Source organism: Amaranthus tricolor, chromosome 2 (genome assembly GCF_026212465.1).
Source record: "Amaranthus tricolor cultivar Red isolate AtriRed21 chromosome 2, ASM2621246v1, whole genome shotgun sequence".
Classification (NCBI taxonomy): Eukaryota; Viridiplantae; Streptophyta; class Magnoliopsida; order Caryophyllales; family Amaranthaceae; genus Amaranthus; species Amaranthus tricolor.
Window position 1 is genome coordinate 15,668,724 of NC_080048.1, and position 72,089 is coordinate 15,740,812.

Below are 72,089 nucleotides of genomic sequence, written 5' to 3' on the forward strand. Positions count from 1 at the left end.
CTAATGGTTATAAATACATCACTCAAATAAGTAAGGGTATCTAATTAACATATCGTCCTCTTTTTCCCAAGTAGCACTGTCGGTATCCTGTCCCCTCCATAGCACTTTCACAAGTGGAATCGTGCGGCTACGGAGTTTTCTAACCTCTCGACCTAGGATCCTCAGGGGCTTTTCCTCATACTGCAAGCTTTCAACAAGTTGAATGGGCTAATTGTGGGGGTAATGCTAATTGTGGATCAAACACATGGAACACATTGTGATGGATCAAACACATATCGGCGCAATTGCGACACATGGAACACATTGTGAACCTTAGCTAATTGTGGGGGTAATGCTAACTCATAAGCTACCTCCCCAACTCTACGCAAAATCTCATAGGGTCCAATGTACCGAGGATCAAGCTTCCCCTGCATTCCAAACCTCTTGATTCCCTTTGTTGGCGAGACTTTAAGGAACACCTTCTCACCGACTTGGAACTCAAGTTTCCTCCTCCTACGATCTGCGTAGGATTTCTGTCGATCTTGGGCAGCCTTCATCCGGTCTCTAATGATTCTGACTTGTTCAGCGGTCTCTCTGATCATTTCTGGTCCAACGAGCACGCCGGGCCTCCCGGTATCCCAATAAAGTGGTGTCCTACACCTTTGGCCATACAAGGCCTCATATGGAGCCATACCAATACTACTCTGATAACTATTGTTGTAGGAGAGTTCTATCAACGGTAAGATGTCGTCCCATGAACACTGAAAATCAAGGGCACATGCCCGAAGCATATCCTCTAGAGTCTGGATGGTCCTCTCCATCTGCCCATCTGTAGCTGGGTGAAAAGCGGTGCTGTAATTAAGGGTCGTGTCGAATGCCCTTTGTAGCTCATTCCAAAATCGAGCCACAAATTTTGGATGTCGATCTGAAACTATTGTCATCGGTATACCATGTAGTCTAAGTACTTCTTTCACATAAGCATCAGCCAATTGTTTTGCTTTCCAAGTTACTTTAGCAGGAATAAATCTGGCAGTCTTAGTGAGTCGATCAACAATCACCCAAATAGAATCATTTCCTCTTCTCGAACGGGGCAATCCAACAACAAAGTCCATACTCACTGATTCCTACTTCCACTTAGGCACGGGAAGTGGTTGCAATTCCCCCGGAGTGCGCTGGTGGTCAATCTTGACTTGCTGATATACTAGACATCGAGCTATGAAATCCTCGACATCCTTCTTCATGTTCATCCACCAAAAGTATTGTTTTAAATCTGCTAGCATCATATCCCGTCCTGGGTGGACAGAATACATAGTCGAATGTGTCTCCTTGAGTATTTTCTCTATCAATTCAGGATCTCGGGGCACACATAACCTTCCCTTTAGATGAATACTCCCATCTTTAGCAATACTGAAGTCTTTAACTGCACCCTTTTCAATACCAATCTTCAACTCTGACAAGAAGTCATCATACTGTTGTAGCTCACGGATCTCCTCATGTAGACTCGGTGTTGTACTCACAGCATTGAGAATGTTGTCGTATGATCCCTTCTTAACCACAATCCTTCATCTCCACATAAATCTCGTAGGGCACTGAAATTAGTCCATTAATGACCATTCTCGGTTTTCGGCTTAAGGCATCTGCTACACGGTTTGCCTTCCCGGGATGATACTCCAAAGTGAGGTCGTAATCTTTCATCAATTCTAGCCACCTTCTCTGCCTCATGTTAAGCTTCTTCTGTGTAAATAGATAAGTCAAACTCTTGTGATCGGTGTAGATCTTGCAAGTAGTGCCGTAGAGATAATGCCTCCAAATTTTTAAGGCAAATATGACTCCGGCTAATTCTAAATCGTGCACTGGATAGTTCTTCTCATTTGGCCTCAATTGTCTCGATGCGTAGGCAATCACTTTCCCCTCTTGCATGAGTACACCACCCAAGCCCTCTAAAGATGCGTCACTGTATACCGTGAACTCTTTCCCATCCTCGGGCAATACAAGCACTGGAGCCGTTGTTAACCTTTTCTTCAATTCTAGGAAAGCGTCCTCACACTTTTGTGACCACACAAACTTGGTATTCTTTCGAACCAAACTTGTGATCGGTAGTGCGATCTTAGAAAACCCATCAACATATCTTCGGTAATAACCTGCCAAACCCATAAAGCTTCTTACCTCAGTTACACTAGTCGGTGCTGGCCAATCAATGATAGTCCTTATCTTCTCGGGGTCCACTGTTATGCCATCTTTTGAGATTACATGACCTAGGAAGACAACTCGATCCAACCAGAATTCACTCTTGCTCAACTTCCCATAAAAGCTTCTTTCCCTCAATCGTGTTAATACCAATCTTAAGTGCTCCTCATGATCTTTCTCTGTCTTAGAGTACACCAAGATATCATCAATGAAAACCACAACAAATTTATCAAGATAGTCATGGAATGTTCGATTCATCAAGTCCATGAATGCTGCAGGGGCATTGGTTAACCCAAACGGCATCACTCTAAACTCATAGTGCCCATATCTGGTGCGGAAAGCAGTTTTAGGAATGTCTTCCTCCGCTATCCTCAACTGATGGTAACCAGATCTCAGGTCAATTTTAGAGAAAACTCCGGCTCCTTTCAACTGGTCAAATAAATCATCAATTCTAGGAAGTGGGTACTTGTTCTTGATGGTTATTTTGTTCAGCTCCCGGTAGTCAATGCATAGCCTCAAAGACCCATCTTTCTTCTTCACAAACAACACTGGAGCTCCCCATGGTGATACACTTGGTCTGATAAACCCCTTATCTTGTAACTCCTCGAGTTGGGTTTTTAGTTCAGCCAACTCAAGTGGTGCCATTCTATATGGTGCCTTTGAAATCGGGCTTGACCCTGGAACTAGGTCAATGTGAAAATCAATCTCTCTCTTTAGAGGTAACCCAGGTAGATCATCAGGGAATACATCAGAAAATTCTCGCACTATCAAGATCTGACTTAAGTTAACCTCCTTGTATGTTGACTCGCTCATGTGGTAGACCTGGGCTTCCCCACGTCTCTTTGGAAAGGTTGTAAGCCTCTGAATCATCTCTGGCTCAATATTAGGTATGGTACCATCACTAAAAGCTACTTGTTCCCCTGGATTTTTCTCAACCTTTACATTCCTCTCATAGCACTCAATCACTGCCCTGTGTTTACCTAGCCAGTCCATTCCTAGAATGATATCAAACCCTCCTAAGTCAAATACAATCAGGTCTACATAGAACTCCTTACCCTGGATTACTAATGGGCAATCAATCAACTTTGTATTACATGATACCGTTGATCCGTCGGGTAACTCAACTCTATGCATTATAGGGCATACATTAACATAACAGTCCAAAGATCTCACAAATGACTTAGAAACATAAGACTTGTCGGCCCCGGAATCAAATAAGACACGGGCGGACTTACCAAGCAATAACAGTAATCCGGAAATGACTTTATCTTCTGTCTTAGGACTCAAGGTGCTAGGCTCCTTTGCTGTAGTAATGGCAAAGAATTTTCCTCCTCCCAGGCGCTGGTTCCCTTGGCCTCCAGAAGATGAGGCTTTATTGCCTCCTTTATATTCAAGGCGAAGCTGAGAATTATTGTTACGATGGTTCCCTTGATTTCCTAAGTATCGTGCTCCACCATTTCCGGGGTTTCCCCGGTTCTTGCCCCAACAATCTCGAGCCAAATGACCTGGTTTTCCACAATTCAGACACACACCCTTACCCTCACAGTTGACTCCCTTAGAGTGCCATTTCTTGCATCTATCACACAGTTGACTTTTTAGCGGGTTGGAGTTTTGTGGGTTTCTGTTGCTGTTGAAGCGGTTTTGGTTTTGATTCCCCTTGAAGTTTCCCTCAGCTTTGGGCTTCTTGCTCTGACCTCCCTGGTCTCCTCCAGATCTCTTTTTCCTCGCATCTTCCTCTCTCTTGCAGACCATTTCTTTCTCCACAGCATGTTCATACATAGCTTGAAAAGACTCATATTGATCCATTAACTTTTGGTAGCTGAAGTTGAGACCATTGTAGAAGCGATCCATCTTTTTCTTTTCATCAAGCACATAATCTGGGGCAAATCGAGCCAACTCCAAGAACTTGTTAGCATATTCGGTAACGCTAAGAGAATGCTGCCTCAAGTAAAGAAATTCTGATTCTTTTTGTCTCTGTAGAGCAGCTGGGTAGAACCTCTCCCTTAGTTTCTTCAAGAAATCTTCCCATCTCCAACTAGTGGGTTGTGTTGCTCCACCAGCAGATGTGGAGGCAGCTGAGACACCTTTTAGGGCTCTCCACCAAAGCTCTGCAGGTCCCACTAGATAGAATGCTGCAAGTTTAACCTTAAGATTTTCTGGACAGTTTACCACCTCAAGAATTTTCTCAGTTTCATTGATCCAATCTTCAAGGACAACTGGATCTGTAGCACCATTGTAGGTCTTAGGCCTGTGGGTAGCAAGCCTTTTGTAAAACTTAGTCTCGTCATCCACATTAGCATGTTGGTTGGCTATGAACTGGACTAATTGAGCATTGGTCTCTTGAATGACTCTGAGTTGCTCGGTTAGGAGATTCAATTGGGCTTGAGGATCCATTCTTTCCCCAATTTCCTCTAGGTTCCTGCCAAGAGGTAATAACTAATTAATAATTATGCCTTTAAGACAAATAGATATGTACTTGCATAACACACTTTCTTAACTTTATTGATTTAATGACTTAATAACTTCATCAATTTCCATCTCATTGGATCACTTGTTTAGCAGTTTTAACACTTTTAATGATGATTCCTCAACTTAATTTACCACCATGCATAGGTAACTTAACCACATAATTGGATCATCACTTGCTTATAAGAAACATTTAAGACTTCTAGTTTACTAATGGTACTTAGTAATCTGATTTAAGTTAGACTTACTATTTAAATCATTTCTTTACCAATAATCTCTAAATTTTAAGCTCATTTCTTAATTACTTCCATGAGTTACTCGTTCTCTAATTTTCCTGATATTTTAGACAAGCTTCCAAAGCCTTGGCTCTGATACCAACTGTAACCGCCTCGAATTATGAAGGCAAACACTAACTGGAATTTAGTATTAATCAAGCGGAAGCTTACTTTTGCCAACACAATTAAGGGGTTACTTAAAGGTCAAACCAATATTCAAGTATAATACTTGAACCAAACCAAAGCAATATAACGGAAGTCTTAACTGTCCAAAATATAGGAAAATTACAACCAAATCGAAATAAGTCCAAAGTTCAAATGACATCCTTAAAATAGTCTAAATCTCAACTAACAGTCTCTCAAATAAAATAACGAGATCTAAACAAAGGGGAGTCATACTCCAACTCAGGTTCATCTTCCGCTCGCATATCCATTCTCCGTCGAGGTGCCATAGGGGTTTACTCTAAAAAAAAAACCATTGGAAAAACATACAAAGCATAGTATCAGCAAAAAGGCTGAGTATAAACACACTGGTGTCCGTCAAACAAGTTATTGAAACCTTTTTTTTTTTTTTTGAGTAAATTCATTTTGAAATATGCTTTTTCATTTGATAAATCATATTATGATTCAAATCCAGTTCAATGGCTCTATAGTCATTTCAAATTCTCATTTTTCATCATAAATCATAAGATTTCAATGGATCCAAATCAATTTCAAACTCATATCATAAGTTTACATGGGTACTCTGTGAGTCATCCTGTGACTCGTTTGGTAGTCGATCTACCGTCCGCGACATGTCCGGCAAGTGTAACACAATGGTATAGTGAACAATACGCGCTCAGCATTGGTGAGCCGTTTAATCATGCACACAACATTTGCTGTGGCATATGTACCCGCCATTTAGGCTAAAACATTTTTTTGTACATAATATATATTTTGTAATCTTAATAGCATTTGAAAGTCAAAAATATTAACTTTTTCCATATGATAAACATCTTTTATTTGCACATAGCAAAACATACTTTATTTGCAACTTAGCAAAATCAAATCATAATATTTCCCACATGGGTAAAACATGCTTAGCATAATCATATCATTAAACATAACCTTTGTATTATATTGGGGCATCACTAGCATGTATGGAAATGCATCGTAACAAAAAGTAATTAAAGTTGAATATGATTTTTTTTTTTTTTAAGGAAACCACTAAAATGTTTCGTTTCAATCCTTCTCAAAGTAAATATAACTAAAAGGGTTTTGAAATTCATTCAAAACAACTAGAATATGATTCATAAGTCTATAAAATCCTTACGACAGAAGATTTCATAAAACACTATTTTCTTAAATACGAGATAGTTTTGCAGGTATTAAAATCGGTAATTGATTTACAAAGTACATATTAATTCTCCAACAAGGCCCAAATTAATCAAGTCATTATAATACCTTATTTAAAATGAATTTAAGGTTGTCCCATCAGATTATAATTGGTTATGCGAATTTATAACGATCTTACAATTATTTTCGACAATTTGGGTATTTACCGTTATTTAAATGGTGTCTTAAATCCGTAAAATTTATAAACCATCTAATTTAAACTTAATTTATACTATGAGGCAGTAGGTTATTAATATAAATATAATTTTTTTATATAGGTTTATTTTTACCCAAATTTAATTAACAATATTACATTTTTTAATAAATAAACATTTTCTATTAATTTGATAAATTAGTAAATAATTAATAATTTATTTTATAAAATTATACCAAAGTTCCAAAAGTCATATAACATGTTTATTAGGCCATTTGAACTTATAAAACTCATGTATGATGTTTTATTATTTGTATAGACATTTTATCGATAAATAAAATAAAATAGCTTTAAAATTATTTGAGTCCGATTAAAATATTATAAAAAAATTATATGATATTCCAAAAGCTATTTTAAGGAGTATAAAATTTTACATAACCATTAAAAATCATGTGGAGTATTTTTAATAATTAATATCGTTATTTTACCGATAAACCGAATAAAATTTATTTAAGTCCATATATGGTCACGAAAATCCATAAAAGTTTTTTAACATGTATCTACTGATTATATAAGTGTCTCATAAAATTTTCATGTCCAAAAGACGTCATTTAGTATTTATTTTATATTTTACCGTTTTCAAACTTACCGATTATTAATAAACGAGTAAAAATTATTAAGGTCCTTAAATGTCAACGAAATCTTCCCAAACTTTTACCAATTTTACCTACTCTCCATATAAGTATGTGATAAAAATTTCAAGTCCATATGTCTTTGTCTGGTAATTATTTTATATTTTATCATTTTACAATTTACCGTTAAACAATTTAACGATTATTCAAAAATTATAAAAAAAATTCAAAACTAAATATATTCTGGCCAAATCTTGTTGGAGACATTATAATATGTTTTTATTAATTATTTTTGATGATGAAGAGTTCATCTAATACCATGTTTTATAATAAGAGTATTTAGCACCTTAAAATCCATTAAAATATCAATTTAACGAATAATCTCAACAAAAAGTATCCAAGAAATTTTCTTAACATATGGCTACTGAAAATTTCTCTTAAAATGAATTTATAATGTTTTCAAATTCATATAATCATTTCCATCACAATAACTTTCACAAAGTAGTGTTAAACATGCCTTTAAACATACAATAATTTATAAAATCAACATGCATGATGTCCACAATAATAATACATGTAATAAATTATTCCATACTCAAATTTATCATTTTCACATCATTTTTCAAGATTTAAGAACTTCACTTTGGGAATTTATTTTTTTTTTTTAAAAAAGAAGTTTATACACAAACTTTCCCAACTTGTTCTTAAATCCTTTAAAAATCACCCCATGTGACATACCTCGACTCCAAGCCTATATAATTATTCCGTAAGCTCCCACGTAAGCTCCTACGCGTTCTTAGAAGTGTAACTAACTTTGGGTCCTTGCCCTTCAAGTCTCAACTCCAACTCTTCAACTAAACCTATTGCATTTATCCAAAAATCAATAATAATTTTGGATTTCTAATATGCACTTAACTTTTCCTAGTTAGAGTTGTTAGACTAATACTTGTGATGATTTTAACATATTTGGAGTATACTTATTATGTTGAGCAACATAATTAGTTAAGTCCCATAATTTTACTTGAATCCTTTAAGTAACAAAATTTATATGTTTGTAGAAATGCATCTTCTTACTTTCTATTATGGCCTATTTTTATAGATTTATAAATGATGATTTTCTTAGTTTAGAGATAAAATATTCATTTTATAATGATCTTAGTTTATAGAAAGATTCATGTAAAAAAAATATTTTACATGAACAAGTTTTAACAAAAACTAGTGGAATAAAGAAATGAACATAACTTACTCTATACTTGGTGGATTTCTTCAAGTTTGGTGTCTATGGAAAGCTCTTAAGATGAAGATTATTTTTATGGGAGATTTGAGTTTATAAACATAAATTTTCTGAAGTTTTAGATGGGTTTTTGAAGAAGATTTGATGAGAAAATAAGGTGTTTTTGCTAGAAATTGTAAGATTGAACTTCAACTTTGCTTATGGATGAAATAAGGAGTAAAATGAAGAGTGAAAGAAGGTTGATGGAGCTGAAAATATGGACAGCAAATATGTCTTGATTTATTATGTTTGCATGCTTGTTATGATGGTGTTTTTGGGTAAGAACAATAGGGGCTTTGGGTAGAGAGTTTGGTGGAGTGTGCAAGTGAGTTTTGGGGCTAAAAGAGGGCTAGTATGACAGCTAGGGGCTGCTGTTTTGGGGCTGGTTTGGAGTGCTTTTTGTCCTCAATTTGGTCTATTATGGTATAATAAAGGTTTATCTAAGATAGTTTAAAGTTTGGGTAAAAATTGTTGTACATGTAACAAGTTATGTGACTTGTACTTCATGTTTAAAAATCACTTGTATATGTGTGAAATATTTAATTTACTCCCATCATGGTTATATAATATGCTTGGGTAATAATTAAAAATTTTTTTTTTGAACTGTTATGGGTAGTTGCTCAATTTTAAGTTTTTACCTCCAAAGTTTACGTTACTTGTTTCGATTCATAATCATGTTACGAATTAACAAGTTTCTAATCATCGTAGAGATTTTTCAAATTACTACCATCACTAATTAAATTATAATTAGTAACGAACAAATATATAAGAAAAATTAGGCGTTAAAAACGACTAATGAAATTTTCTAATAATACGACTGTTTCAGGGAAGGCCACTAGTTCTAATGACGGTGAAAAGGTATGTTGGGATTGTGGCAAGCCCAGACACTGAAAGAAAAATTGCTTCGTATTCAAAAACAAGCCAAAGAAGGCATAGGGTAGTGGTCAAGCTTCTACAAGCAAGGACCCTTCTGATGAAAATCCTAATGTCGGTACCATCATAATGGTTGCAGAAAGGAAACCATACAGTTCCGTTGAGAAAAGAAAGAAAACTGAATCTTTAAAGGGGAAGGCCACTAGTTCTAATGCCGGTGAAAAGGTATGTTGGGATTGTGGCAAGCCCGAACAATGAAAGAAAAATTGCTTCGTATTCAAAAACAAGCAAAAGAAGGTAAAGGGTAGAGGTCAAGCTTCTACAAGTAAGGACCCTTCTACTCAAGGTAATCATGCAATTTTGATTAAAAATTCTTCTTTGAATTTTCTTCAATGAATACTAAGTTAAATGTTATGCAGGATGATACTTTGTCTTGGTGGATCGATTCAGGGGCTTCGAGACATGTATGTAATTCTACAAGATGGTTCAAAACCTTACATAAGGTAGTTGATGGGGAGCATCTCTTTATGGGAAATACCGCACCTATTATGGTCCAAGGCAAAGGACAAGTTGAACTATTGTTCACTTCGGGGAATCTCTTGATTTTAAGGGATGTTTACTATGCACCCGAAATTAGTAAAAACTTGTGTCAGGTTCGATCTTGAATCAATTGGGCTACAAATTAGTATTTGAAGCCGATAGGTGTATTATCTTTAAGAATAACTTGTTTGTAGGACATGCTTATCTTTGTAATACTCTTTTTAAATTGTCTTTGGATTTGAATAAAGATTTCATTTGTAATGTTGAAACATCACCTATAAATGAAAAAGTTGATTTGCATTATTTGTGACATGTTAGACTAGGACATGTTAATTTTGATAAAATTGCTTTCATGTCTAAACATGATTTGATTCCTATGTGCACTAAAATGTCTAAAAATTGCAAAATGTGTATGTTAAATAAGATCACAAGGACAACATTTAAAGTGTTGAACGGAAATCCGAAATTTTGGAACAAATACATAGTGATCTTTGTAACTTTCATAGTACACCATCATTAGGAAATAAGAGATATGTCATAACTTTTATTGATGTTTTTCCATGTTTAGTTATGTATATAGCAAGTTTTATATCCATGGATATGGGGTTATCATTTGTCTATATGTAGTTGACATTCTCATCTTTAGTACTAGTTTAGTACAAGTTCAAAAGAAAAAAGATTTTTGTCAAGGACCTTTAAATGAAAGATATGGGGGAGGTCAATGTGATCTTAGGTATTAAGATCATGTGAGATGGTTAAATTCAATGTTATCCTACTCAAGGTTGAGTGAAGGATTTTGGTGAAGTAATATTGACTGCTTGTCACATTCTTAACAGGGTTCCAATGAGAACGAATAAGGAGACTCCTTATGAACTTTGGTACAAAAGAAAACCAAATTTAAGTTATCTTAAAGTTTGGGTGTTTGTTTATGAGGGAGGTGCCATCTCATGGTCCTCTAAGAAACAAACATGCATAGCTGATTCTACTATGTCAGCGGAATTCATAGCTCTAGCCTTAGCATCTAGTGAAGCGGAGTGGTTGAGGAATCTTATGTTTGAGATACCTTTCTTTCCTAAGCCAATTTCACCGGTGGCGATTCATGTGGATTGAACGACGACTTTAGCTAGGGCTTATAGTCAAGTGTATAATGGTAAGTCTCGTCATATTGCTCTCAGGCACAACCTAGTGCAAGGACTTATCACTAATGGGGTCATAACTTTTGACTATGTGAACACTAAGTTCAATGTGGTTGATTCTTTTATGAAAGCCATGAGTAGGGATTCAACTGAACAAACGTCAATTGCAATCGCGTTATGTCAATAAAGGTCATTTGGAGAAGCCCAATTCACACATGAGTAACATCGTGTCTTGAATTCAATGTGGTAAAATTCCTTATGAGTTTTGTAAGCAACAAGTTCTAATGACCCGTCGTTACTTTGGACCATGATGAACGAGGTAGTCGTCCATTGAAAGTTTTCAAGATCAAGGGTTGAAGAGCTCTTGTGTTGTATCTGTTTCACGGGGATATGTTTTATACGTAATGAGAACCTACCTATATAAGTTTGAAGTGTGGCCGCTTCAAGTAGTCAAGATTTGCATACCGACTATGATAAACTTATGAATAAGATACAGACACGGCCTTTTAATGTGTCACTTTAATGACTTGGTGTTACTGGTTATGTGTGTACTTCATCTTCAAGTGGTTGGAAGGGTCATTTGATTCAAATCCTAATGGATATCAATTCTGGCTCGATCACTTGTGAAGTTTGTTGTAGTAGGCGTTAATTCAATGCGTAGGGATATTAGCTTTGATGCATGAAATGGAATTATAAAATTTGTTTTGTAATTGAGAAAGGCTTATTATTCTCTAAACGGGGGAGGATTGTTGAACATTTAGTGTATAATAATCCTAAGTTACAATGACCAAGTATTACAAATATTAGTGGGACAATATGTATTAAATTACAAGGTCCAAAAAGGGGTTCAAATGATAGAACAAAAGAAAAGTTGGAAAACCGAGTCAGCAAGAAAAGCCGACTCGGCTATCCTGGTATTGAGCGTAAAGTCGACTCGGCTTTAGGTTCTGGAAAATTCATTTTGTCCAGCAGGTAAAGTTGAGTCGGCTTTCCTTCGATTGGAGCAAAAGCCAGTCGGCTTTTTCTTCTGATATGAGCGTTGAGTCTTTATGTTTCCTTTGAGTTAATTGCATTGGATTCGGTTACTCATTCCATATTATTTCTAGAGTTATAAAGGAGTAATTAGGAAGAATAATGCTCATGAATACCTTGTTAATGGTATTGATTGGAGGCCACTAATATTGGTCATCAATAGGTGATTGAATGTGTCATGACCCTTAGCTACTTTGAGTAGTATCAATAGGGGCTTGGGGAAGGATGTTCACTACACCTAATTTCTGAATGCTCATTCTTGCTCTTTCTCTTTTACTTGTGTTCTTTCAAGAGAGTAATTAACTTTTGTTAGAACTTCCAAAGCTTATAATTCATCAAACACTTGTTGTTAAGTGACATACCGTAAGTACTAAGGGTGTGTTGTGTTGTTGTATCTCGTTGTGAATCACCAATTCAAAACTCAAGTACCTTTGTGGGGGAAATATCACAAAAGGAAAGTGATTACACGCCTACAACAAGTATCAAATTTTCGGGTAACAGTTGTCGTTACAAAAATAATCTTCAAGTTAATTCTTACGTTTTTGTAAGTTTTATTTAGTCATCAACAAAGGAAAATACAAATTTCCAATTGTAATTTGTATTTTGCATTATTAGTTTATTATAGATTTGACCCCAAATGAACGCCAGTTTGGGCCAATCAAACCCAATCGTGATTCGTGGATACGACAGGGAATCGTTTGACATTAAACATACATATTACACTTAAAACTTTTTGTTCTCAAAATCTTAAAAGGAGGGTTCAATAAAAAATACTCCTTTTCAACGTTTAACTTAATGAGATTCAAATCAATAACTTTTACATCATACTCCCTCTGTTTTACTCAATTTGTTCAATTTCCTTTTTAGTTTTACCCAACAATTCATATTAATGTTGAACGAGGGGAATATGGGATCCCTCGACAAAACGTCTGTTAGAAGCAGCAGAATTTTCAGTTGAGGAAGTTGCAGATGATTATCAGCAAAACTTCCAAAAAGCAAAACTGTGCCTAAAACCTATAAAAGATAAAATTCTAGAAAATCCATACAAACAAATGAAAGCCACTCCTGAAAGAAAAGCAACTATTTCTGTTTGCATCCAACTTGGTAGACTCTAATACAGAGTTTGCCCACATTTCCATACACAACGAATATTATCCTTTTTGCTTGGTTCTTAGTCATCAGGCTCATGTCAATTAGTGTGTCCTCCCATACTCTTATAACATACCACCCACGTAGGAGTAATAAGTGTATACATGTAGACTTGTGAGATCAGTCGGTTATTGGAGTCCATCGCTCTTGATTCAACGGATCAATAGATTTTTGTTTTAATTATTATTATATATATACAAATTCTCAAATAAAACGGTTTTTTGGTGAGATAATTTCTATTAGGCTAACACTATGTATACATATAGTCTTAATGCAGTTACTTAAATAATCTTAAAATCACTAAACATAACCTTAAAAATGATCAAAGTGTTTGCTTTTTATAGTCTCAAAGAGATCATTTATAATTATAAAGTGATTACACCCTATCTTTAAATGACCAATTATAATCTTAAAATTATATCTTATAATCTTAAATTAATCACTTTTAATCTTAAAAGTGATCAATTATAGAAATAAACTGATTATATAAGCCATCTCATGATGATATAATCTCATACAAGACTTGATGTGTAATTTCATTTTGATCGCTAAAACATTACTAAACAATACCCTGTAATTTTTTTCCGATCATTATATTGCCAAATATAACATTTCAACTCATAATTGTACAAATTAAGTCAAACAATAAAATTTGGTGAAATTATAATACCTAATATCTCGAAAAGATTAATGTAAAAATCAAATTCAGCAAATGTTAGAAAACACATCTAATATGGTTGAGTTCGATCAGATTTGTTGATCAGGTTAAATTTTGACTTTTCAAACAACCCAATTTAATTGGCAATTGCGATTTAAAAAGTTTTTGAGAAAAATAGATGACCAACGATTTTCACACATACCTCAATCTCACTAAATAGTACTCCCTCTCCATTTATTAATAAAGTTGTCAAAAGAAATGTTCATAAGAATTAAGAAAGATAGAATACTTTACATAGTGGATATCAAATTTTATTTAATAATAAATTTGATGGAGGAAAAATGGGAATCATAAACATTAAAAAGTTAATAAAAGAAAGTTAGTGGAAAGAAATGGAAACCACAACTAATAAAAAAAATATTTTTATAAATTAGTAAGAAACATGTGGAGACTATAAGGAAATAAAATTGTTGAAATGAAGTTAGTGGAAGATATTTGAAACCATAAGCATTATTAAAATATTAAAATTGGAATAAACAAAGTTATTTTTCTCCAAAATTTGTGATATAAATAGAAAGATTGTTTGTGGGAACAACTATTGAACACCCCAATGGCAAATGATAACTTCTTTAAGGAATTGAGGGAGTATAGCAAAAAAATTTTGAAAGGGGTTAAAATTCAAATCTTAAAGTCTCATTTTCTCACCATCAACGTTATTAGGATCAAGATTCTACCTAGGATCGTTGAGAGGGTGGGATCGAAATCTGTGGAATCGGATTGTAGGATCGTGTGATCCTACAAATTTGCATTAATGTGTGCTTTGGATTACAAATTACCAATTATATTTGTTCCCTTTTTAAGTTTTAAGGTGTTACTAATAAGTTATTTGACTTCATCTATTAAGTTTTGAAAAACAATACTTTTAATAATTATTTTTAAACTACAAATCAAGAAAATTTTGAATTTTATAAAGGTATTGATATAAATATTTTAAATATATACTTATACATAAGTGAGATCTATATTTGAAATGGGGAGGTATAAACCTCACTCAAGGATCACAAATTAAGGTTTAAGCGAAGGTTTGTGTTGTAGCAATGTATAAGAACCAAATATGCAAGTATATTATGAATGACAATAATAAATAAATAATCAAGACAACGAATTAAGGCGGTTCAAAAATCTTGGGCAATATCCACCATCTAGCCTAGAATTAAAATTAATGTGTTTAAGGGAAAAATACAAAACTTGAAGGAATTACAATGGAGTATTACTGTGGGGAAAAGAGAAGCTAAAATAGGGAGTATTATATGAGCAAGAAGATAGCTCTTTAATGTGAGACTTTGGTGCAAGCATTACTAAGTGTATAGGAATGAACTTTATATTGGAAGTAGTATGAAAAATAAGGCAACAACTAAAGTAACAAAGGCTGGCAGCTTATACAAAGCACAGAAGGCAATAGCTCATGACAAATTAGCGTGGAGTAGCTCTGCTGCTTGGCTTTCCTCTTTCATGCATACTACGTTCTCCCACGCTCCTTACACTTGCACTTAGGATTGAAAATTTGCACTTCACATCCATCACATGCTAAGCTAATACTTCCAATAGTACAATGTACTATTTGATTCCCAACAAACCAATCACAAAGTGTGGTATATTGTCCTCTTCTATCATACACTAACTAAAATGATTAATTACCTTAATCATGTTTTGATTAGTTGGTGAACATAAGTCACCAATAATCCTAACAATCTCCACCTTGACTTGTGTTCTCCAAGTCAAAACACCACCTTCAAAGATCATCCAACATTCACAAACAATCTATAGCTTACAACATATTCAACAAAACATAATAAACATGTGCACAACAATATATAAAAGCACATGCATTACAATGCCCTCCAAGAGCTTACAAAAGAGTTTGATCAAACACCAACCAAGTCCATACAACCCATAGACTTGTTGGAAGCTATTGGAATTACATTCTTGTCATCATGTGAAGCATCAACATCACTATGCTTGGTTAAAGTAGTGGCATCACAAACCAAACTAACTAAGGTTGAACCCAGTAGCTTATACAAGCCGTTATCATCAATGAGCCCTTTAAAGAACAAGTTATGGCCCTTTCCAACCTTCATAACTCCACCTTCAACAATGCATACAAAACCTTCTTTATCAAAAGTACCAAGGGAAATTAAGTGTCTATTCATGCTTGGAACATGGAGGACTTCAGAGAATGTTCTAACAACGTCGTCAAACATAATGATCCTAACATCACTATCGGACAACTATCCTCATTGCCCATAGTGGCTTTTCTTCCATTACTCTTTTGATAACTTGAGAAGAAACTAGAGTTAGAAGTCATATGGCTAGAACATTCCGAATCCAAAACCCAAGAATCACCACCCTTGTACTCACTATTCACAACAAGAGCACCATCATTAAAATCTTCTTCAACAAACTAGCCTCGGCAAAGCTAGTTCCTTTGGACTTGCAATCATTCGATTGTTTGGATTTTAATTTCCAACAATCTCTCTTTAGATGGCCTTTCTTCCTTCAATAATTGCACGTCATACCTCTCTTGTTCCTACTGGCTCCTTAACAAACAAAGTATCATTAGACTCAATGGACAACTTTTGTGCAAGATGAGAATCCGTAAGGTCCTTTTGTGTTAAGGAATTTCTAACATCGTCACTACATAATGTGTCTCTACCATACAATAAAGTCTCTCTAAAATGCTTTTAAAAAGGGGGTAGAGAACATAATAAGAGAATGGCCAAATCTTCAACATCAAGTGATACATCAATATTTATTAAATCCAAAACTATCGAGTAAAAGTCATCAAGATGTGGTTTCACGGGCTTACCTTCTTGCAATTGGCGATCATATAATCTAATCTTCAAGAGTAATCGGTTGGTAACACTTTTGGCCATGTGCAGTGATTCCAAATTCTCTCAAATCCTTTTAGAAGTCACCTCCTTTAAAAGTTCTCTCAAAACTTCATTGGAGAGACAAAGTTCTATGGCTAATAAAGCTTTTGCATCCATCTCTTCTCACTTAGCCTCACTAAGACCAATGGGCTTCTTCACATCACCTTCAAGTGCCTTATAAACACCATTTTGAATCAAGATTACCTCATCTTTACTAGTCATAAACTAAAAATTGTGTTCCTATCAAACTTCTCAATGTCTAACTTCATGGTGGACATCTTGGACTTCAAATGACCACCACTATCATCTCAAACAACCTCAAATAACCCTTGGCTATGATAACAATTGAAATGAGGAGGTATAAACCTCACTCAAGGATCACAGATCAGGTTTAAGTGAAGGTTTGTGTTGTAGCAATGCATAAGAACCAAATATGCAAGTATATGATGAATGACAATAATAAATAAATAATCAAGACAAAGAATTAAGGCGGTTCAAAAATCTTGGGCTACATCCACCATCTATTCTAGGATTAAAATTAATGTGTTTAAGGGAGAAATACAAAACTTGAAGGAATTACAAAGCAGTATTACTGTGAGGAAGAGAGAAACTAAAATAGGGAGTATTATATGAGCAAGAAGATAGCTCTTTAATGTGAGAATTTGGTGCAAGCATTACTAAGTGTATAGGGATGAACTTTATAGTGGCTATAGTATGAAAAATAAGGCAGGAACTAAAGTAACAAACGCTGGCAGCTTATACGAAGCACGGAAGGCAATAGCTCATGAAAAATTAGCGTGGAGTAGCTCTGTTGCTTTGCTTTCCTCTTTCATGCATACTACATTCTCCCATGCTCCTTACACTTGCACTTAGGATTGAAAATTTGCACTTCACATCCTTCACATGCTAAGCTAATACTTCCAATAGTACAATGTACTATTTGATTCCCAACAACCCAATCACAAAGTGTGGTATATTGTCCACTTCTATCATACACTAACTAAAATGATTAATTACCTTAATCATGTTTTGATTACTTGGTGAACATAAGTCACAATTAATCCTAACAATCTCCACCTTGACTTGTGTTCTCCAAGTCAAAACACCACCTTCAAAGATTATCCAACATTCACAAACAATCTCTAGCTTACAACATATTCAACAAAACATAATAAACATGTGCACAACAATATACAAAAGCACATGCATTACAACGCCCTCTAAGGGCTAACAAAAAAGTATGATCAAACACCAACCAAGTCCATACAACCCATAGACTTGTTGGAAGATATTGGAATTACATTATTGTCATCATGTGAAGCATCAACATCACTATGCTTGGTTGAAGTAGTGGCATCACAAACCAAACTAACTAAGGTTTAACCCAGTAGCTTATACAAGCCATTATCATCAATGAGCTCTTTCAAGAACAAGTTATGGCCCTTTTCAACCTTCATAACTCCACCTTCACCAATGCATACAAAAATTTCTTTATCCAAAGTACCAAGGGAAATTAAGTGTCTATTCATGCTTGGAACATGGAGGACTTCGGAGAATGTTTTGACAACGCCGTCAAACATAATGATCCTAACATCTCTATCGGACAACTATCCTTATTGCCCATAGTGGCTTTTCTTCCATTACTCTTTTGATAACTTGAGAAGAAACTAGAGTTAGAAGTCATATGGCTAGAACATTCCGAATCCAAAACCCAAGAATCACCACCCTTGTACTCACTATTCACAACAAGAGCACCATCAATAAAATCTTCTTCAACAAATTAGCCTCGGCAAAGCTAGTTTCTTTGGACTTGCAATCATCCGATTCTTTGGATTTTAATTTCCAACAATCTCTCTTTACATGGCCTTTCTTCCTAAAATAATTGCACGTCATACCTCTCTTGTTCCTACTTGCTCCTTAACAAACAAAGTATCATTAGACTCAATGGACAACTTTTGTGCAAGATAAGAATCCGTAAGGTCCTTTTGTGTTAAGGCATTTCTAACATCCTCACTACACAATGTGTCTCTACCATACAATAAAGTCTCTCTTAAATGCTTAAAAGAAGGGGGTAGAGAACATAATAAGAGAATGGCCAAATCTTCATCATCAAGTGATACATCAATATTTTGTAAATCCAAAACTATCGAGTAAAAGTCATCAAGATGTGGTTTCACGGGCTTACCTTCTTGCAATTGGTGATCATATAATCTACTCTTCAAGAGTAATCGGTTGGTAACACTTTTGGCCATGTGGAGTGATTCCAACTTCTCTCAAATCCTTTTAGAAATCACCTCCTTTACAAGTTCCCTCAAAACTTCATTGGAAAGACAAAGTTGTATGGCTAATAAAGCTTTTGCATCCATCTCTTCTCACTTAACCTCACTAAGACCAATGGGCTTCTTCACATCACCTTCAAGTGCCTTATAAACACCATTTTGAATCAAGATCACCTCATTTTTACTAGTCATAAATTAAAATTTGTGTTCCTATCAAACTTCTCAATGTCTAACTTCATGGTGGACATCTTGGACTTCAAATGACCACCACTAACACCTCAAACAACCTCAAATAACCCTTGGCTGTGATAACAACTGAAATAAGGAGGTATAAACCTCACTCAAGGATCACAGATTAGGTTTGAGTGAAGGTTTGTGTTGTAGCAATGTATAAGAACCAAATATGCAAGTATATGATGAATGACAATAATAAATAAATAATCAAGACAAAGAATTAAGGCGGTTCAAAAATCTTGGGCTATATCCACCATCTATTCTAGGATTAAAATTAATGTGTTTAAGGGAGAAATACAAAACTTAAAGGAATTACAAAGCAGTATTACTGTGAGGAAGAGAGAAATTAAAATAGGGAGTATTATATGAGCAAGAAGATAGCTCTTTAATGTGAGAATTTGGTGCAAGCATTACTAAGTGTATAGGGATGAACTTTATAGTGGCAGTAGTATGAAAAATAAGGCAAGAACTAAAGTAACAAACGCTGGCAGCTTATACGAAGCACAGAAGGCAATAGCTCATGACAAATTAGCGTGGAGTAGCTCTGCTGCTTGGCTTTCCTCTTTCATGCATACTACATTCTCCCATGCTCCTTATACTTGCACTTAGGATTGAACATTTGCACTTCACATCCTTCACATGCTAAGCTAATACTTCCAATAGTACAATGTACTATTTGATTCCCAACAAACCAATCACAATGTGTGGTATATTGTCCTCTTCTATCATACACTAACTAAAATAATTAATTACCTTAATCATGTTTTGATTACTTGGTGAACATAAGTCACCAATAATCCTAATAGTATTATGCGAAAATATTTTACGATTGAAACTACTCATCTAGGGTTGGATCGTTGGATTGTAGAATCGTGTTATGATCCTACCATCTAATTTCTTGAGATATGTAGGATCACACGATTCTACTACATTTTGATCTTACTTAGATCCAGATCGATCGCCTATTTTTGAATCGTAAAATCGTCGAATCGCATATCAGAATCAAGATTCTAATAACCACGGTCACCATAGTTATAAAAAATCTTATATTTTGATTAATATATACAAATCTATTGTTTATAATATTCATTTATCTAAAGAACTCTCTTGGTCGCTTGTAGTTGCATCGTTTACCTGGGATAGTTACACCAAAAACTTATTCAACATTTGCATCAATGAAGGGTTATCAAAACCTAAATTAATAGATAAAGCAACTAGAAAGTAGTTTGAATAAATCACATAAAGTTGAGATATTTATATATTAATTAAACTGTAAAATTATTATTATTAGGTAGGTATAGGTAAGATTTTTTAATTATTTAATTAACTATTATGAGGTTTGACCATTTGAAACTAACAAAATGATACACAATGCTATTATGAGGCATGTTTGCATTGAGAGAATTATTTTCTTTGTTAGACTTTTTTTTTTATTACAATTATTTTTTATCTATATATATTTTAGGTCTCACAAAAAGGGTGATACTTGAACATTTTATTAGGCATTTTTATACTTTTAACAGTTTCTTTGGATCCAATATTAAATTTTCAGTTATATATCTTAGTTTTCTAGTCGGCAAAAGAGGAAATGATGTGAACCTCAACAAAATTCAAACCATAATATATATGAATTCACCATCAAATCTGATAGAGGTTGAATGCCTAACCGACTGTATAGAGGCACTAAGTTCTTTTCTAAATCCCCTGATAGATGTTTGGCCTTCATCAAAACTTTAAATGGGGGGCCAGAAGCGGAAGAAGAATTTATGGATATTAAATGTATGTTTCTGAAATACCAAAGCTCTGTCTCTTCCTTGCAGTATTGGAGTATTAATCGAGCGTAGTTTTAGTAGTCGAAAGGGAATCAACGCAACACCCCGTATATTATGCTAGCCATGTTGACCATTGGTCAGAAGCCAAATACAGTCTCATTGAAAAAACGGTCTATATCCTCATGACAGTTAGTCGAAAGCAAAAGCCATACTTTCAATGTCACTAAATCTTCGTAAGAATGTCACAACCCTTGAAGAAAATTATGGAAAACGAGTATCAATCCACTCGCAATGGCCGATAGGGCTAATGAGATAATGGATTACGAGGGTGAATTTGAGCAAAAAATGAGTATCAGTCCTACTTCATTGTAGAAACCACTAGGGAACTAATAAAGTCCATTGGAGAAAATATGGTAGTTATACATTGTCGGTTCATCGAACAAAAGATACAGTGGGGCTGACCTACTTATAATCACTTCTTCCAGAGCGCGACTAGAACACTCGCTTAGATTTATGTTTAACATGTATCAAACAACAATGAAGAAGACTATGAGGCTCTTTTGTTGGGATTGGGCATATGCTTAGCGGTAGGGACTAAAAGGTTAGTGGCACATATCGATTCACAACTAATCACAGGGAAGGTTAATGGAGAATATGAAGCTAAATACAAGAGCATGACAATGTACTTAGTGCACCATGTATGAGATGGTCCAGATCTTAAAGCAACGCATACCTTCATCAGTTCAGCAAGGTTTGAGGGAGCCAACTGGGTCATCAGATTAGTAGGGTAAGTAGTATATTAGAATTCAGCAATTGCAATCCAACTAGTGAGCTTCGGTTAGCATGTTAGGGCGCAGTTTCAGCAAGTCTAGTTAGATTGATCAGTCCAACTAAAGAAGTTGTTTAATCAGCAGCTCATTAGCACAGCAAGGTCACATTTTGTTCAGTGGCAGCATAACAATAGAATTAGTGCATAAGGAGTGAAGTGCAGGTGTGGTAATGTTGGTCGATACAAGAGTGGTTTAACTAAATGCTCAACTTATGCATCCCATGATCAGAGACATCCTAGCAATACAAGATCAGATTTGGTCCTTCATGGTTATAGCAAGGGAAATTAGTTTTCATAACAGCAACTAAGATGTACTTAGTTATCTTTGATTTAGTTGTTCTTTCGTTTATTAAATATAAATAAACTCTAATTTTTAGAGTCATTTAGAAGCATGTGAGATGTTAATTATTCACATGGCTTATTGTAAAAAGGCATGTGCCTAACATGTGCTTAGTCTTATATGCTTTCCTATATATAAAGATCTTAGCTTTTTGATAATTAATAAAAAGACAATTCTAGACGGAGAAATTCTTTTTCAAAGGGAAAGTGCATAAGCATTTCCTATTCAATCGTCTTACTTTGTGAGTGAAGCAAAGAGAGAACATAGCAAGATTTAACCAAGATCAAAGTGAGTAAGGCTTTGACTGAAAGTTGAAGGGAAAGGGTTTGAAGGTGAGTGAAGCCTTTTAAAGTCCTGTCCAAGATCTGAAAAATCTGATCATATCCTTGTTTATTACAGTAGTTTTGAAGGGTCCTGTATAATTCTGCACAATAACCAAGTTTGGAGGATCTTGAGGTGTCCAATTCGGTGCACTTAGACAAGGTGAAAGAAGTCATCAAAAATTTCAATCCTTTTCTCCAACACACATTCGAAGATCAGAAAACATCAAAGCCGACGTTCTGTCTAGACTTGCAATTTGATCATTAGCAGCGAACCAAGAAGCATTGTTTGGGTTCTCTTGTCTACTCCAAGCATAAATTCATTTGTTGATAATCTAAATAGGTTAGAATTCAACATGGACGACTTTATCAGGTTTATGAGAAATGGGAAATTACTTGAAGATCTTATAAGAGCATCAATGGTTCTGAAGCGTTCAATGTGGTTTGAATTCTATATTGAAGCACTGTACAAGAACTTATGCACTCAGTCTCTTCTAATATGTGTGACCACGTAAGATATGGATTATATTCTTAAAAATATACAAGAAGGGATTTGTGAAATACATGACGGAGCAATCCATAATCAAAAACCGCCTGAGAAGCGATTATTATTATCTCAACCTAAAAGGCAATGCCAAAAACCTTGTAAAATACTGTGAGAAATGCCAATCATATGTCGTGCTACCAAGGAAACCCACCAACTATATGTCTCCACTAAAGGCAAATTTTCCTTTTTACAAACGGGGCATTTATCTACTAGGACCTTTTCCGCAGGTTATTGGGCAACACAAGTTTGTAGTAGTTGCCATCGACTACTTTATTAAGTATGTTGAAGCAGAATCGTAGAGAGGTACCGCACATAAGCAAATATATCGATTTATATGAGGAAGCATCATCACCGCTACCACATACCAAGGGCCATTGTGTATGATACCTTTACCCAAAACATGTAATGAAATTACTAAGCTTAATGAATAAAGTCTTTCAATAGCTTAATAGACCTATCGAGGATATTCAGATGTTATTCGACTCTTGGGGCCCCATTAGCCCAAGGAAACCACTTTGAAGTAGGACATTCTTAGATACACTCTATCTAAGAAACTTTTTAATGTTATTCGGCTCTTCTGGCCTAATTAGCCTAAGGATATTCTACATCCTCAAAATACCAACTTCATAATAGAAAAGGGCTTAATGCAACAACATCTTCAAAACTTGTCGATAAATAAGTCTACATTACACAAATTGTTGGTTATAAATAAGAAATACCTTTTTAACATACTCTTCTTTTTTCAGCATTCTTTTGCAATTTATATTATTGCATGTTGGTCCAAACCATTTCATTTGTTTCACATTATAGAGAGTTAAGAACTCAAGGTTTTCATTTGAACAATGTGGAACTTCCAAATTATGTTTTTCAACTTTTTCGGTAAAACCAACAAGCAACAAAGAGCTAGTAAGTTCAAGAGATTCATCATTATAATTTTTAACTATTTTATTAGATTTGAGTTCTCTAACTTTTGAAGTTGTATTATTTTCAAGCTTGTTTTTAGTTCAAGTTCACATTCAAAGCACTCCAGATTCACAAGGAGTAGTTCATAATTGTACGAATGTGCTCTCCTTTTCTCACTACACGAACACGAATATCCATACAATCATAAATTCTCAACACCTCTCGGTGGTCGATGAAACAGATTGTAATCGGAGGCAAGTATTGTTCAATATAGATTGTTATCTAGGAAAAAAAATACAAGGGGTCTATACCCAATCTAAACCAATAAGTTGTAAAAAAAAACAAATCAAAACCAATAACTCATACGAAATCTTAAAACAAGAAAAATCAAGAGATACAATGTAAAAATGGTAACAATATTACATAAATCAAGAACAAAATTGTAAAATGCCTAAATACTCTTTTATGGAATTAGATAAACCCACGGACCAAATGAAAACCCATAGAGCTTCAAAAATTTTCACATAATAGAATAGAAAAACATCAAACAACCAAAAACCTTACTAAATCAAGTGATAATGTTAAAGCAAGTGCCAATAATCTTAATAATGACGTTAACTTTAAACATATAGTCGAACATGCTTTGTCTTGTACTTTAGAGAGGGTCGATAAAGATGTGTCGAATATGGGTTGTTTAAGGTTTGAAACGGTTAATAAGAGTTGTTTGATCGAAGCAACAAGAAGAGGAACAGGCTGTGTGTGGCTCGACCAGCCGCTCGATCGAGTGAGGGCTCGCTTGACCGGTCGAGCGGGGGTGGCTCGGTCGAGCAACTTGTCGAGCAAGATGTGCAGATCAGGTCAGTAGCTTCTCTGGAAGCTCGCTCGACCGAGCGAGGTTGTGGCTCGGGTCGAGCGGAAGATCAGAAGACTACATTGGATTCTGTTTTGGTCAGAATTCCTGTGTAGACATTGAATAAGAGCATTACTTCTTGGTTTAATGTAATGTTTATTGTGATGCTTATTACTATGGTTAATTGTCATAGTTAATTAGGATGTTAATTGTGAGTTTATGGTGATTTATGAGGGAATACTAAGGGTGATGAATGCCTTGCCTATAAATAGGATTCATCACCCATAGTTATATACACCAAAAACACACATATTGTTGAGAGGGCTATTGCATTGTTAGAAACTTGAGAGTGTTCTTACTTTGCTTTAGTATTTGTGATCTTGAGAGATTGTTCTCAAGATAAGGGAGTTTATTATACTTGTAATTGTTGAATTCATTATAATAAACTAGATTTGAGGGGGAGGTATTCAAGATACCTCATAAACACTTGTGTTCATTCTTGCATTATATTCTCATTTGTTTTTCTTTGTTATATCTCTTTGAGGCTTGCCTTACAATTGGTATCAGAGCGGGAGTGCGTCTTGGGCTATTTGGAGTGTGAAAGTGAGGTTAAAAGAACAAGAAAGACACAATGACTGATGGGAAAAGTTTCTCTATTCAATTGTATGATGGAAGAATCAATTTTTCCATATGGAAGAGTTCGGTGGAAGATTTTTTGGTGCAGCAAGGCATCGATGATGCGCTATTGAAGGAGAAACCAAATAATGTAGAAGCAGCAAGATGGACACAAATGAGAAAGAAGGCGGTAAGCATAATCCGGCTTGCCATTGCACCCGAAATCAAGTATCACTACTTGAAAGAGACCGATCCCGGTGAGTTTTTGGAAAAATTACAAGCGGTGTATGCTTCCAAATCCCTTACTAATAAACTTTGCTTGAGGTGGGAGTTGTATCAACTCATGAAGGATGAAGATACAACAATGCAAGACCATATTAACACATTTAACAAGTTGGTGTGCCAATTGTTAAATGCCGATGAAAAGTTGTCTGATGAAGAACAAGCTTTACTACTTTTGGCTTCACTTCCCAAGGACTATAGAAACATAGTCCAAACATTGCTCATAGGTAAGGATTCTATCACTCTTGATCAAGCATTGGCGGCATTGAGAGAGAATGACAGGTTCATGGTGAGAAGAGAGGGGGAAGAAAAGAAGGATGTTGGGGAGGGCTTGTTTAGTGAAGGTTCTAATAGGGGAAGAACCAAAGAAAAGGGATATCAAGGAAGGGGTAAGTCTCAAGGGAGAGGTGACCTTAGTGACAAAGAGTGTACCTATTGTAAGAAAAAAGGGCACATACAAATGATGTGCAAAGAGTTTAAGGAAGACCTTAAGAGAATGAGAAACTTAAGGGATAGTGGAAGGAATGAGAGTGAGAGTAGCGGAAATGCCGCTCTAGGCTTTGTTGATGATGATGATGATGTTCTACTAGTTGATGGGGGAGTGGTTCATAGTAAAGAATGGGTAATAGACTCCGGTTGCTCATTCCACATTTGTTGTGAAAAAGAAAAATTTACTAAGCTTAGTTATGGTGATTATGGCCTTGTTACTTTACCAAATGATGAAAAGGTGAAAGTAAAAGGTATTGGTGAGGTTATTATTGAGACTCATGAAGGTGTCAAAAGAAGACTTGGTGATGTAAGGTATATACCAAAGTTTGAGAGGAACCTTATTTCATTAGGTAGACTTGAGAGTAAAGGATGCACTTTCAAAGCAAGTGGAGGGGTTTTGAAAGTCATTAGAGAGAGCATGGTGCTCATGAAGGGAGTAAGGAGTCATAGGAACTTCTATGAGTTACAAGTTAATTGTGGTAGCCTAGGCCACAAAGTTGTTGATGATGGTGTGTTTGGGTCAAGGAGAGTTACTTTTTCAGATGATAAGAGTATTGGACTTGAGGGGGAGATTGTTAAACCAAGTGTCAATAATCTTAATAATGACGTTAACTTTAAACATATAGTCGAACATGCTTTGTCTTGTACTTTAGAGAGGGTCGATAAAGATGTGTCGAATATGGGTGGTTTAAGGTTTGGAACGGTTAATGAGAGTTGTTTGATCGAAGCAACAAGAAGAGGAACAGGCTGTGTGTGGCTCGACAAGCCGCTCGATCGAGTGAGGGCTCGCTCGACCGGTCGAGCGGGGGTGGCTCGGTCGAGCAACTTGTCGAGCAAGATGTGCAGATTAGGTCAGTAGCTTCTCTGGAAGCTCGCTCGACCGAGCGAGGTAGTGGCTCGGGTCGAGCGGAAGATCAGAAGACTACATTGGATTCTGTTTTGGTCAGAATTCCTGTGTAGACATTGAATAAGAGCATTACTTCTTGGTTTAATGTAATGTTTATTGTGATGTTTATTACTATGGTTAATTGTCATAGTTAATTAGGATGTTAATTGTGAGTTTATGGTGATTTATGAGGGAATACTAAGGGTGATGAATGCCTTGCCTATAAATAGGATTCATCACCCATAGTAACATACACCAAAAACGCACATATTGTTGAGAGGGCTATTGCATTGTTAGAAACTTGAGAGTGTTCTTACTTTGCTTTAGTATTTGTGATCTTGAGAGATTGTTCTCAAGATAAGGGAGTTTATTATACTTGTAATTGTTGAATTCATTATAATAAACTACATTTGAGGGGCAGGTATTCAAGATACCTCGTAAACACTTGTGTTCATTCTTGCATTATATTCTCATTTGTTTTTCTTTGTTATACCTCTTTGAGTCTTGTGCTTACAGATAAAATACATAAATTAATCGTAAAATACAAGAAAATCAAACCTTTGAAAGGAAATGGGAGAAAGCACAAAGTTCAAGACTACTTAAAACATGGGGAATTTCAATACATCAAACCAAAAGAATTTGATCTCAAAATGACAAAAATGAAGAGTAGATGAATAATGAGTTCATAAAATGATTTGTAGAAAATAACTTCATAGATGAAAGAATGCTCTAGAGAAAGATGAAGGAACACAATCAGCTTAATTACCGTAAATAACAACTCAAATGTAGAACAATGAGAATTCTATGCATTCCATCCAGATTCAAGGACAAAAAATAAGGGTACATTTTCTAACAATGTAAAGTTATGGGTTAAACAAGTCAAATTATAGGATGAAATTAAAAAAAAAATTATGACAAAAACAAATGGAACATAAAATGGCAAATGAAAACAACTTTAAGATTCGGAAGGAGTAATTGTCTAGCCATTGCCAAAATAGTATTCAAGTAGAAGCATACAAGCTTATGCAAAGTGCAGAAGACAAAACTGGATCAAAATAATAGATTAAACTTTTGTCGTGCATGTGTTGATCGTTTCCATCAAAATCACCCTTCCCACGAACACGAAGAGTCTCTTCCAGACCAAAGCCCATCTTAAAACTTCATTTTTAGTAGACACCTATTTATAAGTCACATATCCGGCCTATGGAAAACTTGTTGGCTGTAAATACATCATGCAATAGCTGTTTTCTCCATGAGAGTAGGAAAGAAGAGGCTGTGCTTTTCTTGTCTAAGGTACACAGAGCATAGCAGACCCCAGCTATCTTGGGCCGCAACTCGTTTCAAGTGTGTCCCTTTCCTTTTGCATTACTTTATTCATGCACATTACTCAATTTTCATCTTTATGGGGCACCACTGTACAGTCGGCTCCAGGAAAAGGCGATAATAACGATATTACAGGTTAACTGCTTTAGAAACCAAATGGTGATTTTTTCCGGGTTCCACCTTCTCCATACTGTTCATTCCACTTTCGCAGCTCATTCATGCTGGCTGCATCATAGGCAACTGAAGGACCTACCTGCAAAATCATAATTGGAAACTGATGACAAGTTCTGACCGGAATATTATTTCTTACTCCAAAAACAAAGAGGCAGGAAATACGTACAAATCCATCAGCAAGTTAAAAAAAATTAAGTTCATAAGAACCAAAATTATATGAGCTTTATAACCGCATAACTACAAAAAAGCTAAAATAACTTTCTACAAAGCTAAAAATTAGGAGGAATTTACCTTGGATTTTGACTGAATAAAATCCTCCAAACAAAGTGGACGTAGTACAGAAGATGTATCATTCTTACCAACCTGTCAGGAAAAGCAAACACACTTAAAAGCTATAAAAAATTATTGAATATCTATGTATGATTTGGGAACATTTAAAAGACACACAAGGCCATTCTAGCTTTATTTCGTTATATATATATATATATATATATATATATATATATATATATATATATATATATATATATATATATATATATAATACACTTCATGTTAATCAGGATGACTTAATCTCATTGTGACAGGCGCTAAAGATTTTTGATACAAAATTTTTAGTATATCCAATGTACCACATCACACAAGATACGTGGTACATCAGTGCAATTACATACTGCCAAATGTTAATTTATGTCTGTCAACTTTTCCTTCCATTCTTCTTCCCCTTATGTAACACCATGCATATTCATATTTTAAAATTTTGCAGCAGCAGCACCATTACCACGGCAATCTTCTTCTTCCTCCTATCATTTTTCTTCTCTACATTTCCTTAAAAGAAACATCATCATCTACTCATCATCCACTTTAAGAAACATTTTGATGGCCTTCAAAATACCTTTTCCCTACTATTACTATTTCATGTAGATGATGGCTTCAAATTGTTTAGTTTGACTCAGCAGTTTGGTCTCCTTTGAAAATTCAATTCTAGAGGACATTTAATGAAACAGTTTAGAGAAGGTGACCATTATTGTGCTCAATTGATGAATTGCTTTCTTTAAATACACATTGAATTTACTTTTGAATTTTTTTGTTGGTTCAATGTTGGGTTTTGATGAATTCTTGATATTGTACAATTATTTTAATGTCATTCATTAGATCATCATGAGGCAGGGAACTATCTGATGAGAAAGCTTTTTTGAAAAGTGGAAACCGCCATAATTCTTTTTTATTAGGTTCTAGTTTACAATCGATTATCATTACCCAATTTCAATTCGATTATCATACGAATTATGTTCTTTGAGTTTTTTTCTTCTCAATATCTTTTCTTATCTTGTCCCCATTACTATATACTCCTCAAGCCTCATAGCATTTATTACAACAATAAAGTTCGAGCAAACTAAGAGAAGATATGTGAATGAGATAAAAAGATAAATTAAACATGAAAGAGTATAAAGATAGTGGTGGACTGATGGTGTTAGTGCTTGGCGGTGGTGGTGTGCTTGTACATATGAAAAGAAAAAATGGAGCCTAATGTTGACTGGAAAGGGAATTATATGACGAAGTAGAGATGGACAGACATGTGGCATTAAATTATTATATTTTTGATAGATGTACCATGTCTTGCTGCTGACGTGGTACAATGGATAAATTTGTGGATTTTAGATAGATTGAATTATTGCCAAAGTTCATTACTAAATCCAAGGATCCTGAAAAAAATCCAAGCACAGTCCCCCTCCATCCCCAAAAATACAGCCACACATACACAGACACAAAAAGACCTATGTTGCAAGACTGGTGTTAAGATCAATCAATAAATGAAAATACCTTATTCTCTACTTCCAGAAGTTCCTGCACAGGTCTATATGCTGCAGAAATGCAAAGGTTCTGAAAAACAGAGAAAAATTGTGTTAATAAATCTGCAAAAAGTATAATGCCACAAACATGAGGTCAAAAAATGTAAAGATACCTTTAAATCGCTCCCAGAGTATCCTTCTGTTGCATTTGCTAGTTCATCATATTGAAAATTAGGCTCAAGATTCTCTTGCGCGAGAAATATTTTCAAAATTTTCATCCTATTTTCTATGTCTGGCAGGTCCACATATATCCTAAACAGAAAACAGGAATATCAGGATCCTAGAAAACCCACTTTCAATACTCTTTTTTTCGCATCCTTTTGAACTTCCAAATAAAATTTAAAGCAAAAAACTATCTACAGAGAAGCCAAACAAACTTCCATAAATTTCTCCAATGAACGACATTGACAATGAGCATTGAAAAGGAACCAAAATAATAAGTCAGAGGAACCAGCATAACTTGTCTAACAGCCAGTCTCCTGAGAGACCGTCTCTGAGAGATGTCTATAAGGCCCAACCCATTAAAGCTTAATGCCTACTCTTAATCTACAATTTTTTTTATGGGCCAGTCCAATTAGAGATTGTCTCTCAAAGACACTGTCTCTCACAAGAATTTGTGCTTGTCTAAATCTATAAACAATTTGGATCATTACAAAAATTATTGATTTACGTACCAACATGCATAATGAAATTTTTTCAAATGTTTTTTAATTCTACTACGACAGAGTCAGTGGGGGGTTTTTCTTTCCAAACCTTTCCAAGATTATTTTTCGAGAAACTATAAATTGATATTCAAAATCCAAATAAACCATTTTGGTTTTTTTCAACTATATTGGTGACACACGTAGTATCTTCTCATCCCCTTAGACAACAACAAAACAATGCCAGAGCCTTACAAAATATTGGAGTCGTCTACATGAACAAATATATCAGTTCCAATTATCGGTGTTCAACGGGGCGGATCAACCGAACGGGTCAAGAGTCGGGTCACACTAACGGATCATTAGCGGGTCGGGTCAATAACGGGGCGGGTCATTAATAGGCCTTGGTGTAAAGGGTCGAGTCGGGTCGGATCGGATAATTATAATTTATTGTGGAAAAATTTAACTCTTTTTTTATGTATTTTTAAGTGATTATTATATATATATAAGTGGATCGACCCAACCGGTCATAAAGTAAAATAAAAAAAAAAACTATTTTATTAACTTTTTAAAAACGGGTCAAAGTGGGTCTTAGTTAAACGGTCTCTGACCCGCCCAGACCCGTTTAACATTTGACATGACCCGAACCGACCCGGCCCATTTAAATTTTCACCCAACCCAGCCCATTGAACACCTCTAATTCCAATGATCATACACATGGATTCTTCTTCTCCATTAATCCGGATTTTCTACCATCTCAATTTGTAGGCCTAAATCCTTCATACCCTTTTTAGCTCATGTCCTTCAAGTCATATTTTATCTTCCTCGCCCTCTTTTTAAGTAACTGAGCTCTAACTTGCTATCTTCCTTACCTGTTTGCTATCACCAACCATCTTAAACAACTATCTTTCATCTTTTCATCAATATTTGCAGCTTCTAAACCATTTCTAATATCTTTTTTCAAATTCTATCCCCCAAGGCCCCAAGATATGCTCACTCGTCCATCATTGGCAATTATACTACTTCCAAATATTTACTTTGATTCTTTCTAAAAGCCCAACATTTTGATCCATATAGTAGTGTTACCGAATGGTTGTATATCGGTCACGATTCGGTAACTATTAGGTTCAAGTATTCTTGGCTAATGGTTGTATATCGGTCACGATTGGGGTTAATTTTTCTCATTTTCGTTTATCATCCGGCTGATGTGCATAAATTCCCCATCATAAAAATGGCCTTGCAACCTCAAACAAATTGAATGTCGAAAGAGTTAAGAATTGTCCTTTGAAAAAGCAACCTGGTAATGAGCAAAAAAATATATTCTTACCTTCGTGGCAAACGACGAATAACAGCATCGTCAAGGTCAAATGGGCGATTTGTAGCACCAAGGATAAGGATTCTTTGGCTGTCCTTCGTCCTTAACCCATCCCAAGCTGCCATAAATTCATTACGCATTCTTCTAGTTGCTTCATGTTCAAAGGCACCACCACGAGCTCCAAGCAGACTATCAACCTACAAAAAATAATAAGGCCTTCTATATTACACAGAACACAGGTCAAGAACTCAGCTTCTGGCAGAAAGCAACACTTTCAAATTTCAAATAGTATTACGAGAAATGAGAAAAATATGACATCATAAAGCTGTATGGGGAACGCTACCGATGGTGAACACTATAGGAATGTGCTACGGACTGGGAAAGAGAAGATAAAACAGAAAGTTTAGAAGAGGAGAAGAATGAAGGTTGTATTAGAAAAGATAAGAAAGATTACAATAACTGATTTTCGAGTGTCAGTCACTCCTGCCTTAAAGTATTTCTTACACTGCATTTCCTACTGCATTACAAATAAAAACTACTATTTATAAAGCTAGATTTCCATATTGCCACATCATATAAAATCTAAGAGATTCATAACAAATTCTACCCTCCTATTTTATTCCCTTCATTCTGTTATAACAGCCTTGCCACGTCACTCTGGGTTTGTTGCCACTCCCTTTGCTGCTTCATTTTTCTTCCTTCTTTGATAACTAATTCATATTCTCTCGTTGCTAAAGGGCATAGCAGAATGTGTATCAAATAAATCAGCATTATCAAACTATCTGGTCTCCAATGTCACAATTTCATTGGAGCTAAAGAAGCATAGGTCTTTGATTTTGATTATAATGGATTGGAGTAAAATGGCTCACCAATAACCGTATCTCATCACTTCTTATTTAGGTGATACTGTAAATGGTGTTTGTAATCAAGAAAATTATAACATGGCTTATTGGGAAACAGAATTTACATATGTTGGGGGTAAAGAGAAAGTAACAATTTGGAGACTTTTATCATCAAAATTTCATGTTTGCTATCGTCAAATGTATGAAACTATATCAAATTTCAGGGGTGCTTCGTGCATTTTGGATATTGTAATGATACGCGATATTTTCTTAAAATCACATGGGTAGGTAACTCAGGAAAATCCACCTCCTACCTCATACATTTTGGAAACTGTTAAGGGTATGTGATGTTTAATTTAAAACCACAGGGGTAACTCAGGATTATCCCTGCCCCTCACCCCCATCCAAACACAACAAAACCACAAGGCTTGGTAAGCCTGTAGGATAAAGTACATGATCTGATTGCAGTGAATTTCTCCCTCGCTCTCTCCCTCTCCCCCCACACAACAAGCATCTTATTTGCCTCTGAATACACTAATATACTCACATAACTAAGGCCACCAAAATCCCTGTGCTTCAGAGCTCCAATGGTTCTTTTTTTCATTAAGAAAGATCTCCATAGATTCATAGTCATGTCTCAATTACAGATCTAGGATATTTGATCTAAACTTCTTAAATCTAAACATTAGAACTGAAATCTAAACATTTGATCTTAACTAAGGCCACCTAAATCCATATTTCTTTTGTAAAGTTATCAAACTGAAAGAGTTTCATGGAACAAAACAATCAAAATTTGAGTCTCCGGCATCAAACAAACTAGATCACGACCCTTGAAATCTCTATCATATATTTCGAGCTTTTCAGGAAGAGTACTTTTGGGGGTCCAAATCACTGTTCTGTTATCAATATAATAATTTTTTATAGTCAAAATTAATGTTTCGTTCTCGATCAAATAGTTATTTTAGGGGATAATCATGTCTGTGATATCATACTTTTTTTTAAATGATGTCTGTAATATCATACATTATATCATTTTAGTTGCAACATGGTCTCATTTCCTCTTGAAAAATGTAGAGTCAATGTTGCAAGTAACCAGAGAAGTACAAACACAAAACCAAAAAAAATAAATGTATCCAAGAACGCCGACATAAAATTTAATGGCTACTTCATTTCTAATTGATGCTTTCCATTATTCTACCGAAGAATTATGTACACATCGAAAAGTATGGGGAGAAAGGAAAAAGTATTTAATAAGTAGAGAGAGTGTCAAAAAGGCACGTCAATAGATGGGATATAAGATGAATGTAAATATCAATTGGAAACAGACCAAAATGGAATGTGCAAGCATCTTTTAGAAACAGGGAGAATAGAATGTATTTAAGATGCGCACCAAATTCCACTCAGAAATGATTGTCACAGTTCTGCTATGTGAGCAAGAAATGCGTCAGTAAAATGAAAAACCACTATCAATCGAGAAAAAGCATAGTGACGACATTTGTCTTTTACAAGAACTGGAACCAATTTAAATGCAAGAACAGAATCTTGCAGAAATGCTGAGGTAACATCACCCGAAGCGTTGCTTCCTCTTCACATGAAAATTATCAAATCTGCAATTATAGCAAGAGAAAGCCAAAAGGGGGCTAAAAACAGGTTATGCACGAAAAAGACTTGCCCTACATATGCCCCTTTTAAAGATCTAAACAGTAATTTAAGACTGGTTTTTACAAAAAGCTACAGGATCTCGAGTGTATCTTGTATTCCCTGCAATGTTGTGCATCTCTTGTCACTGCAAACAATAGATATTCTTTTCCGCTTACAGAACCTGAGTATTCCCTCACAACCAATTACACATGCAACAGAATTTTCATTCACAAAAGTAGATTGCCCTCTGCAAGCTTATACTTGAAAGCAAAAGACATGCTGAAATCATTACATATACAGCTTCTCCTCACATTTCAAATCATCAAAAACTCTACTATAATCACCTACCATCAGTAAAGATAATTAACAACTAAAATAGTGGTGATAAATTGGTATATAATATAAGCTTAGTGTCAAAGAATCTAATAAAAAAATATCAGACTTTCAAGTTGCTCCATAGTTGTCCTAAAAAAATTTCAAAACATTCTTTATAAATGCAGAGTTATACTGGAGCATTTAAAAGTTAAAACCATCATGAGGAAAATATATATTACCTCATCAACAAATATAATGACCGGTGCAAGCTTACTAGCGAAGGAAAAAAGGGCCTTAGTGAGCTTTTCAGCATCTCCAAACCACTGCCAAAAAAGGGAAGATAATAAGATATACGAGCAGCAATAAAAAAAAAAAAAAAAAAAAAAAAAAAAAAAAAAAAAAAAAAAACTTTCATTTGAATACCAATGCAGAAAAAAAAGTAAAAAAACCCTAACAAGCAATGACACATGCAATATATTTTAGAAGTATACTTCCTCGAAAAAGCATGATTATGATGCTCCACTTCACATAAATAGGTTCCAGCAAAAAATTCATATATCGTATAAAAACAAACATCTACATCAATTCCTAAATCAGGAAAATATGTTAGCACACACATTTACATGCCACAAGATAACCTAAGAGCCCCTACGTATGCCTTCGTCAACTGAGAAAATGTCATAAGTCACACGGCAAATCATCTCCGCCATTACTATGTACTCCCATAACACCCAATAACTCCATAAGTGTATCCCATCATCAGCTCCAACATGGGGACAAGACCGACAATCCCTCCTCTTCCCCAAATTCCCTCGGTTGCAGCCACCACAATATCAAAGAGTACAAGTAAAACTACTCTAAAATACTCTGAAATTTAGAAAATAATTAGATTCAATGATTTTAGAATGAAAAGATTGTCAGAAACTACTTACAAAAAGTAATTGTTTGGTCAAAAATTAACTACAGTAATTTTTTGTCAAAACACTGCCTAGAAAAACTTTTATGTTTGTAAAATACAGAAAACTTACAAAAATGATTTTTACATGTGCTAATCGTGTGACTTTTAATTTTCAGATTCAACCTTTATGTAAATCTTGATTTTTTTTGATAAAGATAACTTATATTAATTGGGAAAAACCGACAAATGTACTGATTAGGGATGAGAAGTCCCAAATGAGAACATCTAAAATCCACATTACAATTTTTCAATTACTCCTACAAAGATAATTAATAGTACCAGCTCAAAAAGACCATTTACTTTAGCCCATAGCAACACCAAGAATTTAGCTTTCTCCCATATGATTTCCAATGGAAGGAAACGGTCATTAAATATTCATCTAATTTCTCTCCAACCAAGCTGGCCAAAAAACTGCATAGCAGCAGCATCTCCACAACCATTTGAGCTCCCTCTAATTTCCAAAGCCCGATGATTAAAGAATATACCATCCCGAATCTTCCTCTAAGAAACCCAATGATCTCCACTTGTCATAAAAACTCAGCCCCATAGTTCTCTTGTGAGGCTACAATGCAAAAAAAGATCATCACTATCCTCACCATCTACCAAGCCCATAACAAAACTATGCTGGCTCAATGCTTTGTTATCTCTTACATTTTGAAGATTCTCCATAATATTGAGTTTTCCTTAAACCACCAAACACACAAAAGGGCACCAATGCAGTCCCTCCCAATCTCTTCAACATCCTTAAAAATTCGGCCATATTCGCTCTCCAATTCACCAATGAAGTTTTTCTTCTTCCTATCATTCAAAACCTTAAAGAAAAGTCTAGTTTACGTCACTACCCTTTGCCCATCTCCATTTCAATTTCTGTTGCCTTCTTTTATCTTCTAGTAGGTTCAAGTGATCCAATTTATTTTTCCATCCTTCCCTCTCAGCAACCTCCTCCTGTGACACATAGTTCTCCCTCTCTTTATAATTCACTTCAAAAAATTTTCCTTGTAGATTTTCCTTTTTCCAACAAAGTCCCCAAATACTTACCATTTGCATACTTTCTACTTACCCTTCAATAATCTGACTTGTCCTAATAATTTAAACCCCTCCCATCCATTCTCTAATACATTCCACCAGTTTATTGCTTATGTCTTAGATATGTCTAAAAAAAAATAACCTGTCCCTAGGTCTCGAAGACCCATATACCACTGAAATCCAAAAAGATAATTTCCCTGTAATGTCAAAGAGCCTCAAAACAAACAATAAACCCACAATATCTTCCTTGCCAGACGCCATTCTGAAGTCCCAAATAATTAAAATGCCCTGATGTACCGTTCGCTGGCAAATGAAACCAATTATTCTATCTATCTTCCCAACTTGATCCAACATCGAAAGAAGTAAACTCGCTCAATTTTGTTTCCAGCAACATTACAATATCAATTATCATTCATGACACTCGTACTCTTTTGGGAAAAATTCATCTTTTGATTTCTTCTCTAGGCCTAATTCACATGCAGACACCACAACCTTTTTTGGTCTCCAAGTTTGTTTTGTATATTCATTCCAGTTTCTCAAATAAGGTTTCATAAATTGGGTGCTGCTTTATTTTTCCTTTTTGACATTAATTTTCTCTCTGTTTGGGTAACAGCCCATTCAATAGAATTTTCTATTCATATTTTAAAAGGCACATAGAAAGGCCATACTAAATAAAAAGATCTAATATAAAAAGAACATTTGTTAGTGTACAATAATAAGGAATAAAGAAGGCTAACTCAATAGGACTAACTCTTAAGAGAAGAGAAAAAAGTTTTGATGACCAAATCATGAAGATGAGGCCATTGCTGAATTGACGAAATTCTTTGTTTTAGAGAGAAATAACAAAATTTTCATTGTACATCTTCAATCATTCATGGATCTTATCATCTTTAATTTACCCAATTTCACGAGCAAATATAATTCATAAAAGGAAGAGAAAAAAAGGGAGAACTGAGAAGGTAATTAAACAAAGAAAATGGACACTTTGTATTGTTTTCATCCAACATCTCTATTAAAACTCAACTCCAATTTCATGGATAGACGTGTAATCTTTATGCTTTTCTCGCTACCCATTCTAATCTAACTAATTATTGGGTTTGGGATGTTACATCGTCTGTTACCCTTGGTTTCTATTAGATGTCGACAAGACTATTTTGCAATGTTTCCTCCAATTACAAGGACAAACTCAATTCAACTTTCGATTTCTCTTCATCTTACACTGCAAATGCATCTCTTCATGTATTTTCTACTACGTATTTCTCTATTTGTTACCAAACAATAATTAAAACTATTATGCATTACCTTTAGTGTTGATAATTGGCGTCCCAATTATGATAAAGTTGAGAGTGGAGTTGTAGTGAACATTTTAGAAGAACATCGGGGTATAGAAATAAAACATTTGCCAAGTTTTATAAAGTTCTTTTCTTTTCTTTCCATTAATTAGAACTTCAAAGTGCTAATTAATTTCCGTTTTGGTACTATTTGTGTCCAATACTCATCAAATTGCTTCTCTTTCAATTACAGAGTTGAGCTGCACACAATTACTTATTTCTCCTTCACTCCAACGCATGGAAATGGTCATGAACTTGTTTTTCTTTCATTTTTAGCATCAAACCATTTTCCTTAATTTCCTCCTCCTTCCATTCCAACACATCACAGTGCTCCTTTATTTGCTTCTTATTCAACTCTAAAATCTTACTTTACTCCTTTTCTTTCAATTTCACTGATCTACTAGTAGAACAGTAGTACCAATGGCCAAAAAAAGAGATCATTAATGGCAGCAAGGACGATGAAAGATGCTTGGTCACAGAAAGTGAACTCGAAGGGAAGGATTAGTTAAAAATAAAAATAGAATAAAAGGCAAGGATTGATTAACAACATTTCATTCAACAATATTTTCTAGTGACAGTCAACGCTAACTTAACATCAAATGTATGATTTTCGTTGGTAGTATTTGACAAAGAAACGGATTTTTCTGGGTAGTTTTTGACATTTTCATACTGTCGGAGGTCGTTTTAAAAAATTCACCTTGTATAGGTAGTTTTAACATTTTTTTAAGATAAGCAATCATCTTCAGACCTCTAGTTTTTATATAGAACTATTTCAGCTCCTAACATTAACTAAATTAAAGACAGAAAAAACCAACTGATATGAATGCTATACATTAGTTTGATGAACATTCTTTTTAATAAGGTTTAATGTATATTCCATAGTTTGAGGTCAATTATTTGGAATTTTGGATATCTTCTGTTATATCATTCTATTTTTTGATCATCATCTTGATATTATTGCCTAGTTTGTGGTTCAACCATAAGGATATCTCCTCTTATTTCATAAGTTAATTTTAAGCTGGTAAAAAAGAGTAGGAGATAGATGGACAAAAATGGAACTGTTATATCCAAAATCTGCATACAAACAGAGCAGAATGCGATGTAAAGAAGCTGAAAACCAGCATATCAACAAGACTACATGTTGTACTCATGGCAACAAGAAAATGAAAGAAGTAAGACTCATCATTTTCACAGAATTTTCTAGTCTGTATAAAAAAACTGTTAATACCTTTGATGTCAGAGTTGTGCCAGTAATGCTAATAAAATTTGCCCCTGCTTCAGTCGCAAGTGCTTTGGCAAGAAGGGTTTTGCCAGTTCCTGGAGGTCCAAACAGCAGAATCCCTTTGCAAGGCTGATAACAACTTCTGAGTATTACAAAATGTATAAAATTTTGTATACATCAAAACAACTCAATAACTATTGGATAAAAAAGTAGTACCCGAAGCAAATTTCCATGAGAAAAAAGCTCTGGCCTTCTCATGGGAAGAATAACCAGCTCATTTAGTGCCTTCTTTACATCTTCAAGAGCACCAACATCGTCAAATCGGACACCAATTTCACCAGGAGGAACTACTGCTGGGACAAAATTATTCTCATACTCATCCTTGGCAAGGTTCTGTCAGATTAAAAAATTAACACAAAAGCTAAATACAACAGAGAACATGGGAATAATTAAATCCATAGTTAAACCAAAATATACCTTTAAAGTTTGCGAAGGCCTTTTTGTTATTGTTTCCTGCTCCTTCAACCTCGAAATTGCAACCTCCAAGCTGTACCCAAAAACGAGCACATGAAAAAGGAGAGTTAGATAGAGGCAATCTAAATTCTAAATAAAACAAAATTCAGAATGGTGCATTATACAGACATAGATAAAGCACGATATACCTTGCACGAGGCAGGTTGAGTCTATCCCCTTTGATCGAAGGAAGAAAGCAAGATGCTAAGTAGTGATTTTTGGCCCATCCAACAACTTTCTCCGCCTCTGTTACCGAGGGTTGAGGAAGCAATCAGTTAAAAAAAAAACCCTCAAAAATTGCATGAGTACAAAAGATATAAGGACGCACAACTGCACTCTTGAAAGTGAAAAAAAAAACAAAAAAAAAAAAAAGAAAACTGGGACTTCAAAATAGGTACCTCACCTTTAATGTTTACTTATTACGCCCTCCATCCCCATTAGATTGACACACTCTGGGAGGATTATGTTTTAAATTTGTAGTTGGAGAATGAAACAATTAAACAAGGGTGTAGAAGAGATGAAAAAAGAAAATGGGTTTGTGGATGAGATTACAAGAATGTGGGACCACAATCAAAAGAAATGGGAAGAATCAAAATGAAAAGTATGTCAAACTCATGGGCATGGAGGGAGCATTTTACCAGAATTTCTAGAGAACTACCATTGACAAAGATTATTTACAACATCTAATAGAGTAGGATAAAAAAGCCTAACCATTGAAACTAGTAGCATGCATTAGCTTCCTAGATTTATGCATATTGTCTTCTTCTTACAAACTTTGTTGCACTTAGAAGAATCCAAAGGATAAAAAAGAATTATTAATTTCAAGTATAGTTCATCTAGAATTATTAATTTTTGTACTATTTGATGAACTGGAGCCAACCCTAATGTTTTTAGCCCCCATCCCTAGAATCTAAAATAGAAGAGCAAAAAGTCAATGTGGAAAGAGGGAGTAACAAATTGTGGCTTAAGTCAATAAGAAATCAAAGGATGCAGAAAACCAGCACTAAATTTGACAGTCAATCCTACTCGGTACTTACTTCGTTTTGACAAAACCACACCATCAGTATCAACCTGCAGTAACTCCAAACAAGAAAGCTCATGTTCTACAAGGACCTGCACATGATAAACGTGAAACCACCTTTCTGGTCAATGTAATCATAATGCTTTCCAGCTCACTGCTACGAGCAGAAATCCACATTGAGTACCTCTATACAAAGCGCGAAACTTAGCCTTGTACAACATTTCGAAACGCTCGTACAAAAAAAACGTACGGAAATGGGATTTGGAATAGTTTATTGATGTTTCTCATTTGCATCAAGATTAAAAAACATGTCTTTCTTTTTTTTTTCTTTTGCAATCATGGTGATATCACGATCTACTTTTTAATATATTTGCTACTTATGATTAATGTTTTCGGACAACATCATGACCCTATCTTAACTTTTATTGGATCAATATCATTTCCTAAGTTTTCAACTTGATAAATTAACATTTCTCATTCGTTTCTCGTATTGAATAGATTTTGTTTTGTGTAACATTGCCTCTAAGCTCTATGTATATGTAATGAACAGTGATCATAGTTCAGAATATTTTATTTCAATAACTTCACTCATCTCCTAATATAGGTTGGAGATCATGTTCTACACAAATATTTCTCCACTGAATAGCATTACCTTACACCAAAGTGAATTCAAGATGGAAAATACAACCATACATAGCTAAACTACACACTTATGACAACAAATAACCAGAGTAGATCATGTGACAAAAAAGAGGTCCACATTTTGAATTACACCTTAATCAGATGAGAGGCTATATTTAAATCAAAACAAAAAAAGGTACACAAGTGTTCTATACCTTACGTAGTTCATTCAGATTGCTGCGTGAAATCACTATTCTCCGGTCTTCTTCAAGCTGTTTATTGAAGCAACGAAGTTGCTCTTCTTCCTGGCATGTGGAGAAAAGAGGATCAGAACAGAAAACAAACTTCAAGACCTTAATGATACAGGAGGTAGTCAAATTAGGCAAGCGAACAGAGAAAAGCTAAAAGTAAATACTTCCAGCACATCGAGGGAAATAGATTTTTTTATAGCTGATATCAGTAATGCTGGGTATGAAATAGAAGCCAAGTCATTCACACCATATAGATTACACCAGAACATCTGTTACAGACCGTTATTAGGTGCAAGGGAACTTCAAGAACAAATGCTAGTCAGTAGTCATTACGATATTCTGAGCATTTACACCTAACACAAAACAAGATCTAGAATAGATGTTTCATTTTTTAAAAATGTCTTCCAAACTTTTGAATTAGAATGGAAAACTAAAATTTATCAAGAATTACATCCAATATTTGTCTAAATCAATTATGACAAGAGCTACACTTTTTTTAATATTGAGAGAGGTCGAAAGGAATTAGAATAATTGATTCAATAGATAAGTATCAAAAAACCTAGTACAGGGAGAAATTGCTAAAAGAAAAGACATCATTCTGATACATATGTTCAAACTCCTACTCATTTCAGGTCTCTTGTACAAATTATTTTATATGGTTAATGAAATATAGGCAATATAGACACAGAGAAGCTACAGGATTCTAGAAAAAAAAGTAGCATTTCCATTTACAAGTTAATGAAGTCACCTTTGGAAAATGTATGCACATCACATTAGGGAAAAGCTTATATAAATCAGTGCCACAAGATGTCTTGTTTGATTTAAGTCCTGTCAGTCTTCTCAACGAAAGAGGCTGGCAAATAGAGGACAACCATTAGGAGCAAAGCAGTGAATAACAGGAAGAACACAGCTTATTTATGAACTAAGAAGCTTAAAACAACGCTCATACAGAGACCGACTACGATTGAAGTTAAAGCTCCAAATTAAATCTAGATTTGTATGATGAAATAAAAGGACACACCAAAACAATGTCCATACTCAGTTTCACGAATCCAACTATGTAAAAAGGACCGGAAAAATTACCAGCTTAGCGAGGCGACCAAAATTTGGGAGAATCATTGTCTGTCAAACAACAAAGATTAATCATTTAGCAAGTATGCATATATGATCATAAAATAAGCAGTCTTGTGATCATTATAAAAGATGTTAACAAGTCAAAGTTGAATTTCAACACAATTTTCATACAGCAACTTTAGCAGCAAAACTAGCATCAGATTCTAGAATTCTCACCTAAGTTAGGTTTTTTTTATATGAAGCAAGTTAGTTGAATACTCATCATAAAGAAAATGCATGCTCACCATAAGTTTTCAACGTAAATGTTATCAAGACTTAATTTGAGACATCGCTAACTTTTCCTAGACATCAGTTTATTGAGGCTATTTGTTCTCAATTTAAAACTAAACCCACCTACGCATAATATACAAGTCAATACACATGAAAGAGTGATTAATCAAATAGAATGCACATTGCACAAATGGGAAAAACCGAACACTAACTAATAGATAAGATACATACCAATTTCTGTTTTTCCTTGGAACCAGCATCAACCTTGTTTTGCCCGCAAATCAAAACCAATGGCCCTGATAATCGGTCAAACATTTCCCCAACCTTGTTGATAAACTCAGCACGGTTGGACTTCGAAGCTGCGCGTGACAGCCACAACGAAGAATCTGGAAAGTAAACGATGAGAGGTTGCTGTGACTGTATAACCTGAAAAAACAAGTAAACTTAGTTTAAAATGACAGAGTTAAGAATTTCAGAAGTGATGTCACTAAACTTCTCCCAATGCAAATTTTATTTCACAGAAGTAGGGCTTTATCCAGGATCCTTAACATACTTCACATAAAGCTTCCATAGCAATGTAATAGTCCTCAGCCAGAGCATCAAGGTCACGCTCAATATGTTTCACTGCAAATCAAAGAAAAACCGATTACACACACTTAAGATCAGAGGTCCAATGTTTTAAACAATTGCCAGAGTAGAAGTTATTTTAATATGTAAACATTAACTCCATGCATACAAGAGAAGAAGAAACATAAGAGAAAGAAGACAAATAGAGTAACCCTTTCACTTTCAGCAATGTGACAATTAACTAAAAGCAAGAGAAAGCAAAAGGGAATAAATATACTTCAGAGCAGATGTACACTGTTTTAACAATTGCCAAAGTAGAAGTAACTTTGATACATTTTAATTAACTCCATGCATACAAGAGATAGAAAAAACACGAGATAAAAACAAATTTAGTAACTCTGTCAGCCATACAATGATCAACTAAAACATTAATGAAAACTTACATGTGGAAGAAAGATACCAAAACAATAATCTGTACTTACCGATAAACTAGCTACGGCTAACCACTTTTCTTCCCCTGGTCTTCCTAAAGAGGGAACATGGTTAAAGTACATTCCTTCAACATAAACTGATAGTTTAGTGCCATCTCTTGCTTAGTTAGTGCCCACACCCATGTGCTAAAAGTTCACGCAAAGGTTATGCGGCTTTACAACACAAGAACACCATCCACATATGGATGCAATAGCACCAACCCCTCCCTCAACAAAAATAGTTTACACTGCAGATTGCTTTCCTTTCATAGCTGCAAAGGGAATGATTTTACAGCGCATTGCTTTCCTTACAAAGTAGCAAAGGGAATGATCCCTACTGCAGATAAACAGCAATGCAAGCATTTGGCAATGCCAACAAGCAAAACAAAGAATAAGTCGACCATCTGCGTTCTTTCCGTGCTTAGTTCCCTATTCATTAGTCCTCGCTCCCGTCTAGGCTAGTATTGTGATGTACGCAATCTTACCCTTGTAATAACAAAGAGGTTGAGTGCAAGCTTCATGTGCAACTTCACAAAAAAAAATGTACTCGTGAATTTATGATCCATTTTACTATAATGCATTATTGTTAAAAACCAAAGAACAATATATTTTTGGCCATATTGAGAATGAACATGAAAGAGGCTACAGGTTATTAAATAGCACAAATAATTCAAACTAAACCATACTATAACCTAAAAATATTAGAAAATTCCAACTGTCCCATTCTCAGCATGCCTTGCAAATTGATGAATTTTTTTGGTTGTTGATTGCCTACATGGCAGCTTGATTGACGCATATTAGAATATCCTTGTTTCAATCAAAAATAAATTTTCAAATTTGTTAAAATTTGAGATACAAGCTATAAAAATTATTACACCTTCACAGTTAGTCATGCATCTGATTTTTTTTATTTAAATATTAGTAATAATGTGATATATAAAATATTCTATAACCATTTATTAACATTTGTGCAACAGTTATGTAAATGTAAAGCAAACTAAAACTAGCACGTCCAAGGAATCTAACCAGTTAAATTATAAAAACAATCTTTAATGATAACTATAACTGCACATGGCCATATTCCTACAAAGTCTAGGACGGCTGAGTGCCAGTTACAAAGTAAATCCAAATTCTGATTTCAAGATAAACCTATTGGGACAGAAAGAAAGGAAAAGAATAAATAAACAAGCAAACAAAACAACAGACAAATGACAAAAGGGGATCCGAAAAGAGCCAAATCAGAGTACATCATAAATCCATGTTTGTTGTACATATCTTGTATAGATCTAAGCACACAAAAACAAGATAATTTGCATTCTAAGCTTCATTAGTAACATGAAACACCATTATTATGAAAGGAAAAGCACAGGGATCACTAAAGAGAAGCACCTTGAATCCAGTAAATGGCAGGTTTTTCATCTTGCTTTGTGCCATCCTGCTTACCCCCCTTGTCCAGAATGACAGCTGCACGGTCTTTCTCTACCTCATAAACCTCACCACACTCTCCAGTTGGTATCTCTCTGCATTAAGTAGCCAATTTAGCTACAATATTAACATAATGACAGAAGAAAAATGTAAAATCGAAAAGAAGAAAACCAAATAGATTCGTATATTAAGCATTAAGAGCAACAAAACATTTCATTATGCCAGTGCCAATAAAGTAATTTATGCCTAAAAACATATTTGTTTATCAAGCTATAAGATTCCAAGAGACAATATCGATTATAATCATAGTACAACAATACAATAATGGTCGTTGAACAGATTTGATGGTCAATGCGTTTTATTTTTGGTTCGCGATAAACTAAAAAACCTTTACAATACAGTCACGATAAGGTGGCCATGTTTTTGCACTATGATTATACAATAGAAAAAAAACCAAAAAGTGCCTCAAACACATAATCAAAATCTTATTTCATAAGTATGATAGAGAACTCTAAAGACTGAAATGAAAAACAAAAATAATGACAGTGTCTGTGTCAGCAACCGGAAAGGAAGATAGAAAGTTGGAATTTGAGAATTTACCAAGAACAAAAAAGGAACATCGCAAATAACCTAAAGGTCAAAAGTGAAAAAGGATATGAAAGATCTAGATTTATAGATTTCATGTGCATGGCAACTAGAACAATCGACCCTAATATTTTGGGATTAAGGTTTTAACATTGTTATAAGTTGGATATTTGTTCTTCAGTTTGAGAAAACAAAAACCCTAATACATCATGCTTCTAAAACTTGCACCCTCAAAAATATGGAAGTCTTTCTCCAATAGACCAAGTTACTCTAATGAAACAAAACATTACCTTCATTAAATATCCTCATAAAAGTGATTGGGGTGTGTTTGGTATAGAAATTGCAAGCTATAGGTAACCGAATGGAATATCGTATACGATACTGGTCGTTTGTTTATCTTTAAATTATTTTCAATATCGTTTCTAAAGGGTATTTGATTCCGTTAATCAGTTAACGCTCGAAAATCACTGATAATAAGTTTTGCTTTACACAATTGAAACAAAAGCTTACATTTTTTCTCTTGCACCGGAACTCATTCATAATCTGTAATTTCAACCCTATTTTCCGCATCTCTCTTCTTTCAAAATTCTAGTTTTTTCATCTTTCACAAAAACGATTAGAATGTGCAAGTAATATATGCAGGATTGTAGTGCCGACACCATCTTTTTCTTCTCAAAAACAATAATACTTTCTTCAATTTACCGTTGGGAAGTTTGTATTTCCATACTTTTCTTGTTACAAATTTCAATTTTTCGAATAAAATTGCGGATTACACGTACCATCTTCATGGACCACTTCAATAGGAGAGAGAGAATGAGTTGGTTTAGAGCCCATCCACAACCTTTTTCATTGCCATTACAATTGTTAATTAGAGACCATTGTTTACTCAACTACCTTGGAGTAATTAAATAGGGGAGAGAAAATTGACCATAATTGTAGGTTCGTGATGCTACATATTAAGCACAATTTTTATGACTGTAAAGTTTGCTATTAGAGGAAAGAAAAAGAGTAGATTTTGACCAATTTTGTTATTAGATTCTTCAATTTAACTATTTAGTGAGAGAAAAAAAGAGTACGAAAAATCTGTCAGAAAATGAGGAATTGGGGACACAGAGGATTCGACCAAAAGGCCAACGAATGTGAAGGGTGAGAAGATGATGGGGGTGAGAGAAGATAGTTAAATGATTAATTTGAAGAACATTGAAGCATTCAAGGATTAAGAAAACACCCCCTCTTTATCTATTCTCTTACATTGTTGTATCAAACAACAAATAACTACAACCTTTAGACCTTTGCCCCTCTTTATCATTTCTCTTTCAATTACATTTTCTCTTCCCATAACAAACACCCCCTTATAGTAAAGCAGCCAAAATATATTTTTTAACAAGTCATGCACCTCCTACCCACCATTGTTTGACGCCAATGCTTGGAAAATGTCCATGAACATCTCCAACAATAGACATGGGAATATATGAATGTGCACAATCTAGTTTTTTCTAACAATCCAAAGGATAAGTATGTTGTTAACACTATCCCTTTGCCATCCAAGTTTAAATAAGGATCACCACAAGCTTCACAAGTAGGATAACCCTTGTAGAACTCTCACCAACATGTGTAAGAAATGTGCTATACACATGTTGAAAACAAGCCACCTTTTTTCAATTCCCTCATAAAAAGCATTATTATGGGACTCAAGCGTAAAAACACCAGAGCCCAAAGGTCCACTTTTATTCATGTCAAAGTTAAAATAAGTGTTCCTGCTCAATAAATCCATGTCAGTGAGTGTGTAATGCCACAAACACAGAAAGATGATAAAAATGAAATCTTGATTCTAATCATTACTCTTCAACCAAATATTCCAAAAAATAGCAATAAGATCTATATACATTATAAACCCAAAAAATCCTTTATAACCAATACAACGAGTCTCCAAATTGTCCTGAAAAGAAGCTAAACCAACCAATCGACGTTCTCATGTGAACACTAATTAATTTTTTTGTAACAAGTAGCCACTTTACAAACCAAAACAAAAACAACTATCTTCACAAGCACAACAAATATGGGGCAAAAGCATCTTATTGGTCTACTAATTTAGAGTTTAATGTTAATCCAAGGTAGATACCCAGTAGCCGCCACACACATCTCACCTTTACAAAGAATGACAAGATGAGAAACACTAGAACAAACCTTGCAAAAAGGAACAATCAGGTAGAAAATATTAGGCTAAAGTTCATCATGCACCCAACTTCCACCAAAGCTAAACGCTCCTGAAATATAAGTTCCTAAGAGAACTACCCAATGAATCCACCTAAACTCAGAATTAAAACAAGAAAAGCATGGAGATGCCGAAAAAAATTGCAAAACGATATATTTCCAGCCCAACATCTTCTTGCCAAACAATTCCCCCTCAACTTCCATGTATCTTATCAAAGGAAAAAAAAAAAGATTCCTGTTTGATAAATTTCAGATAACTTAAGTAGACGGAGTCTTATGGAATAGAAAGTGGTCCAATCTTGTGGCAACCACCAGGGCAATAATCCTAACATGGAATATTCATGACACCAAGATTCCAAAAATAGCATAAATTCTTAAAGGATCATTAAGCACCATCAACTTCGAAGGTGATCTTTTCTATCCTCCCAAGCACAATCAGAAAAATTTTCCATACCATCTTCAAGTATATGGAGTACAAAATGTAACCAAGCCCAATGACAACCTGCTATTGACCCATTTTTTAAAAATGCAATAACAACCTGCTTATTACCGACTCGCCCCGCACCTGCAAACACATTATACTAGCATCTCTTGACCCGCCCACATCCACCTGCCCTGTGCCCCGTCCATCTACCAGGTCTAATGACAACCAAAAAGACCAACATAAGCCCAAAGCAGTGTCACATGATTCGGTGGTTTTACCCACGAATCACGATTCAGTTCGCTCGACCCGAATCGTGGTTAGTTCGCCGGTTGAATCGCCAATGGGAGCGAATCGATTTTCGGAGACCTCAAATGAGAAAAGAGGGCAGCAATAAGAAAAGCCCAGCAAAGGTAGAAGGAAAGGGTAAAGGGTTTTATTTGAACATTAAAGGCCTCTTTAATGGCAAGAAGAAGACATAAATGGTTTTTGGAAAGACATGAAAATAAATTAAAGAGAAAGAGTCAAACTCTTAGTGTACCATGCATAGACAATTCTCAAATTAATACTCCTTTAAAAAGGTGAACGTAGTTTAAATTTTTTTTATATTTATTTTAGAATTGTACTTGACAATTGTACTACTCCCCTATTTAGTTTAAATTATTTTTATATTTATTTTAGAATTGTACTTGACAGTTGTACCACTCCCCTATTAAATGTTTAACCTTTTAAATAAAATATAAAATAATATTAAAATAAACAACCTAAGCGAACGAACAACATATATGTTGCAACAAGACCACCCTCTTCATATGAACAACACAAGGTTGATGCTGGGAACAATGCTGAGAACACAAGCAATGAAGACACAAGCATTGAAGCTCAACCCAGCCCAGCCCAAGCAAAGGAAGCTGATGAACAAAGAGCTGAGGAACAATTACTCAGTACTATGAATATACATGATACAGCCTTAAGGAAAGCATACATAGTTCTGTATCTGGAAGAGGAGGAATAAGGAACAGCCTAGTGTTACCAAACGCAAACAGAAGACCCAGCACAAAAGGCCCAGCAGACCTTCAACCTTTCTGTTTTAAGGCTTATGTTTTCTGTTATAGCGGTTAAGATTTAAGCGCCTTTCTCTTGATTGTTATAGTCGTTATAGGATGAAAGCCAAATCTATAAATAAGGCTCTCCTCACAAATTGTAGGGAGTTCAATTCATTCATCAACGTTTATAGTAATTCAATCATTCATTCAGAGAACAAAGTGTTTGAATCTGTTTCTGTTTTCCATTTTCTGTCTTGCAAGGTTGAGTGTGTTCAAGCCTTCACAGATTCATACTTCTCCAAGATCACGTTGATCATTGAGAGAATTGTGAGGATTAGGCCCTGCATTCCTTAAAGGAGTTAGTGCCTTTTTGCAGGGATAAGTAGTCGATCAAGATTACTTAGAATTCAAGCCAAACAGACATTCTGATCATGAAACCTTTTGTTCTTGGTCGTCTGTATAAGCGTGCGTGTGAATAAGGTAACAAACGTCATTTTCCTCTTCATAATTGGTTCATATGTCGACTAGCGAATCGCGAATCCGAATCCATACAGCGAATCAAACCGAATCGCGAATCGTGTGACATTGGCCTAAAGCATTTTCAGCTTTTCATATTTTATTCAGTTTTATTAACATAATTTTCAACTTGCGAAGAGCATATGTTTCAAAAAAATTTAAAAGAAAATTTAAACCTTACAAATAATACCTAAAGCACCACAAAAGAAATTGCCTTAAATAAAGTTGCTAGGAGCTAGCAAATCCATTAGGCACATCCTAACCCCAACACACAAATGACAATAGAGAAACAACGATGATTAAAAGCAAGGAAGCGCGAGGAGGGAACCCACAATGAATCACATGCAGCGCAATCGCCCCTACAAAAGAACACTTCTTGACAATTAGATTCAAATAGACTCTATCATATTTTATGTATGTTTAGTATCAAAAACGGCTTATATTTTGGATTAAAGGGATTAAGTAATGTGTTCTCATGTATCAATTGGGTACTTCCCCAACTCAATATGCCAACTTATCAACCCACCTGCTACGAATAACAGTATAAGCGTTCATCCGTCCGTCAGATGTTGAAATCTTCCCCAATAAAATCCTGTGATGCATTGTACATTTTAATTAATTACATGAGGGCAGAGTCATTTGTATAGGTAGGGATATTGGTAAAGGTTTCTCTTAGAGGAAATGAAGGAGCACAAAAAACACATATCCTCTTCCTCCTTGTACAAATTAATTGCTTATGCATTACCTACACACCCTTAAACAAGATTGGTGAATTTCTTCAGCCATCACATTCTCCTATGCACCATCTACTGACACCATTACGAAATCTAGAAACAAAAAACATCTAAAATACTACCCCATTAAGAATTGGGCATCAATTTAAATTGAAAACCTATCAGTTTTTGTCCCTATGTAGGAAACAAAATACTGAATTCGTATTTCACACAAAACTTATACAATCAAAATGCCAAAATCTTAATTCCAATTCCCAAAAGATGAGGTTTGCTATAATAGCAGAATGAAAAAATATTCTTTTTCTTTAGCACATAGGAGAAACACTAGATCTTTGCATTGGTAAAAAATAACAATTATAAAGCAGTTCATCAAAGATACATGCAGAACAAGCAAGATGTTTCTCCTTAGTCCACGATAACAAAAGAAAGCTCATCCATGCATAGATACAAAGCAGAAACTTAATAGCATCGTTACAGGGCAGCACTTCACAAAAGAATTAATCAAAAAAGTAGTTGAACGTAGATCCATATAGACCAAAGCATTACTAAGAAACACCATTGAAAATTCCTTCAAACATAAAACAAGAAACGGATAAGATTCTGACCTGTCATCCGATTCAACTTGCACAGATGGCCCAATGTACTTGATACGGTCACCTGTGAGTAGAAAGACTATGGTTTAAGCATATTCACTTGAAAGCATGTCAATGTTCCACTGATAATAACTAGAGAAACTGAATCTACAGCAAAAATTACCACGACAAATTCATTCATTATGTGACGCATGATTCTACAACTAGCTACCATCAAAAAAATAAGAGAAAATTAAAAACTTAGTGTACAAAAATACATGAAACCCAACCATAAGGACATGACAACTAACTCAATTCATCAAAATGGTTTACAATGGCCAACGGTCAACCTCTTCAATATCTTCTATAACAAAAAAATCAGCAATTAATTAACAAAGGTGCCCTTCTAAGCTAAACAATGGATAAATAGCATATCAATTGTAGTTTTCACCAAGAGGCACCCTCCAAATCACCTCATAGAGACATACAAAAAGGAAATCAGGCATGCTACTCTAGCCGAAAAATCCTTCCAGCTCATTAAAACCTACCCAATAAATCAAAAAATAATCAATGCAATCACAAGATTGCAAAAATTAACTTATCTCCCCACAACTAACCTCTCTTATCCCTTCCAAATCTAACAAAAGAGACCAATAATGTCATCAAATGAGACGAACAAATCACATACTACCTTTTCATAACTTGCAACAGTTTTGACTTTGGACATTTAACATACCCATTATTCACCATATTTATAAAGCTAAAACATAGAATAGCTAATACGTAAAATATTGTAGGATTGCCTCTTTATTTCTAAATACCCACTTTCAAGAATTTTACTAATAGATGACAAAAGATATTAATAGCTAAAATTGTGCATTGGCAAAATGTAATTCAAACTTCAAAGTATTGAAATTTCAGCAGCAAAAAAAACGGAAGAAATTTGTAAACTAAAAGGCCAAAGCCTTAAACATTACAAATATATGCAACAACCTCAAAATACAAAGATGAACTCCTACATTCAACTCCAAAGGAACAAGTTCCCATTAGTATTAAGCACAAAAACATGATCTACATACAAAAGCTTTACATTATATTAAACCTGAGATTGCACTAGATAAGCATAGAGAATTTTGTAGCCATATATCATATAATACAAAAAAGTAAAAACTTCTATATATAGGAATATGAATAATGAACACTTCAAATTCCCAAATTTCACAAGCACCCCAAATACAGGATCCATGCTTACAGTCCACTCAACCTAAACAGATTACGTTCAATAATTAACCCATACCTTGCATTAATATCGCTATTGGTTAAATCGATAAATAGTGAAGATAAAGGTATTATCAGTAGAAAAAAAGCATTTGAATACCTTTCCTCAGAGGCCGCTTTGACTCGTCAGCTGTCTGGCTGTCACCAGTGTTGGTTTCAGAAGAACTTTCACATTCTCCTGATACTCGCTGAAAATAAGTAGTGGTACAAACAATCAATTAACAACTATTATTCATGATACGACACTATCTCTAAAGATATATAGACAACAATATCAAATAAAATTCAATGTGCATTGGTTTTAGCAACAATAATTGTTCAGCCAACAGAGACCATGAATTCTCTGCCTTACCCTTTTGAAATGTCTATACAAACAACTTCATTTAAAATTTAAACTTTATAATAAAACTTCTTATTAACTAACAACAAACACCACAGAAGAATTAACAGAACAATCATCACCCTGTTATTGTGTTTAGTGGGCGACTAAAGGGCCCCGGAACCCCTAGGCCCCCATAAGAAAATTTCAATTTTTTTGTCACGATTTTTTTTTCAAATTAATATAAGTTGGTGCCACCAAACTATTTGAACCCAAAAACATTTTTGATTTAGGTCCACCTCTTATTAGGTTGTAAACAACAATATAATAACAACAATGCCAAAACCTTACCCTCAACTATATGAGGCAACTATATGACCAAAACAAATCAATATGAGAGATCATCAAGATTAATCATCAGTCCTTTAAGTTTGCTGCTGAAAGCGACATGTTGTGAGAAGAAATATCACTTTCAGTAGCAAGCTCAAAGGGACTGAAGAAGTATAGTTTATTTGGTCCTATCTAATACCAACCTACAACACAATTCCAATGACCATGCACATATATTCTTTTACATTATTCTTATAAATGCAATTCTTATTTCTTTGTTCACTATTGGCGTAGATCTAAAATGCAATCACTGGTATTATACATATGCAGTTCTCTACACAAAGGCTTCAATGTTTATCTTTTTTAGATACCTAATTTTTTGGAAGGTGCAATCAACAACGAATATATATTATACAAGTAAAAATAGCTCAAAGAATATAATTTCTAATACTAGATCGAGACTCCAAACTCACCAACTAATAGGGAAAATCATCTTGATACTTTATTAAGAGAGATTCCAGTGTTGGTGTCCACCCTCGATGAAGCCAAAGAGTTAAAGTATTTTAGTTCCAAATTGTAACGGACTATAGAAAAATGGCTCAATAAATCATGCGGTCTGCTTATATGTATAAAGTTTTATATGATGCTAACTAACGAAGTTCAAATCAATCAAAAACAAGCTCTTGGTTTTTACAAGGATCAAGTTCCATATCCAACCCTCCAAAACTCGTATAGGAGAAAGTGCAAGTGAAAGTCACTTAATAGTATTGGGGTAATAAAATGTTGTTGTACAAATTCCATTATTACCTAATTTACTAATCCCCTTGGGAATTTTATATAAAAAAATCAAATTTAGGCTAATTCTCCACCATTTTAGGCATACTACAAATTCATATAATAAATGACTTAGGGAATTAGTTCAATAACAAATATAGGAAATCAAACCTACACGGAACAACTATAAGTGAAATATGGCAAGAGCGATGGAATCATGGGAAGAATGTTAAGAAGCCTTAACAGCCTTATTTCTTTCTCTTATCTTAAGTCTTTATCCTTTGAAATCATAGAATTCTATTGATAAGTACATTACAACCTTCTAATGTACTAGAAAATAGCGGGACTATACAAATAGCTTTAGTCAATATGCTGCAAGCAAATCAAAAACAAATCACAAGCCCCTACATAGCAATATTGTTGCTATAAAAGCTGAGCATGCATATATATCATGTTTAAAGTGAATAATTCATTATGAATGAAATGCTTTACAGCACGAGGAATTTTGCTGAAGCAAACAATTTAAATTTAGATATAATGACTAAACCACATAAAGGTAAATCATAGAACGAAATTATTGTATCTCATTGGAAACAGCAACAACTTAAAGCAACAGATTTACACAGCAGCTTCCCCCAATTCTTACAACAGAGGAATACATTTCTACAGCACATGGGTCAACTTCAACATCAAAAGAATACAGGTCTACAATCCTTATGAGTCATAGGCTCATGGCCAACAGCATTGCTGCTCCTTAGGACAAAACATGGAAACCAGAAGGATAAGAACAGTAACATTTGGAAGAGTTTTAATGGGTCATCATATATGACATATGAGTACATGACCATGATGGCATGATAGATACATTCTTCATTCATTCCAAACTTCTCTTCTCAGTGATTCTTAAATTATATGTTTTAGCTTCAATTGATAGACATCATGAAGTCATATTAACCCTTGTTAATTTCACATTAACATTTATATATTGAATAGTGCCCTCAAAATACGGTTACGCCACATAATACTATGACACCAATCTTATAAAAGAATTATGATTCAAAAAATGACAAGTTGTTTGTTAGGGTTTTTATCATTACTGCCCAATTTAACTCATTATCTCAAATATCGTGAACATTACAATATAATTTTTCCTGAACTAGGTTATTAAGATATAGAGAGCACAATGTCACAATATTAAGGTTATGGGAAACGTCAAAAATTCACATCATAAGAAAAACTATTGACTTGACAAAAGACATTACCTTCTCAAAATCTTCAAGGCTGAAAGGTATAAGCTTCTCAAGGACTTCTGCTGATGCGTGCAAATCAATTTCCTCATCCTCTGTAGCATCTGATTTTGTCTCAGCATTGCTTGCCCCCTCTTCATCGTTTTCATCTTCAGCATCCGACTCAGAGGTGTACTCGTCACTAGAAACAACATGTTCATCATCTGAATCATTCTCAGGCATGCCATCATCTCCTAAATCCTGCATTGTGATATCATAATCAAAACAAAGAAAAGTTGATACCAGCCACATATTTAAGCTCACTTAAGATATCCTGCCCACAAAGAATCTGTAATTAGCTCAGGAGCTTACGTAAGGAGCAAGCACACTGCTATCAAGCACAAACAAGGGAACTTTTAAATCCCGTGCAAGTGCTCTAATCAATCTCTCTCGATAGAGTTCTGTGCCTATAGATCAGAACAAGACAGCACTTAAAGAACAAAACTAAAAAGAATGCATGTTTCATACTTTGCATTGCAATTAAAGCCAAACATTTAAAACTAAAATCAAGTCAATAAGTGACCTGGAGCACTTTGAAGCAGTATTTTCCCACTCGAAGACGGTAAACAAGAACCATAAGTAGAAGTGATTTTCTTGAATTTTAAGTGGGATGATACGCAGTCCACTAAGAGGCTTTTGGTAATGTCACTGGGAAAAACAGAGCTTTAACAACATATAATCGAGAAAACATAAAAATATAAGAAAAGAATGCAATGGTTGAGGGTATTTACTGAACATAATAGGGAAATGTTTCCCATGAAACATTTATCTTCTCCCACGGAACAATGCTCCTCAAAAATTCATTTTTAAACTTTTCCTTGCGACTAAGAAAAGGGGATTCTTTCCTTTTATTCTCCATAGCCAACTTCTCATTATTAAGCCATTCCTTCTGATCTTGCTCCCCCAACCGAGCATGCAGATCAGATTGCCGTATATCTTCCCTTGCTTCCGTCCGCTTTGCACCACTCTTATCAGAGTTAACCCCATCTCTAACTGATATATGTTCCTCATCTCTAGCATTCCCCTCGCCACCTTCCGAACTATAAAATCGAAAATGTCTACCCTGCCATGACCTCCAATTGGAATCTCTTACACCAACCAATTCAAACTTGTGTTTTCTCACTGGATTACCTCGAATTGAATCGCTCCCCGTCATCGAACCTCCATTAGTGAATCGAAACCTGGAGCAATCACCCCTATACAATCTTATAGGATACTTTATTGACTGGAAAAATTCATCCAACCTCTGATTTCCACATTTAAATCTTCTTGCAATCATCGCAACTTCTTATTCAATGTAAAACTACTTCACAAAAAAGTAAATTTAGCTTGATTAGATTACTAATTGGGTAAATGTAAACGAACTAAATCTAGTATTCTAAGTTACATTTCTGCAATAAACACCATAAATGGAAAATCAAACAATCATTCCCAATCAGATTTCCAGCTTTAACATATATTATCATTCACAATTTCATCAATTCACGAAATTCATGTTATCAATGAGAAAACTCTTTTCCACGATTAGCTTTATTCAAAAAAAATAATTCTTAATCAAGTATCTGCGTCCAAAAAAATCGTAAATGTCAAAGAATTGTATTCAATTCACTAAAAAACGTCAATACCTTGAAACAATGATTCCTATCTTCGTTATAAAATTGAAAAAGTGAAAATAAATAAGTTAGCGTTTACAACTAAAAACAGGATAAATAGCTGAAGAAGAATCAGCAATCTGGAAAATTAGGGATCAATCGAGAAGGAGGATGGTTATATCGGAGTATGATTTTTTCCCTCGCACTCAAATGTCACGTGCTTATGCTTCTGGGCTTTCTAGATTTGACTTGAGATAGGAAAGGTCGTTCTACTTTTGAAATAAAAAAAAGTTTATTTTTAATAAAAAAAATTTAAATAATTGTTTAGTTAAAACAAATTTTCAAAGTATGTTATATATATATATATATATATATATATATATATATATATATATATATATATATATATATATATATATCTATATATATATATATATACATATATATATATATATATATATATAGATGTATATATATATATATATATATATATATATATATATATATATATATATATATATATATATATATATATATATATATATATATATATATATATATATATATATATATATATATATATATATATATATATATATAATATATATATATATATATGTATATATATATATATATAGATATATATATATATATATATATATATATATATATATATATATAGATGTATATATATATATATATATATATATATATATATATATATATATATATATATATATATATATATATCTATATATATATATATACATCTATATATATATATATATATATATATATATATACATATATATACATCTATATATATATATATATATATATATATATATATATATATATACATATATATATATATATATATATATGTATGTATATATATGTGTATGTGTGTGCGTGTTTGTGTGTGAGATGGCAAAATGCTTTGTCAGATAATACAAGCTTTGTAAACAATACAAATATGTGCAAGTGTATGTATATATATCTAGGGGTGAGATCCAATAAGAAGGGTGTTTAAAATAAGAAAAATAAGAACCACTATACACCCTTGATTTCTATAAGATAAAAAATCTAAGGTCACGATGGAGCTAGAAAAACTTAATTGTAAAGGTCGCTATAAAAAACAGAAGGTATACTATTTTATAAATCTAAAAAATGTTCATAGTTATTTAGAAGTTTGTTTTTGCAAAAAAGCCATCTTATCATTGCAAGCGTGTTCATCATTTATACCATTAAGATGCTTTTTGCTAACATGTGCTATGACTTTGGGGGATTTCATGTTGGAGATGACTTCTTGTTTTCTTTGCTTAAGGACATGTAAGGGCTTGCTATAGGGGAATTGATATACCTCGATTTACCTTTTATTTAAGCATAATTTTATCTCGACAAGTGCATGTACAGGTTGAACACGAGTAGTAGGGGTATGCAACTTTTCTTACAATTAGTTAGGATTAAAAAGGAGTTTTATAATATAAACTAAAAACGAGAATTTAAAGGTGATTAACTAAATGATGTCCATTTAGTATAAAATGCATTGAAGGTATCACTAATTGGGTAGGGTTTAGATTTAAGCCCATTGTAGCCATGAATTTCCGAAAGTTTAAACTACGGAAAATCCAACAGAGAGTGGTGTGTGCAATTTATGCGTTCACAATCTATGCTATATGGAAAGCTAGAAACGAAGCGGTCTGGAACAGCTCAGTGAGACATCCAACCTTTTTTATTAGAAACATCCAACGAGAGATCAAGCTCAAGCTTACTGAGTTGCAGCTAGCAAAGCACCCCAACTTTAGCAGATTTGTAACACCCGAATTTCCTCTCTTCCTTCACGATTCTGGTTTCGTTTAAGGGGTTGGAAATTCAGTATTATCACTACTATACATCCAAAAATTACACAGCGGAACTATGGATTATACAAGGAGTCATATGGCTCCATACAAAAGAAATTTACACAATCCCAAAAGAAAACTTTACAAGTAATATAGCAGCTACAAGCATTGGACTATTTGTATACAATTGTTACGATCGTACTCCACTCTTTCCCCCAATGCATAGCAAAAAGAGCTCCTATACCTGTCATGTCAAGCTATGATCCTCCTGCTACTCAACATAATGACCATAGTCAGATGTGTCAAAGCAGGAACATCATAGAGAGTCATAACAACAACAAACACATACACGTCAGATCGATGCGTTAACACTGGAACTACGATCTTCGTTAGAGTTGATGATTTGAGGAGCCGACGATGATTCTTTCCGTCGCGACGTAATCTTGAAGGCATTAAAGGCCTTAGATTATTTTAGTTATGTTATCCATGTATATATTCTCGTCACATCCTCAGTTTTCAGCAGAGATGCTGCCGAAATTTCCACTTTCTCACCCTTTTTAATTAATCCTTAGCGTTTATTCTAATTATTTTCCCTTTTCTTTTTATGTAACACCCGAATTTCCTCCCTTCCTTCACGATTCTGGTTTCATTTAAGAGGTTGGAAATTTAGGGGTGTTACAAGATTTATTACAAAAGATGATAGTAAATTGTTGCTTCCTTCTGTTGGTTGATTTTGCTTATGACCTACTGCCTATTGTCTTCTACTTTCATTTGGTTTTATTTTTGGTCTTTTTTTGATAGTTTTGATGTATAGGCTTAAATTCTAGTTTATAGTTGTTCATTGCCAATTGTATGGCTCTTTTTTGTTTTTCTTATTTGGTTTCCTCCCTTCTTCAATGCACATGAAGAGTGGAGCGTGTAAACCCTTCCTAGAAGGTGGGTCTCATACTTACACTGATGCATTTAAGTTGGGTTGTATTCCAAAGTTTTGGTTGTACAGTTTTTTTTGGTGGATGAAAAATCTTTATTTGCGAAAAAAAAACTAAATGATAACAAATGGGTATGGATTGGCTCACATTTTAATGGTTGAGCTAGTATAGCGTAGCCTTGGTTAATCCCTGTTTAATTTAAGGGAGCGGATCACAATGAAGGAAAGTTACCCTTTCCTTGATGGGCTTACGGAAACCTCCTAAACTTTCACCTACCTCACTTTTGTGAGCAAAGTTTAGGGCTAAGGGCAAAAGATATCCGCGTATCTAACATTACCTTCATACTCTGGCAGGCAAAGGACATAGCACTTAAATTGATGGCTGGTTACAAGGTCCAACCCTCGTTGGCCCCTTATTCCCGACCCTTTCCATGAATAGAAGGTTAGATGGATCTCGGTATCTAACCCTCGTTGGTGCCCCAAAATCAATCTTGACAACCCGCTAATTGATGGAAAGAGCAACCACCGTTCGAGTGATTAACATACTTTACAACACTTTTGTACCCCATTTAAGCCACTTTTTTTGCTAATTTTGCCCTGAAAATAGCTTCATAATAAATTAAATTCTCGATAATTTAATTTTTTATATAGTTGGTGTGTTTTTAGTATATTTTGCAGGATCTCAAAGTAATTAGTTAGAGCATCATTGGCTAGGAGATGGACCCTTGATAGCATAAGAGCCTTAAAGAACAAGAAAAGAGAAAAAGCAGCATGACTCGGTCGAGTCACTTGGTCAAATCCAGGTCAAAATTCTTCCCAAATTTAAAACAACCCAAAAATCAGTTTCGAGAAATTCATTTCTTCATCTTCTTCGACACAAGCACCAACTTAAAATGCTCTGGACTTCTTCAGCCCTTCAGATCGAAGATATTTTAGGGGGATATTTTTATCAAATTTATGTAATAAATTAGTGGTCACAATTTATCTTGTTCTCCTATAAATAAGGTTCTTCTCCTTCATTGTTGGGCATCCAATTCAAGGACAAGAAAGGAAAACTCCACCTACATTTTGTAATCCCTAGTAAGTAATAGTAGTTGTTGTAAGTTCTTCACACAATCTATTGTGTTCAAACACTCATCTTCAAGAAGCAATTGAAGATATTACATTTTGCAATTAAGGTATTAATTCTTAATCAACTTTTCTAAATTTAATGTTGCATTGTTTAGTTTGATCTTTAGAATTTGCTTAATTCCAGAAATTGATGATTGAATTGATGGAAATGTTGTTGAATTTAGCTTGAATGTTCATCTTCTTCCACATTCATCTTCACTATTTACACTTTCCTGTTACATTCAAAATAAGAAATTAATCAATTCAAACCTATAATTTAACTTTCTATCAAGAGATTAATCAATCTATTAGTCATATATGCATCTGATTGACTAAATCGTATTCTTATCATTCCATATTTAATTAAATCATTGGCATCAAAAATCTGAAATTAACCTTTATTTTTCACCATTGGCAAGATATTAACCTAAAATTCTAATATTATGGATAGTTTGTTGTTGCTTTAATTTCATCCATGAGTGAGTAATTTCCTCTTGGGCTAGGGGATGTAGTTGACAACATTAATATGTCTAAGGATTAAGATGGGTTAGATAATGGTCATTGGGACCTGTAAAACTCTATAGTAGAAAGTTGGAAGAATCCATTGTTAAGGCCTAATCAGCCTAACAAATGGAGTGAGATTAGCTAATCCCAAAAGATGCGCTAATCACGTTCGAATCTTCAACCATAGCTTGTTATACTAGATCTAATTTAAGATATATGATTCATACTAAAACTGAGTAGTCTAGAAGCTAACCTTATTAGGAGTCCTTCGAGACTTAGTTAGTCCGAGGATGATGGATCATATGCTTAACCGAAATCACATGTCTAGAATAACTAAGAAGTTAAAGAACTTAAACGAGGTTAGTATTTTGGATGAGCTGTATGCCCAGAAGCCGATGCTCTTAAGCCAAATCACTAAACCAATAAGCATCTATACCCAAAAGTTGTGATGCTAATAATCAATTAACTTTGTTTATTACCAAGGACCATGATCCAACCTAATCATAAGTTCCTAGCATATTAATGAGTCATATCCCCGAGCCTAAGATTAAATATAAATCAAATAATAACTAATAAGAACTTGTTGTAATTCCAAACAAAATTCTATAATCCGATAAACCTTTGATTACCACCATAACTAAAGTGCATACTTAACTAGCTTCCCTGTGGATCGACCCTGTACTTGCTAGCTATACTAGTTGTAGTAGTTAGTGTGGGAATATATTGTTTGACCGACCCCTCGAGAAATAAAACGACCTTGGGGAGCCGCTCATCTAGCCTTCATTCAACCCAATAATAACCAAGGGAACTAACATTCGACCATCTCAATAGGTTGATCTAACCTCAACCCCTAACTAACTACTCACCACTCATAATCATAACCATCGAATTCATTATAAAACATGACAACTAATCATTGACTTATTAATAGCATAAATATGAACAAGGACAAAATGAAGTAACAAGAAAAATTGAGAAAATACCATGAACTAACTAAAATTAATAAAACAATAATATACTAAAGTCAGAAGTTACCAACAAAATATGAGAGAGATTTAGATAACTAGTGAGAAAAACCCACAAAATTTCAAGTTTTCAACTCTCAACCTCCATGAGTATGGCTTGAAAGTTTGAAGTAATTACCAATAAAATAGTAAATGGTGAAAATTAATGATAAAAACTAAGTATTGATTAATTTAATTAAGTCTAAAACAAAAATGAATTAAAATGAGAAATCTAGGGTTCATAAGAGAGAAAAATATATAAAAATATGAACATATGCTAATTACTCCTTCAAGGTGGTCATTCGCTGAAATTGAGCCAAGGAAATTCATTTAATTTCAATATCCGCATAGAAATAGCACAAGAAAGTGCTAGCTTAGCTCGTTATAAGCACTATGTTGCACGTGTGTTGCATGTCGTGGGTTTGAATCCATTTGGTAGCACTTTGCTGCTGGCTTGCTTTGTTGCATGCACGTAGGGGCTTGGTGTTGGACTGTGATTTCTGATCGAGATGTCCTATGTAATTTTTTGTATACATTCTGGAACATCACCCCAAAATAAGATCGATCGATTGGTCTATGTAAACCGATCAGTCGGTCTCCCTTGACTTACTCAATAACATTTTAGAACATTTTGCTCATAAGAGCGACCGATTGGTCCAAACAAACCGATCGATCGATCTCCTTTTCTTTTTCCATGCCATTTAAGAAATGCTCTATCTCCTTTTCTTCAGCGTGTGACCAGTTGATTCAAAGCTAACTAACCCAAATTCTGCCTTCCGTCAAGATTTCCCTTAAAACGCAAGTGTGTTGACCTCCATTGACACTTAGGGATGGCAACGGGTAGGACTCGACTTGGATTATCCACTCTTCGAATTTACTCCAGATAAAAATCGAATTATGTTTTTTAAGTCACCTCTACTCATACTCCAATTTCGCTCCGACTCGGACTGTTGGAACTCCGATGGAGTTCATATTATTATCAAGCTTTATTCTCACTAATATTGTACTAATGATTAACAACATAAAAAACTAATATAGTAGATTTCAAATACAACTTAACAAAGAAAATTTATCCTTCAAATTCTGTAATCGCAATTAGAATCGTATAGAATTGTAGAATCGCAATTAGATTCATACGATTCTAGCTACACGATTCTAAAAATACTCTACAAAATGCTAAATTAAGCTATAACCACCCAATCAACTGAATACCTTGACCCTAATTTCTACTTTTTTTTTGCTTTTGAATGATTAAAATTGAGACCCATGACCATAATATGACTATTTTATGAATAACACACATGAGAGTTAGGAATCTTAGCTTTTTAATGAGAATGCTTGCTACCTTAGAGCTGTTTTTTTTTTATTTATTACCAATTGAGACTTGGTTTCATTTGGTGTTACTAACTTATAAATGATTGAATTAGTGTTCAAAATTGTTAATTTTTGAATTATTGATTATGAAAACTATTGAGTAATAAATTTGTTGTTATGAAATTATTAGGGCTTTAAAAATGTTACAATATAATTTAGCTTTGATAAACCTATTTGAAAATCAATCTACTAGGCTTTGCATAATTTAATAAGGATCATTGTTACTGTATGTACCAAGTATTTGTTAATTCATAAAAATAATAGAAAAAAGAAAACAAATAAGAAATATGTCTATATATTTTTTTGAATTATAACAAATTTTTACCATATTAAATGAATTATTAGTGTTCTTGTACAATTTCTTATTTTTGCAAAATTCTTGAATCATTCGATTCTACGATTTAATTCTACGATTTGATTTTGAGAGGTTTTCGATTTGAGTTAAATTCACGCTTTTAACAACATTGACTATAATTCACTAGATCCCTCTTTTAATTTTCAATTATAAAACCAAAAACATTGTGTTTAAACTTTAAGTATTATAATTATATTTAAATCGGAGTCGGGTGTTGGGTTGGGTCTGAGTCGGATCAGAGTTGAAGTTGGGTTGGAGTATTAGATCTTTAAGAGGTCCAACTCCAATCCGTCTCTGAATTGAACTCGGAATATATAATCGTATTCGGATCCAGATACTACTTTTCTTGGACTTGAATTAGATTAAATTCATCGGATTGGGTCGGATCAGGGCCAAGTTCGGACTGAACTGCCATCCTTATCGGCACTTAAGTTGACTAAACTTGAATTAAGATTTGTGCTCCACATCTTGACCTAATTTCTTACATGACTTTAATCCATGCCTCCTCTAAGTCTCTGGGAAATTTGGTGGCATCTTCTAGTATGCTTCAACGCTCACAAATAGATGATCGATTTACAAAAACAAGCAACAATCATGGTACCCTACAAAAGGGTGTAAAACAAACCAAAAACAATGAAAATGCACAAAACCAATGAATAGTCAATTAATATTATTTCCAAATATATATATATATATATATATATATATATATATATATATATATATATATATATATATATATATATATATATATATATATATATATATATATATATATAAATGAGATTTATCAGCATCATAACATGACAATCGTGAGATTTTATATTTTCCAACTTCAACTCATAATTCAAGGACATAAATCTTTTCGTGTTGGATGTCTAACAGGATAGAAACTTAATCCCATAGAATGATGTATATTAGAGTTTATTGATTAAATGATAGGATATATTGATGTATATTATTTTCTTTACATGTTGTAGATGCATATTAGGATGTTGATTGATCAGCCGCAATTCATCCTTCTTTTATGTGCAATTGCTAGCATGACTGTCCAACATCATAATAGATTTAGTCATTTCATGTTTACCGATAATAATAATAATAATAATAATAATAATAATAATAATAATAAGTTTATGAAACCAGATCAGATCAGATCAGAAAGATTCAAATCAGATTAAATTGAATCAGACTTGGATTATATCAGATCAAACCTTAGTAAATTAAAATTATATTCAATCAGAACAGACGAAGTAAACATTCCCTTAGCCAATTCGTCATCAAATTCACTTTTTCGAGGATTGTACTCGAATTTTGAAATACTCAAATAACTTACTCCACTGGATTAATTTAATTATAATTATATATAGTTAATAACCAATTATTAAATAAGACGTCAGAAATTTAAAAAAAATAAATACTCATCACATTCTTATTCACAAATTTAAATTTCAGCTCAAATCTTATAGTGTTTACTTATCTTATGCACATTTTTTTTAAAATTTTATCTTATTATCCTAAATGATAATCTAATAAGGAGTACAACTTAAACTAATTGCAGCAAATTCAAATAAATAGGCATAGCACATTGTTGTTATAGAACCTGTACAATTTTTTGGCTATTAATGATTGTATATAAAATATTGGCACTTGTTATCATTACCGTTATTTTAAAACTCCTACCACCCACGCCAACAAAAAAGAAAAAAAAAAGAAAAACAATATTGGTTACCAACAGACACTTTAGTGTTGATGAGAAGCTGAATACTAACCTGAAACAGAATATCATTAAAAAAAAAAAAAAAAGTAAAAGCAAAAGCAGCAAATTGATAAAAACAGTTAACACTTAGGTTAACAGTTACACCAACTTCTTATCATCAAATGTTTTTTCAATATTTGTATTTGACACTCAATACAACCCTCTAACACATTCCACACCCAATTCCAATTTTTTTTCCCCTGTTGGCTGTTGCTGATAAGAAATCTTTTTAGACACAATTTTCACAGCGCTAGTCCTAAAACAAGAAATCAGTCTACCCTTCAAGCAAAAGACCCACAAATATATTTTCTACTTTTTGCATAAATTCCTTTTGTTACTGCTTCTCATTTCAGCTCACCAAATTAAAACCACTATACAATCTTAAGCACGTCAACAAATTAAACTCATGCACTTCTTGCATATAATTCATCATCCCATGCAACCCAAACCCTCTTATTTTCATTCAACTACCACTATTACTACTCATTCAAACACCATGAACAATCAGTTCAACCACACACGTTCAACTTTTTCCCCTTCTTCTTCCTCTTTTTTTCCCGTCTTTTCTTACGGAACTATGATCGGCGAGATCCAAATACTTGAAATCTTATTTGCTTTGGGAGTATATGTAGTTATACATTCTCTAAGACAGAAGAAGCATTATGGTTTACCTGTGTGGCCCTTCGTAGGAATGCTTCCTTCTTTGGTGATCGGTCTTAGGTGGAACTTGTACGAATGGCTTACCGACATTGTTAACACACAAAATGGCACGTTTCGCTTCAAGGGACCATGGTTTAGTAACCTTCAGTGTGTGGTGACTTCTGATCCTAGAAACTTGGAGCATTTGTTGAAGACGAGGTTCTCGAACTTTCCTAAAGGAGGCTATTTTCGACACTCCCTTAGAGACCTTCTTGGAGATGGGATATTTAATGCTGACAATGAGACATGGCAGAGACAGAGGAAGACGGCTAGTATTGAGTTTCATTCGACTCGATTCAGACAACTCACAGCTGATTCTTTGCTTGTGTTAGTCCATCAAAGACTTATACCAGTTCTAGAAGAATCAGTTAAAAACTCTGTTCCGATTGATTTTCAAGATGTTCTTTTAAGGTTAACTTTTGATAATGTATGTATGATAGCTTTTGGGGTGGATCCTGGATGTTTAAGTCTAGGATTACCTGAAATTCCCTTCGCTCAGGCGTTTGAGAAAGCTACTGAAGCAACAGTTTTGCGTTTCATGTCTCCAACTTGTGTATGGAAGATGATGAGGTACCTTAATATTGGGCCAGAGAAAGTGCTAAAAGAATCGATAAAAGGCGTTAATAAATTTGCTGATGAAGTTATTAGGACACGGAAGAAGGAACTGGCTTTGCAAGACGAAAATAGTAAGCAAAGATCTGATTTATTGACTGTGTTTATGAGGTTAAAGGATGAAGATGGACAGCCATTTTCTGACAAGTTTTTGAGAGATATATGTGTTAATTTCATTCTTGCTGGAAGGGATACTTCATCTGTAGCACTTAGCTGGTTTTTCTGGCTTATCGATCAACACCCAGAAATTGAGGAGAAGATTTTAGCTGAAATTTGCGGAATTACTGAAAAAAGAGAAATTAATGAAGATAATAAAGGGCCATTAGTATTCCGGCCAGAGGAGGTTAAGAAAATGGAATATCTTCAAGCTGCTATTTCCGAGGCCCTCAGACTTTACCCTTCAGTGCCAGTTGATCACAAGGAGGTAAATTATTCTTTTTTTTTTTTAACCTGCTCCTATGTTACTTTGTCAATTTTCAATATGCCAAGGTATGCATTTCTTTGATTTCAGAATTTTAGACTATATTCTAATCATTCACTTATTCATGTGCACTATCAAGGGCCATTCCAAACAACTTGATTATTGTTACTGAATTGGGGTAAGTTGTGTACCTCAAACAATCCAAACCCTTAATGACTTTCGACTTAATAAAATGTTATTGTTGTTTTGTTACTACTACATACTAATAGTTTGGTCGTTGATTAGCACGTGCAAAATCGTCTACAATATAGGGCCACATTCTCTAAATGGCCGGCCCTAAATATCCAATTTTCTATACTTAATTATTTAATTGTTTTTCAATTAGTGCAAATGCACGCATAAACTTTTATAGGATAATAAAAAAAGAATTAATTCAAAAATAAAGATTATTGGTTTTTCCGAAATACATGAATTAATAACGAAGGAGATAACTCAATTAATGCTTTCTCTCTTTTCAAAAATCCATTAAAATCTTTATATTGATTATTTGAATAATAAGTTGGCCAAGTAGATGGATCTTACATATATGCGTACACATGAATTTTGATATATTTCTGAAATTTATAAGACGGTCCTATCTCCTATGTTACGAGGTTTAAAGAAAAATCAGAAAATCACACTTATCTACTATGCAATGAAAACTTCTAGAATTGACAACTTCAATCATGGATTTAGTTTCCCAATCAAGAGCCAGAAGGACAACCTAAAACCTTTTAAATGTCTCATCTACATAAATGGTCTGTGGGTATGAATTAAAGTCATTATTACATAACCTTCAGAGAGATATCTATCAGATCCATTTATTCCATTTATAAGTTAAAAAAGATTCCTACACTGTTGGTTGTAGTTGTTACTCTAACCTAGATGTGTCAAGAAGGTCCATCAGGGTTGAAAATTCTCAATCTACATAAATACAAAAAGTTAAAGATGATCATTTCTGCATCAATTAGCACACCTATCAGGATCGGGTTTGGTCTATTTATGAATGTAACAAAAGTTTACTAATAGAATATATACAACATATCTCGCTACTTTTAAATATGCATTGAGTCATTTAATTGAACTCAACCAAAAGTTTAAGATGATGTGCTTGAGCATGCCTAAACCATAACTTGGATCATTCGATTAAAAATCGTGTTTTACTAATTTGTGTAACATACAACAAGTCAATGATAGTCGATTTGCTTTAGTCTACAAGGATTGTGAGTTAAATATTAAGAATTTAATGATATACAGGTTGTTGAAGATGATGTATTCCCAGACGGGACAATTTTGAAGAAAGGAACAAAGGTCATCTATGCTATCTACTCAATGGGAAGAATGGAAGCAATCTGGGGTAAGGACTGCAGGGAATACAAGCCAGAGAGGTGGCTTAGAGATGGACGGTTTATGAGTGAATCAGCATACAAATTTACAGCTTTTAACGGAGGACCTAGACTATGCTTAGGTAAGGACTTTGCCTATTACCAAATGAAGTTTGTTTCTGCTTCCATTATATACCGATACCATGTGAAGGTGGCGAAAAATCATCCTGTTCAACCAAAGCTTGCTCTTACTATGTACATCAAACACGGCCTTAAAGTAAATCTCATCAGACGCGATAAACCTGAACTTCAAAAGTACCTTAAGGTTATATAAACTAGTGCACTTTTTAAGGAAGGTGTGTATGTCTTCTTATATCAGTTTATGTTATGAATGTTTCAAGGTGTTGTGTATTTAGAAGCTACATGTTATTGATTATAGGTTTGATGATTAAATTTTGAATGAATTAAGCAGCTACAGACTATTATGAATTGATTTCTATGTTCTACACACAATAATACAATGTATATATTATAGTCTTTTCATTTAATTTAATTTGTATTGTGATTCAACTGATCCTAATTTTTAAAGAAGGATTAGATTGTCTGTTACAATCAGATTGTCGATAATAAAAGAATGAAATCATACTTATTCATTTCATAAAGGGAAAGACGGAGTTAGTGAGTAAACAACCATTTTAAGAAACTGTTGGGTTTGGTGAAGAGCAATTTTCCGAACAGGAAACAGAAAAAGTTTTTTATATTTGTGTACAAAGAATCTAATAGATTAATGGTAAGGTATACAATACTCCAACAAACTACAAAGATGCTTTTGCTAGTTGCTATATATGTAACAGATTCTCTTCTAGAATTGGTTATGCCCGAATCTATACTTTTGTACACCAACAACCATTTTAAGACAAGATCGTGAGTAATGTGTAGGGAAGATTGGTTATCACAGTACAAGTTGATATTCTTTAGATTTTGAACTAAAATAATGTTATGTGTCAAAACAAGATGATAGGAAGATTGATTTTACCTCAAGTGCATGTTGTACGTGGTAGCTAACGGGTCAAACACAAGGAAGCAATATTAATTATAGACTTATCAGATTCTATTAATTACGATTCGTAAGAAATATGAGTTGGTAGATGTGACTACAACAATTTTAAAGAATTGGAATCCAATATAATAAGAGACTAAGGCTTTGGAAATCCCCACTACTACACATAAATTCATGATGAACATTTTTAAAGGATAAATTAGATTGATAAACAATTGATTAATTATTAAGGCCTTATTAATTATAATCGCATCTCCCGCATATTGATTTATAATTAACAAGGTTTTAACTTAATTCATCAAGATAAAGTTAAATCTCAATCGCAACTCCCACATCTTGATAAAAGATCAACAAAGAATTTAACTTAATGGGTCAATTAATCAATTAATCTCACCAACTTAATAAATAAAAATCAATACTTTTGTCCATCAATCCAATCATGTTTCATCGGTAGAATTTTAAGTTTATGTAGTTAATACAATATTCAACAGAGTTTTCATGTGGCTAGTAAATGGATGTGCAAGAATATTAAGTAATGATGGCTAGGGTGGAAAAAGGGGGAAGTTTTGTGGACCTAGAAGGGAGAAGATAGGAGGAGAAAAGGAGGAAATATACTTTATGGACATTGGTTATAGCTTTTGTAGACTCAATTAGGAACGGGAACAGCAACAAGAGGGGGGGGGGGGGGGGAGGGGGGGTTGAATTGTTGTTGTTACTAATTCAAGCGTTCTTGCCCTGTTTTTGCGGAATTGAATTAAGATAAATAAAGCTTGAACTTAGAGCAAAATAATAAAAGAGACAAACGATTTTTACGTGGAAACCTTCTGGGCCTAAACAGAAGGAAAAACCACGACCCCTCGGGATTTTTAAAAACTCCACTATGTTTAAGGCAATTAGTTACAATTACAATAAACACCTTACTTCACTCGAAGCGAATCAACTAGGTCAACTCTTCTCTCTCAAATTGCTTTACTCAAAGCAACAAACTTAGCTTCACTAAAAGCTAAACTCCTCAATAGCTTCACTCAAAGCTATCTAATTCCCCCTTAGACTCACCCGAGTCTAATTACAAGTTCTCTCAAAAACCCTTACAAAAAGGATAAAAATTCTCTAATAAAATCAATGAGTTGCTCAAGAAAATATTATGAGTTAATTGGCGATTTTCAAAACAAAATATTTCTTGTGGATTTCCAAAAATAATCACATGAAAATAACAAAGTTCATGCGTTAGATACTAAAGAACAGCCAAATTCACTAGCTATTTATAAAAAATAAAATCGCTAAGAAAATGTAATAATCCAATTTATTATTCCTTAATCAAAAAGATCATGGGAGTAATGTGGATTAATCACACAGACGGTTATTTCCACAAGATTTGATTAAATCAAGCATACGGTTAAAACAACAATAACCGTTGTTCCCATTTACTAAAAATATGTTCTGTTCCCTTTAAGCAGCAGTTTCTTCAACAGCTGTTCCTGTTCCAGTACTAACTGCTGGAACGTTTTTGCTATTTATAGAAACAGTTATA

The 72,089-nt window shown here is 34.2% G+C and overlaps 2 protein-coding genes across 6 annotated transcripts; one reads left to right on the forward strand and one right to left on the reverse strand.

Annotated features, from left to right (window-relative positions):
- Positions 1 to 27,547: 27,547 nt before the first annotated feature.
- On the reverse strand, positions 27,548 to 57,764 carry LOC130805036 (uncharacterized). 5 transcript variants are annotated; one of them, XM_057669633.1, is made up of 25 exons: positions 57,558 to 57,734; positions 56,664 to 57,238; positions 56,456 to 56,580; positions 56,245 to 56,339; positions 55,909 to 56,133; positions 53,324 to 53,411; positions 51,979 to 52,030; positions 51,166 to 51,231; positions 45,822 to 45,952; positions 43,949 to 44,019; positions 43,627 to 43,821; positions 43,135 to 43,173; positions 42,800 to 42,904; positions 42,016 to 42,105; positions 41,196 to 41,271; positions 40,308 to 40,404; positions 40,123 to 40,192; positions 39,862 to 40,038; positions 39,652 to 39,774; positions 35,348 to 35,431; positions 32,323 to 32,507; positions 30,468 to 30,606; positions 30,326 to 30,385; positions 28,793 to 28,864; positions 27,548 to 28,580 (listed from the first exon to the last, which is right to left on the reverse strand). In XM_057669633.1, exons 2-25 carry the CDS (start codon positions 57,209 to 57,211, stop codon positions 28,473 to 28,475), a joined length of 3,021 nt encoding a protein of 1,006 aa, XP_057525616.1. In that variant the 5' UTR covers positions 57,212 to 57,238; positions 57,558 to 57,734; the 3' UTR covers positions 27,548 to 28,472. The 5 variants fall into 5 exon arrangements, with proteins under 5 accessions (XP_057525616.1, XP_057525618.1, XP_057525617.1 ...); XM_057669634.1 differs by having other exon boundaries at positions 27,549 to 28,580; positions 56,664 to 57,235; positions 57,558 to 57,764; XM_057669635.1 differs by lacking the exon at positions 57,558 to 57,734 and having other exon boundaries at positions 56,664 to 57,538.
- An 8,807-nt stretch (positions 57,765 to 66,571) lies between these two features.
- On the forward strand, positions 66,572 to 69,991 carry LOC130805037 (cytochrome P450 86B1-like). Its single transcript, XM_057669638.1, has 2 exons — positions 66,572 to 68,137; positions 69,431 to 69,991. Exons 1-2 carry the CDS (start codon positions 66,809 to 66,811, stop codon positions 69,830 to 69,832), a joined length of 1,731 nt encoding a protein of 576 aa, XP_057525621.1. The 5' UTR covers positions 66,572 to 66,808; the 3' UTR covers positions 69,833 to 69,991.
- Positions 69,992 to 72,089: the final 2,098 nt, after the last annotated feature.

Coding starts and splice junctions, on each gene's coding strand:
- LOC130805036 (XM_057669633.1), bottom strand. CDS start 57,211: ATGATTGCAAGAAGATTTAAATGTGGAAATCAGAGGTTGGATGAATTT. Junction 45,953..51,165: donor TATACTGTTATTCGTAGCAG/GTGGGTTGATAA, acceptor TACTTAATGCAG/AGAGATACCAACTGGAGAGT. Junction 28,581..28,792: donor TTATTCAGTCAAAATCCAAG/GTAAATTCCTCC, acceptor ATGATTTTGCAG/GTAGGTCCTTCAGTTGCCTA.
- LOC130805037 (XM_057669638.1), top strand. CDS start 66,809: ATGCACTTCTTGCATATAATTCATCATCCCATGCAACCCAAACCCTCT. Junction 68,138..69,430: donor TGCCAGTTGATCACAAGGAG/GTAAATTATTCT, acceptor AATGATATACAG/GTTGTTGAAGATGATGTATT.